At 33.8% G+C, this 69,280-nt stretch overlaps 4 protein-coding genes across 7 annotated transcripts; 2 read left to right on the top strand and 2 right to left on the bottom strand.

The window, feature by feature from the left end:
- Positions 1–15,050: 15,050 nt before the first annotated feature.
- Positions 15,051–20,870, bottom strand: LOC113772945 (serine carboxypeptidase-like 2). The gene is made up of 14 exons (XM_027317445.1): positions 20,748–20,870; positions 20,506–20,651; positions 19,189–19,265; positions 18,804–18,869; positions 17,629–17,792; positions 17,173–17,245; positions 16,950–17,051; positions 16,742–16,828; positions 16,146–16,295; positions 15,816–15,887; positions 15,616–15,734; positions 15,426–15,530; positions 15,267–15,312; positions 15,051–15,145 (listed from the first exon to the last, which is right to left on the bottom strand). Exons 1-14 carry the CDS (start codon positions 20,813–20,815, stop codon positions 15,062–15,064), a joined length of 1,359 nt encoding a protein of 452 aa, XP_027173246.1. The 5' UTR covers positions 20,816–20,870; the 3' UTR covers positions 15,051–15,061.
- A 16,576-nt stretch (positions 20,871–37,446) lies between these two features.
- LOC113759361 (serine carboxypeptidase-like 5) lies at positions 37,447–42,825 on the bottom strand. Of its 4 annotated transcripts, none has more exons than XM_027301933.1 (14): positions 42,596–42,825; positions 42,367–42,512; positions 41,775–41,851; positions 41,381–41,503; positions 40,243–40,345; positions 39,730–39,776; positions 39,506–39,607; positions 39,298–39,384; positions 38,660–38,821; positions 38,486–38,557; positions 38,286–38,404; positions 38,087–38,200; positions 37,863–37,974; positions 37,447–37,750 (listed from the first exon to the last, which is right to left on the bottom strand). In XM_027301933.1, exons 1-14 carry the CDS (start codon positions 42,751–42,753, stop codon positions 37,739–37,741), a joined length of 1,434 nt encoding a protein of 477 aa, XP_027157734.1. In that variant the 5' UTR covers positions 42,754–42,825; the 3' UTR covers positions 37,447–37,738. The 4 variants fall into 4 exon arrangements, with proteins under 4 accessions (XP_027157734.1, XP_027157730.1, XP_027157740.1 ...); XM_027301929.1 differs by having other exon boundaries at positions 37,447–37,794; positions 37,929–37,974; XM_027301939.1 differs by having other exon boundaries at positions 37,447–37,794; positions 37,929–37,974; positions 39,730–39,767.
- Positions 42,826–58,832: 16,007 nt separating this feature from the next.
- Positions 58,833–59,971, top strand: LOC113759458. Its single transcript, XM_027302039.1, has 2 exons — positions 58,833–59,353; positions 59,772–59,971. The coding sequence occupies exons 1-2, from the start codon at positions 58,897–58,899 to the stop codon at positions 59,897–59,899; spliced, it is 585 nt and encodes a 194-aa protein (XP_027157840.1). The 5' UTR covers positions 58,833–58,896; the 3' UTR covers positions 59,900–59,971.
- Positions 59,972–60,881: 910 nt separating this feature from the next.
- On the top strand, positions 60,882–65,150 carry LOC113772934. Its single transcript, XM_027317435.1, has 3 exons — positions 60,882–60,887; positions 63,268–63,386; positions 64,200–65,150. The coding sequence occupies exons 1-3, from the start codon at positions 60,882–60,884 to the stop codon at positions 64,609–64,611; spliced, it is 537 nt and encodes a 178-aa protein (XP_027173236.1). The 3' UTR covers positions 64,612–65,150.
- The last annotated feature ends 4,130 nt before the right edge of the window (positions 65,151–69,280 follow it).

Below are 69,280 nucleotides of genomic sequence, written 5' to 3'. Positions count from 1 at the left end.
TCTTAGTTTGTTAACTTACTCATTTTTTTTAGCATTCCCAATTTATGACAAGTTTTAGCCTTTTTTTCTACTTTTTCAAAATGAAATTTTAAATTTACACAAAAAAATTCAAAATTAGGAATTCAAAATTTTTGAATCAAGTTTTTATGTTAACTTTTATAGTACTTATGTCAAATTTTTATATTCTTATTGTTCAATTATTAAATAGTATATAATTTTGCGACATAGAGTACGGATGAAAAAAAAAATTGGTAACTAGGTTTATTGAATATTATAAATAAATATTTAAAACTAATGATGGGTGCAAATGGTGGTACAAATTGATAGCATAGTTTACAAAAATGAATTTAAATGAGTTTATGAAAAGTTAAAATAAATGGGTCATAAATGGATAATTGAGTTACCCAATTCATTTTTTGACTTACCCATTTATACCCATCTAATTAAATGAGTATAAATGAGTTGACTCACTTATACCCATTACCCATTTTAACCAACCCATACCCGCTTAAGTCTTCCATTTTCACACCTCTAGTTATAAGAAATTAGGAAAGATTGTTGCTTGGAAGTATTTTGATCAGTTGTATTTTTTCCCCCTTCTAGTTAACTGTCTAATGTTCCTTTGCTTTATTTACTTCAAATAATGCTAATCGATACATTGTCAATTGGGGAAGGGATGTTTTCCTTTAATTATTCATTGCATTTTCTCTTTCAGAAAAGGAAAGTGAGAGTTGAATATGAGGTGGAAATACAGTGGAGATTAAACTTGTATTTTCTCCTGGGGAAAAGGAAAGCTTTTAGGGGCTGTTGGAAATTGAGAAGGACGAGTTAAATATGATGTGAATAGTCACTTAATTTTTGATCATTTTAGAGGTTTCTGCAATTTCTTTGTGCAAGATTGTAGCATGCTATATAAACAAGACGCTGGACAATAAACCCAGCCAACTGATACAAGTTAGATAGTACTAGCTGAAATGCCTAGGCTCAACTTCCTGTTGTTGAAACAGAGAGAGAAGAAAATAGTCATTGTGGTAATTCTGAACTGATGCTTGAAGTGTGTTTTGTGCATGCTTCTCATGGTAGATGTTGGATAGTGTAGGATTATTACTCGATGCAGCTGAAATTCATTTGAGATACTATACAGCATAGCTCTTACAGGCTCAAACATGTATCATATACAAACAAAGGAATGCTATTATTTAGTCTTTCTTGCACCTCGTATTGTCTACAGTTTTGGCGTATTGTTTAGTAGTTATCTGCTTAAATTCACCCTTTTGATGATTTAAATGCTTGTCACTCTTCTCATGACTACGATGTTATCCAGTGTGGCACCAAATGATGATTTACCATGTGTTCCTTGTCCTTAGACTTGTACCATGCTTGATTGATGTATAGGAACCTTTGAATTTAGATCCATCTTTTCAAAGATTTATTTTCTGATTTTAGGGATGTTGCTGTGGTATGTTTATTGGTCAAAAAAGAGGTGTGGGAAGGTAAGGGAAAAGTCGGGACAAGCGATTGTGACCACAAATGATAGGAAATGTGTCTTGGATGGGCACGTGTAAAGGCATTTTATAACCTGGAACTTGAACAGCTGTTGGGTGTTGAAGTTGAGTGGAAGGGCCATATGAAAAGTTGGGGGATTTGAAAGCATAAATAGAAAAGGTGGAGTGCCTAAAATAATCAACTGCCAAAGGCAAAGGGTCGCGAGCGAAACTAAGGGCATTGAAAAAGGTGCCAAACTTGACGAAGAAGCTAAACACTGTACGCATATAAAATGAACAGGAATTACCGCGAAAAGCATATTCGTTATGGAGTTGGCGGCTGAAATAAATGTTTCAAAAATATATATTTGTATATATCCTAGCATGTATGTCTATATATATATTTTTGTGAATGGGATAACTTTGTACAAGCTCGGATGAGTGATATTTTCGAAATATCATTGGACTCCACTGAGTATAATTTCGTTTCTCGTGACAGTAGTTTAATATGCCAATAACAATGGTGAAAAATTATCTAATAATACTCTCATATTTAAATTTTAAATTTTTTTCATTTACATATAAATTTTCTACTTTTAGAACGTGTATACATACATACATTTTAAAAATATACATTTATACATATATATAGATATATGGATATGTATGTCTTTATATAAATATATTGTGAATGGGATAACTTTGTAGAGCCTCGGATGACGTTATCTGAAATATCATTGGACTCCCCTGAGTATAATTTTATTTTTCGTGATAGTAGTTTAATATGTCAATATCAAAAGTGAAGAATTCTCAAATATTACCCTCATATTTAAATTTTAAATCTTTCTTTCATTCTCTAAATTTCTTACTTTTTTTTACAATGTGTATACATACATACATACATTTTCAAAATATATAATTATATATATACATATGTATGTCTATATATATATATATGGTAAATTCATATATACAATTAGACTTGCAAATGTCAATGCAAACTGCTGTGCACTTGAACCTGGAATAATGGATAACTATGCAATAATGTATTTCTAAATTATAATAAATAGAATTTTGTTTTTCTTGTAGTTTTTGTGATTGTGATCAAATGAGGTATGACCATGCAAGTGTATTTGTTTTCAAATATCATTTTTACTTTTCAAATTTATAGTTTTATCCGTGATTGTGTAGCATTATGATGTAGTAGTAATACAAAAGAAATACCATGTAAATAATGATAGTTTTTTTTAAAATAAACAAAGTGGTTTATGAATATTCCTATCTAGCGAGCAAAAGGGTAGTTAGGATATTTAAAAATCTTGCTATACAAACAACAAAAGTAAGGTAGGTTAGTGATATTTTTAGAACTTTAGGGGTGTCAGGCGAAATGAAGAGAAACCTCAGGGGAGGTTTACAATATTGACTTACTGAATACACTTACTTATGCCAATTATACTCTTCATACTAATTATATTTTTAAACTAAATTACTATTTACGCATATTTTAAAAGTTCAAATTTAATTGCTATTAGCGAAATTATATTGATTTTTTTTATACAAGTAGTATTTTTTATCTTGGATACTATTTTAATTAGAATTTAGTTTAAAGACATTCACTGGAGTTTGGACGCATTCAGAGAGCACCGATCGATGTATCTTCATACGTAAATTGGAATAAATATGCAACTTAATTTTTTAAAAATAAATTACTACTCTATATCCGAAATTTACTTTTTGGAGAGTAGGCTTAGTTCATAGTATTTAAAAATATATAAGTACAAAAAAATTTTAAATTAGACCTATAATCATGTATTATACGAGTATATTATGAGTACTTACTAACTAAGGTACTAAGCTTTAATCATTGATAAAACATCTTATCGTTATTTCAAATAAACTTCCTAATACTAGTTTGAGATAAGTTTTAAAGTAAATAGTACATGTGTCCCATAAATCAGTAAATCTTGATTATTAATCAAATTTGCCATGTTATCAGTAATAAACTTACTATTACTTGAATTAAACTTGCAATTACTTGAAGTAAAATAGTACATGCATTTGCTTGCCTTTTGCTTTGGTTAATTATAAAATTAGACATAATTGTAGAAACCTCCTATAGGTTTTTGACATATTCACACGGCCTTCCCTAACATTTGCAAAACTATACAAAACTTCAAAGACTCTAAGGTTTATATTACAAATTTAATTCGAACGAAGTTTACTAACATTAAAAAAACTACTTTACATAGGGGAGTGAAGTGAAAAAATGGGAGTATAATAATATCCCTTAATTGTTTATTCCATAAATATCCGTTATACATGTATGTGAGTTGAATTTGTTTAATAATAGAAATAATTTTTGGTGTAATGGGCCATTTTTTTGTGCAGTTGGAGCATATTTTGCCTGAATAAAACTATTTCTAAGATTTTGCCCGAATACCTAAATTATATGTGCAGTTGGCAGATTTACCTTTAATATAAATTACTATTATTATTTGCTAGCAAAGCACAACATTATTTCCCTTCCCTTATAATTTTCTGTTCATGCAGCACTTCCCCTCGACATTTCTCTACTTTTCATTGCTCTCTTATTCACCATGTTAATCCAAATGGATATGTGATTTTATTAGTTTCAAATGGATCGTTGAATAAAACCAATTAATTAGTGGCTATTAAATGGACAGATTTTGACTACCTATTTATAATTAATTCTATTAGACGTAAATTCAAATTCATTAGTAAGCAAATGAATTTAAATTCGTATACACAATAATTATATCAAAGATTTTGCAAAGCCATATCTATCCAGTGTTTCCTATTCTTTAATTTTCATTTATTAAAAGTTTTGGAAACAAAATTGGTTACAGTAAAACAAACTGCCAACTATTTATTAAGCACTAATGTGAAAGTATTTTCAAGTACCTTTGTCTGCTTGACATTTAAACTAATTTTTTATCATAATTTATTATTATTACCACACCCATTCGGTGTGTCATAACCAGTGCTCATAATAATTGAAGTTTTTGCACCAAATACACTATGTCTAACGTTAATTGTTGGGGTTAAATGCAATAAAATCATGACTAATTATATACTTAATTGCAGTTTACCCCTTAAACTATAGTAATACACTTTTTCCTCCCTTGAATTATTGGCAAAAAAATTTTGGAGTTGCAGAAAGGCATCCTCAATGTTCCGTAATTTTGGCCAATTAGGGACAATTGACGGGAAATGAAGAATTGATCGTTAAAACCAACGGTTTTACCTAACAAAAAATGGGTAAAATCGAATAGAGCCATTTTTAACGGAACAATTGCAACAGATGAAAAGATCCATTCTTCTCCTTCTTCCCTCTGCCTTTCTGCAACCCCAAAAATTTTTTGCCAATCTCTAGAGTTTTAACGACCGTTATACAACTTTCAAAACAAACAAATTTATTCTAAAATTTTATTTGGGATAATTTCATAAACCAAATCGCGGCCACTTTCTATAAAGTATCATTTTTTCATAAAAGACCAACTCTTTAAGGCTTTTCTCTATTATAAGAACAGAGTACTCATTTTTCCATAAATAAATTTATTTATCGAATAAAATAAAAATAAATCTATTTTTTAATAAAAGACCAACTCTTTATGGCTTTCTTCCATTATAAGAACAGAGTACTCATTTTTCCATAAATAAATTTATTTATCGAATAAAATAAAAATAAATCTATTTTTCAATAAAAGACCAGCTCGTTATGGTTTTCCTCCATTATGAGAACAGATTACCCATTTTTTTTACCCATTTTTTCATAAATAAATTTATTTATCGGATAAAATAAAAATATACCCGTTTTCCAATAAAGCACCAGTTCTTTATGACTTTTCTCCATTATAAGAACAGAGTACCCATTTTTTCATAAATAAATTTATTTATCGGATAAAATAAAAATAAATACATTTTTCAATAAAAGACCAACTCTTTATGGCTTTCCTCCATAATAAGAACAGACTGCCCATTTTTCCATAAACAAATTTATTTATCGGATAAAATAAAAATAAACCTGTTTTTCAACAAAACTTCAAATCTTTGACTTTCCTCCATTATAAGAACAGAGTACCCATTTTTCCATAAACAAATTTATTTATCGGATAAAATAAAAATAAATCCGTTCTCCAATAAAACACCAGTTCTTTATGACTTTCCTCCATTATAAGAACAGAGTACCATTTATGGGTAAAATCGTTGGTTCTAACGATCAATTCTTCATTTCCCGTCAATTGTTCTTAATTTGCCAAAATTACAGAACTTTAAGGATGCAATGTGTTTGGGGTGAAAGTTTGAGGATGAAATTGGCCAACCACCCAAATTTTGAGGATGAAAAGTGTATTTTTCCTATAAGATATTTAATCAAATGTTATTTCTTATCTTAATTTTAGTTATGACTATACTACATATTTATTAAATAGACATATCTTTATAATTAAAGTTAATATTTGATATTTTAGGATGCCATATATTTAAATAGATGAAAATTGTTTTGAACATAACATATTAAAATAATTTTGTTTGTCAATCATTTTGGCCTCCCCCCCAAGGAAAAAATCTTGGCTTCGTTACTACTTAGGAGGAAATTAGGGCCTATTGCTAGCAAAAGATTATGAAAATTTACCTTTATACCCTAATTATTTGAAAAAATCTAATGAATAAATTTTGCAAAAGGAACCTTGTTTCTTGCCAACAAATTAAGTAACTAATAAAATCACATGTAATGTTACTTTAACATATTTAATTTATGTTAAATACAAATTCTACCAGTATCCCTTTCGTAAAAATATAAGTGTAACACTTTTTCAATTTTTGTTACATAAATACATAAATGTAATGATTCAGAGTAAAATGTCCATAAATAGCTAGTATTTTGTTGATATAATGCAAAAAATTCATAAAGAGCTGGTATATTATAGGCGCAATCTTTTTTACTTTCATATATTTAAAATTTGTTAAATACAAAATCTACCAGTTTCCCTTTCGTAAAAATATAAGTATAACACTTTTTCAATTTTAGTTACAAACATTTATGTATTTTACATAAATATAATGATTCAGAGTAAAATGTCCATAAATAGCTAGTATTTTGTTGATGTAATGCAAAAAACTCATAAAGAGTTGGTATGTTATGGGCAAAAATATTTTTACTTTCACATATTTAAAATTTGTTAAATACAAAATTTACTAGTTTCCTTTTCGTAAAAATATTAGTGTAACACTTTTTCAATTTTAGTTATAAACATTTATGTATTTTACATAAATGTAATGATTCAGAGTAAAATGTCCATAAATAGCTAGTATTTTATTGATATAATGCAAAAAAATCATAAAGAGCAAGTATGTTATGGGCAATATATTTTTTACTTTCACAAAAATCAGTTTATATTAAATACAGGACAATCAGTTTACCTTTCATAAAAATATTAGTGTAACAGTTTTTCAATTTTAATTACAAACATTTATGTATTTTACATAAATGTAATGATTCAGAGTAAAATACCCATAAATAGATAGTATATTGTTGATGTAATGCCCATAATCGGGAGAATCAATTGAAATCCACTGTTCCTCAGTCTTGGACGCTTTATGTAAAGTAGAGATATTTGTATTCAATTAAATGTGAAACAGGGAACAATCTGTCTTCTCATGAACCCAGTTTCCGCAAATGTTAATATTTTACTATAATAACAATTAAAATCAATTTCAATAATTGAAATTTAGTAGGTTAGATAAAAGTTGTAAGAAAAGTGAGAAACCAAAAGAAAAATAACTCAAATTTATTAAAAGTCCAAAAAGGATTCAGTACTACAGCTCTAGAAGTCCTCCAAATGACTATATATTAGAACAGCTATAATCAAAATAGATTACATAATTAAAAAACTTAATATTTCAAACATTTATTTTCTTAAGTTTCACTTTTTAAAGGCTCTCAACTCGTTATTCAATAATGACCATATGTTGCTTCAAAGCCAAGTGTGACAGCCCCACCTCACCCTAAGGCGAACCAAAGGGTTCGGCGAACCGTCTGCCCAGCTCTCGCCAGGACTACGGAGTCGATTCACACAAACCCAATATAGTACGCGCGATAGGACCCGAAGAAAACAAACAAATCAGAAACTACTAAGATGAGAACATGCTTACCAAACCATAAAATCATAGTCTCAACGGAATACATTTAATAAACAAGGTTAAACACTTATACATATATTTACATTGGAGTCTTAACATACAGTGCAATCCAAGGTATTCATACTACACAAAATACAATTAGGGTTTCGTTTTCAAAAGAGTTTAACAACATGACATATATACTAGCTTGACCCTTTTCTTCCAAAATCGTGATTTTCAAGTTTGTCCCCTGTAAGGAAAACAAAGGTAACAGAAAGGGATGAACTTACGCTCAATGAGGTACCAAACATATAGGGGTAAAATCATGGTCTTTCACGTTTAACCAATCAGATACATATACCAAATATAAAGGAAAGCAGTTAGACATAGTGATTCAAAGGGAAATGATACAAGTGGCTCTCAGGAGCCAGATTTTCATTTGCAGTACTTGATCCGAACCCGTTGACTCTCCGTCAACGTAAATAGAACCAACATATCTGTAGACCCCACTTTACACCAATTTTCGTCCACCAAATATAGCCCTACTGGGCCCGAACACCTCAACAAAAACAGAAGTGGTAATACTCGAGTATACTGGAATCAAGAGTCTCAATACCCAAAGATTCCCAAAACAGATTACCGTGGTTCGTTATCTAATCGACCAGGCCTCTGCTGGCCCGACTCGAGTAACTAGCCACAGGTGTTGAGCTCAGAGGTCACAGAAAGGTCGTTGGATACTAGCCTCCAAATGACGTCTGAACGGACTCAGATACAGATAACAGATTATACACAATAAATAGGCATACAGACAGACAAGAGAACGAGTGTGATAAAGTACACTCTCATTTCAAACAGAATAAACAGATGATACAGTCATTCAAATCATAGATTGCAGGTGCAGAAACCAAATTAAGCAACAAATGAGGGGAGTGGTACACTCACCAGTTCCAGTACAGATATTTCAAAAGTTTTTTACCCAAAATGGTTTTAATCGCCAAGAAATCCTAAAATAATCAAAATAAAACAATTATAGTTCGCACATCCATAAACCCAGTAAATGGAATGCATAAATGAGGCTCGACTATATGTCGTACGCCTTTCCAGGTTAAGTACTAGTACAGAAGAATAAAAATATGACTTTTGAGTAAAAAGATAACAGTTGGTCCTAGGGTTACAAACAACGCTCAAAACCCTTCATTTTTATTAAGATCAACTCAATTTGAAGGAATCGCGTAGCCCTAAAATTTGGGGCAGCATGCCCTCTGTATTTGCCATATTCCAGCCATTTATGGCTTCATTGCTTTTCCTCAAGTCAGTCCAATTCAACACATAAGAAATCTCAATACAATAGCCCTTCAACTAGGCTCAAGTTAATCCAAATACAAAGCAAGTCTAGGAATGCAACTAGAAATCAAGTTTTAAGAACAAAAGCTAAATAGCAGGTTTGACGTCTCTTAGTGGAACAGACACAACCGAAGCTACGCTTATCGGGTTGGGGTACAATTTATACCGTTTCGAAGCTAAGATAAAGGCCTACAACTTTGATGAAAACCACTTAGTCCAATTCGTAGTGTATCTAGGTCAAAATTTCAAATTATAGAACCAACATCTCACAATCAGACTAGTTCACCGCACTATGATTAAACGACAATAACTCAGGTTACCGAAGTCCGATTGAGGTGTATCTTATGGCGTTTCGAAGCCAAGACATATACTTACATTTATTATGAAGACCTCCAAAGCTAAATCATGCATTTTCAGAGTCAAAAATTGAAATCCCCACGAAGACAGAAACCTGTCCAGGAAAATAGGGTTTATGGGCAGTAAAGGGTATTTCGGTCATTTCACATGCTACGGTGCTCCGATCAAGCTGAAATTTCACAGACAGTTATAAAATATCATTTCCTACAACTTTCATGTTTTTTATTAAGTCTAATTCGGCCTCTAACATGATCAAACAGAACCGGACAGAACAGGGCAAATTGGAACCCTAAAACTGGAATTTCCGCACAAAACCGAAATTTTTCCGCAAACAATCGCAATTAGCACACAAGGGATCCATTTAACACAATTTAGATCCATCAATTCAAGGCTAACCATAACCATCATATGAAAACAGAAAAATTCTCAAAAAAATCAGAAATTTAGCTAACTCCACTTTAATCCATGAAATCTTCCATAAAATCAACTAGTTAGCTACCATAAGTCACCAATTGACCATTATTAGAAACAAAAAGTGAGTTCCAAGCAAAATACCTTAACTTCTCAAGAAATGTAGTAGTTTAGGGGTTTCTTCTCCAAATCAACTCCACCAAATCCTTCAAACTCCCTTAGCAAGTCGATTTTGTGGACTAATTCAAGAGTTAATCGGTTGGATTTCAAGATTTGTGCAAGAAATAGAAGATATAGTTGAAGCTTTCTTTTCTTTTCTCTCAAGGTGGAGTTCGGCCAAGGGGTTGATGAAATGAAGATGATTGGGATCAAAATTGGAGTTTTAGTAAAGTTAAAGAAAAGTTAGGCAAGTCAACTTTGACTAGGTTGAACACTTGGCACTTTGTTGTTGCTTGAAGTTATTTTCTTGTCTCCCTATGGTTAATCCATCTAGGTAACCTCTAATTATCTTTTGACACCTAGTAAATTAATCTCGGTATACAAAACGTAATCTAATTGGTCGAATTTATCTCACTTAATGCCACTAGCGGGTCCCACGTCCAATATACACTCTTTATTTCTCATGAACTAACTTATACTAGAAAAATGATTTAAAAACTATATTTACTTATAAAAATTTTGGAAAAAATAATATAATAGGGTTTCATGAAGAAAATGCATGCAAGAAAAGAAAATAACATATTATGAGATAAGGAAAATTTACGGATCCTCACACCAAGCATGGCTGTGTTTAGTACTGCTTACGCTTCCTCTTCGGTGTTTTATTTCTAGGCCCATTATATTTATGTTAATTCCGTGACACCCCAATACATTTCCAGCTTCTGCAGTACGCAACATTTCCAAACCGCCCGCGCCTGTTATAGGTCACCACTTGCTTTTGTAGAAATATTCCCTTCATCGTCCGTACATGTTAGCTTGCAATATGCCGGCTTCTTTGCCATATTCTTTACCTTTTCACACCTGTCTTGGATTAGCTGAAAACACTACAGAATTTACCCTGATTTTAGTTAGCTATTTGACTAATTGAACATTCATGAACACTTAAAGACCAAGTCAAACTGTTGATTACTAAAGAACATGCAGTGAATCAGCTCAATTAGATTGAACTCTAATTTTCTATGGTTGCTTCTTAGTAAGAATTGTTCAGATAAGTTTTTTATTAGATCATGCAAAACAGGATTAAGATTTTTATGTGTGATGCTATAGCTGAAATGCTTATGATGTCATGCTAATTATTATTTTCAAAATCTGCCATCGAAGTTTCTATTGAGTAATCATAGGTACTTACCGGATTAAAGTAAGCTTTGAAAATTGTGTCTAGAACTGTATTTGGTACCCTATTCGAGTGGGGTTGGTAAGTATCATAATTGAGTGAGCATTTGAAATTAAACCTGCGTGTTATTTGGCTCGTGTTCTGCAAATTGTGTCTTTTATAGTCAACTAGTGAGACGCCCAGCGTGTTGCGCAGGAGTACTAATATTTTCCGTGTTAAGTTGCTTAATTTTTAGCCATTATATATTTCTTATAATGTAGAGAGTTATATAATTGTTATAAGTCTGGCTTGAATTATAAAATAATAGTGTGATAAATTGGTTGGGTGAATATAGTGTTAATAGTTTGTGAAGTATGGAGGATATTTTGTAATATAATGGTTAATAAAGTACTATAATTGAGACAATGCAGTGTCGACATTTTCTGTCGTATGATTTGTATAAATTATGTGGTCTGAATGAGATAATTATAAAGATACCCGTCTATATTTATGTATATCTATATTACTCACTAAGTTCCATAAATATGGGCCTATTTCCTTTTTTTTCCACAAATTAAAACATTTAATCAATATAATGACAACAATTATTTTTCTTTCATATTTTTGTAAAATGCCGTTCACTAATATTAGATCATTAATCCACATTAAGAGCCATGTATTATTACATTGTTTTTGAAATTTACAGTACTTTAATTTTTTTAATGTAAGAAACAATCTAATTAATGTTGCATGTTTGACTAAAAGAATAATAAAAAAATAGCATACAACATTGCTTTTCAATTTAAAGTAATTTAGAGCCATTAGGAAAAATTTTATAATAATTATATATATACATTAAATATGGATATCTATCTAACAATATAAAAGTGAGAGTTGCCCCATGAACAGTGTTTTTTGGTCAAGCGGTTATCCTGTAATTGTTATTGGATACTCGGACTATTAGTAAATAACATGCTAATTATTCTTTTTTATAGAACGAAAAATAAGAATAAAAACAAGGACATTAAAAATTTATAATAATTATATAGACTAATATATCTTATAATTGTATGTTTTAAAAAGTAGTAGGATTAGAAACCATTTTTAGTCCATGACGCCTTAACCGATTTTGGTTAATTGTAATAACAATGTTGGACTTCTTGAAGGTTAATGATTAATATGATATAAATTTGTGCTAATGATTAATATTATATATATGTATAACATTAACAAAATGCACAAATAGCATGCAAAGTAGCACCTTCTTGAAGATTTTGATGAACTTCTAAAACAGAAGCAGTGGCATCCAAAATAAATGCGTTCAATTGCACTATGGATTGAGTAATAATCGTATTCAATTCCATGTGCTCAATGCAATTCGAGGATGACGATAAAATACTTAATTTAGATTTAATGCAATTCGATTGAGGATGTCCTCAATGCAATTCGATTGCTGTTTTTTAGCCACAAATTCAGCCCTTTTTGCGTTAGGCAAGGCTGCGTATACTTCTCTAGCACGACGATTTTTCTCTAATTGGCTATCCTCATCAGAGAATAATTTTTTTTTTCTGATCCATGATCACTAAAAAGATTGAAAAAAAAAGCAAAGTATGTAGACCAATACATCTATATAAATGTAAAGAATGAAGGCAGCAAAGAATATAAAAGGCATCCGATATTTAGTAAAATAAAAGAATATCAATAAGCATGAATAAAAGTAAAAATGGGAAAAATTTAACAAGCATCATGATTAAGAGGAAGGGAAATGTGGGAATTTTGATCTCTGTAATAGGTTTACAAATGACATAAACAAATCAAAAGTACAAAACAGTAGATTATCCAAACAAACTCATATTATTTCATTTGTTTGAAAGGACAATTAGCATTTAATGCTAGAGGAAAAGCAACAGTACTACTGGGAAGCAAAGAAGAAAATAATTGTTGTCTTTTTCCAGCCAAAGAGAATCAATGAAATAGCATCGGCAATTCTGACGCTTAACCGAATCTTCCTAAAGCCAGAGCAAGGCACATGTCAAAAGACCAAAATGCCGCTTGACAATTGCCCTCAAAGTTGCCCCAAATTACGTGATAACCGCTCGACCAAAATTTCACTGTTCATTCTCCAACTCCCGCTTTTATATAGTTAGATATTCTTCTCTGCTTCTAGAAATGGATGCTTCTAGTCTTTTACTTTCCTGCTTTATGTAATGATAGATATGTCTGCTTTACCTTCGTCGTGGTCTTCATGGATGTCTAACTGAAATTCATAAATATTGCATTACAGAAGCGTTACGAAGATATTCCAGTTTTGGGTCAGAGGCAGAGTGAATGAATCAGCTTTTGTACTTGATAGTTTTGGTCGTCCATCATCATTTCAGGTCAAAATCAGACTTCTTGCAATGATCCATTAATAATTAGTTCCTTAATTGGACTATGCAGATTGGTGACTTGAGATTTCTTTGAACTGTTAGAGTACCTTTTATCTGTAAAGATATATTCTACGCTTGTGTGGAAGTTCATCTGATAACCCGATGTGCTTTTGAACATTGATTTTCACGAGAAATAGAAGTTTATTTGATTAGGTGTTACTGAAGCTACCCTTTGGAGGCTAAGTCAATGGTAAAACTAATATGGTTCTTACAAAGATGATGTTGTGGAATATTGCGCTTGTGTTCAGTCCACTGAACAGAATTCTACAGAGAATTGACGAATTTCACAAACTGTAATGCATGTAAAGTTCACTTACATAACTGTTTTTGTATTTTTTTTTCCTTTTTGTTGTAAATGTTTTCCTTCAAATAACGAAAAAAGAAAAGAAAAGAAAAGAAAATGACTTGTTTAAAACATTGAAGGGTTATTTGCACTACCTCCTTTGAAGTTTGATCAAAGTACAGATCAAGAGTTGAGGACCTTGAGGTCTAACCATGTTACGGTTGCCATCCGTTCTGTGTTTTCCTGCATCATACCTTGCCTTCTTTCTTTCATACGCTGAAAGAGTGCACCCAATACTTGATGAGAATGGTCAAACTCTATTCTCTGTTTTTCTCCGTCACGCTTCACCTTCTATCTCTCCTCGAGGTTTTGTTGATTGGGCACGTCTCATCTTCCCATATTGATTGAGCCTTGCATTCCTCCTTCCCATATGAGTAGGCAAAAACTTGAGCCCATGCACCCATATGTGCCCCAATCCCAGTTAGCACCAGCAGGATTTGAACGATGTTGCCGGGCTCATCATAAATAGAGAGATCTTGATACCCTTAACACGTTCAGCCAAAACTTTGAAGATGCGGTTTTCAAAAATTCAATAGTCCATATTAAGTCACATTGCTTGGTGAGATGGATAGCACAATTTGACCTATTAAATTTCTAAAGTTCGACTCTACTCAAGTGTGAGCCTTCGATGACCAGATCATCCATAATCACAAACACGTAATTTAGGACTATTTTTAAAAAAAAAGGCTTTTAAGATACTTTTGAGTCACAATTTTGCTTAAAAAGTGATTAGATGAGTCCTAGACACGAGGGATTTCTTCTTTTGATATTCTTTAGGTTTTAAAAGTGTTCTCAAGAAAATTGCTTTTCAATTATGAATAAGAAATTCCTTTTCCTACTCCTCTTCACCTTTTAAATGCTTTGGTAGATTCCCCCCATTCATGTTTAATGGAGTAACAATTTTTTTTTTAAAATATTTGAATTCCTTGCCAAACCTGTACTTTCCTGTGAATTCAAAATTTTATTTATTGCAAAATTGAGGAAATTTAATTCAATGACACATTTTCAAAGTAAAAGCTTCAACAGTCATATAGAAAGGTTTGGAGGCGTAACGTGATTCCCATTTTAACTACTACATTTTATTCACTTTTCTGCTAATCATATCTCCATAAGAAGGCAATCCATTGGAGACTCGGAGTAGAAGCGTCTCATGACCCAAAGTTACAATAATTTATATTTCAGAGTGGAACATTTGATGCTCAGAAGTGATCAAAGGTGTTCATATCCATATGCCAACTGATTAGAGAGGCTGATACGATATCCATCTCTCAAGCATAGTTCTGCATTCGGCAGGCTTGAACTCATAAGCAACATGGCCTCCTCCCTTCACCCAAAAAAAGAAAAAGAAAAAGGGGTGCTAGTCCCAAGAATGTTCTAACCATATTGTTAGTCGTTACCATGTGAACAACTCTTGCACTGAAGCAATAGAAAGAGGAATTTCTTGCCTTCACTGTTGCAAATGTCATCTTATTTGCGTAGGTCCTTGTGTAACTGGAAGCAGGAAAACAGAACAAATTTAGATGAGATGGGTAAAGTCATCTTTTTATCTCGTGCTAATGGTGGTGTAATCAAGAAAAGAAACATTGTTCAATTTTGAACCAAACCCGGCAACTTGGCCTTCATGAATCCACTGTCTCCAATCGTCAATAATTGGGTAATGTAGAGATCTTATCCACGCTTGAGATTCAAAGTACTCCACTGAATCACCACTGAATCACAAAGTACTCCACTTTCAGTACTTAAAATCACTGCTGTTAACCTACATGCATCAAGATTCAAAGTTAGGTACCAAACCTGTATATAAGGGATCTATAACCTGTAGTGCTAAGGTTTGCATGATATGGTACAACACTCCCTGCATTTTTTGTGTATGGCAAGGTATCGCTGCAGCTTACCCACTGTCCGATAGTTTCCTGCAATGTGATTACAGAAATCAGTTCAGGCTTGCTTCGGCATTCAAATGCTACATACCATAGTGCTCGATTTAGACATACCCTTCGCACATGGAGGGCCTCTTGGACGCTCTTGTTGTTAGCCCAGTGCTCAACGAGCGCAATCCATTCCATCTACGATTGCCAGTGAACAGAAGAAACGGGGCGATCAGTTGTGCCACCAAGAATTGATGCTCTTATCCACGAGTTTACATAGAACTTTACTAGTAGTATCTTACTCGACATTTGACTGGAGTAGATCCCCGAACGTCTAGCTCTTCAAACTTCTTATACAACATTTGTATAATGGATCTCCCACCAGTAAATAATTTATTTGGCTCTCGTGAAAGGGGAGGACATACGGGAATCAAGGTATCTTACTCAACATTTGACTGGAGTAGATCCCCGAACGTCTAGCTCTTCAAACTTCTTATACAACATTTGTATAATGGATCTCCCACCAGTAAATAATTTATTTGGCTCTCGTGAAAGGAGAGGACATACGGGAATCAAGATCTGTTGATCGTCAATATTACGAACCAACTGCAGAAGCAAACTATTAACACCACCACTCTGGTTGCCCGTTCCTTTATTCTGATTCTTCCCACCTTTTGTAGCCCGCAAATTAAAGGGAAGGGGTAGGAACCAATTGTCAGTACAACCGTTTCTGGAAAGTGTGTTATTGTTTGAATAAATTAGAGTAATTCATTGTTAACTTCTACAATTTCGCAACAGAAGTATGATGTTCGATCAGTGCTCATGTAAGCCCCTAACATTAACTGCAACTCTGTTACGAAATTGTACGAGTAAGTTACAATGAATTATTGCTTGTTCAAATGATATTACACTATTCAGAAATGGTTACACTGACAATCCTTAACTCTGTCCCTCTTTCTTGAGTTTAGGGGGCACTTTAAGTAAATCCATTAGGCCTTGCCTAACTTTTGAAAATAGAGTCACATAAAAATTGCATAGATATGGTTGCTTGCCTCATTGTATGCCTGCATATTTTTCGAACACACTAGATTACTGGAATCTGTGATTTCATATTCCCCTTTACAGCTAACCTTCAAGGACTGCATTGTAAATATACAGGTCAATTAGCAAATCACGGGTAATTTTACATTGTAAGAATGCATGTGACAAATGACAGTGTTCTGAGATATCAATAGGTAACAAACAAAAGAAATAAGTTACCTCATAGAGTTCATCAGAAATCAGCCCCATCGCATAAGCAAACGGAACCCTATAGTTCAGAATTCCTGAAACCTTCGTTATTGGATTTCCGAGTATGTATCCCTGAAGCCATAAATGGAAACGTCTCAGTTTTAAACTCAGGATGGTAAATTTTTCTCCAAATAGTATGTAATCAATCAAGATTAGGTAGACTAGAAAAGAGAAGATCATCAAAGGTATAGATCTTAAGATCAATACGTGGTTCAATGCCGTCCTCGATTCCTGGAATAACACCAAAATACATGTAAGTTTTAGGGCTTAATAGTCATAGAGCAACAAAGCATTGATCCTATACTCTCTGTATTTAGCAAACTTCAACTGATCATCTTGTGGCAGGAGATAATGTAGAACTCTGAACTGGTCAAAGAAACGTTTTCTTGCTTTGTTCTGGAGTGTCTTATAACTTAACATATGGACAAAAAAGAATAAAAAGCCAGCAAATTTCTGAGGGAACTTTTAACCTTTTTTCCCCTCTTAAAGCTCTGCATTATGTTAATAAAACACATTTAGCTTAAGGTGGCAACTATATACCTACCTAAAGAGTCTTTGCATATACTACAAGCTTACAGAAAGCATTTATATATAGTATATTCAGATCTCTTACAATGCCTATGTATCTCTGCATAAAAATTTCAATAATCAGATTGTAACACAACCAAAAAACTTCCCCAGGGTAAAGAGCCACATTGAAAAAATCTTACCATTTGATATAAGTTGAGTTAATATTGGAACAGGAATGCCCCCATACGAGATTCCACTAACATAGAATGGATTCGACTTGTACTCTGGGTGATCATGTAGCCACTGCAGTATAATCAACTATCAAAAGCAATCTTGTAAGAGGTAAACATCTTTTTAACTATAATTTCTTTCCCATTTCAAAGGAAATTAAGCTTTTAACTCGAGGTTCAAATGGGTAAAAACGCAACAAATATCGCGCACCCGAGCGTCTATAATTGGCAGTTGCAATTGCACTGTGTACTATAGGCACTCGCAAACCAATTGTAGACATTAAAATACAACAACATGCAAAAAAACAATAAATTGCCGCTTATTGAAATTTGTACCCAAAATTGAATTGTAAGCATCAAATTCAAAATTAGTCATCTTCCACTATTTTTTCAAGGTAAAACTGAAAGTTCATTGATATGGGACAAGTTTGTACAAGAGATGGAATATCTCAATATACATGTTAAACTAATTATCATAGGAGCCCGTATCAGAACATTTCACTAACTAAACACTGTGAGTGGGATATTCCATTCTAGAGATTGCCACCTTTCATGAGACTTTGGGATCTTTCCCCATGGAAGAGCCACATGCCTGACCTCCTCCTCTAATATAGCTCCCATGACGCTAATTGCCGAAACTACTATTAGGTTCATGAGTAAAAGATTACGTCCTATATTGATCCGAGAGATGGAGAAAGAGCGATTAATATGTAAGTAAAGGCCAGAGATCTAATGGTTTAAACTTTTGAGTCAGAGTTAGGTTTCACCCTAATGGGAGTCTCTCGCGGTGTTTCACCCTATCAACTACCATAGCCAATTATTATTGATGTCACTTTTATTCATCTTCCACTGTCAACTGTTCTATACAATCAAAACTGTGTTCATAGAGAACTTGAATCCAATGGAGGCAATTTTGGGCAGAGCCATGCAGGATTCCACTATTCAGAAGGAAAATAATTAAAGACACTGGTCTTTTTGCATAATAAAGGGTCTAGAGACAAATATGGCATTTTCTTGATTAGTAATTGTCCAACGTTCCATGAAGCCTCACAAGTCATTATTTAGCTGAGTGATGGGCGTGTACCTTCCTGATAAATTCATAAGCTTGATCAGAGGCTTGTAAATCTGAAGATTGAGAAGCTTGTGCGGTCTTAGCAGAAGAAAAACCAGTTCCTACTGGCGAAGATGATGCTTACAACCTAACAAGCAACAAGAAGTGATTCTCAATCTTGCAGTCAACTCGAATTCTTAATCTTGAAAATTAGGTTTGTTTGGATAATGATTATTTGAACATTATTTCAAAAAAAAAAGAAAAAAGAAAAATTTTGGAACCTCATTTATATATGTATCTCAATAACCTTTTCATGTAACACTTCTATGAGTCTAAGATATACTCATAAACTTAAATCTCTTTTTCTCTCTCAAAAAAATAAAAGAAAAGAAAAGAGAAACTCAATTCTTGAGTTTACCTTGGTCCAAGTAGAAGGATTTAATACCAACTTGGGCAGAGCGCCGTCGAACGACAATGGCTCCAAAACTACTGGTCCTGCAACAGAAATCACGGGCCAGTGACTTGATCAAATGGTGGCACTCCAGTTTATCAGTCATCATCACTTGAACATTAAAGACAAATAAAGATTACGGCTCTATTTGATTTAGCTGTTTTTAGGAACGTTTTTCAAAAGCTTTATTGTAGCAATGCATATGAAAAAATATTTAGGTGCGTGTTTTTGGAGCTTAGTTTATATTTTGGGCTTTTTAATTTGATGTGAATGTGTAGTTAGTTATTGTACAGATGTTTGTAGCAGTTGCTACTGGCGTCAAATGGATGCTATTCAATAAAATTAATACTTTTACCCAGAAAAAACAAAACAAAACAAAAGACCTTACATAAAGCTTCGTCAACCAGACAGGGGCGGATTTAAGGTGGGGGCACTGGGGCCTTAAATTTCTATAATACTTCTACAATTTTAATATAATTTTAAGTGTGCCTCCAGAGTTTTTTTAAAATGGATGTGAAAGAATTACGTGATTTTTTAAATTAGTTCATAAACTAAAATTCTAAAAAGATACATGGGGCACATAGTCCATTTGAAATAAGTTTAAAAAAAAAACCTTTTCATTTCAACTAGCAAGTACCAATCATATCATTCACTTTTTTTGTGCTTCACATCCCAATTTTCCTTCCCTCCTCTGGGCCCCATTTTCCCCCCACAATCGAGAGCCACTACCTTCCACAACCAAGCAGCTAGCTACTCTTTCTTTTAATCAATTCATCCAATCATATCATTCATTTCCTTCGTCCCCACTTCCTAATTTCCCTTCCCTCCACTGATCCCCCAATTTTCCTCCACAACCGAGAGTCATTCTTACTTCCACAACCAAATTAGTTATCAAAATATAAAAACTTGCAGTGAGCAATTGTAAATAATTTAGTTTATTTTTGAAATAAAATTATTATTACATTAATAATTTTGAATTTGTCTTTTTATATTTTTCATGGAATATATGCATCATTTGTACTTGTTGGTAAATTTTTTTTTTTGCTTAAAAAACTAGAAAAAGAGTAGGTAAAAATTTTAGTATTGCTTTTGCCCCACTAAGAATTTTTTCTAGCTCCGCCCTGCAATCAGACAACGTCTTTTGCCTTTTTTGCAGAGTTTCAACCAGAAAGGCTGTTTGCAGAGTTTCAAGATTATACAAAATCAAGATCAAAATAGTGCCGCAATTGTTCTTTTTTTTTTTTTTGTGACACCTACTGCAAAGTGTAAGGCATTAGAATTCACCTATCCCAAAGAAAAGTGGAATAAATGAACTGCAGCCAGGGCCTCCATCTAACCAAATGATAAGAGGATCCGATTGAGGATTTGACTCTGACTTGATAAAAGCGTAGAAGAGCTGCACATCCTCTGATTCACCAGCTCCAATATACCTGATAATATCAAAAAATGGATCAACTATTTCTTCTAAGTTTTGATCAATGTTAATTTCTAGTGTTATTATATATATGTTATGCTTAGTGGCTCACCCGGTTTCGAGTTCAAAGGGGAGGGGTCCTTCAAATCCTGGAAGAAACTTAACTATGGAACCAGCCATAGCAAGGTTTGAACATGCTTGAACATAAACTAGCAGCAAGAACAGGCCGCAGAAGATAGGATGCCTTAGGAGCACCTGCAACTTCTCCATAGAGCTTGGCCTATCCTCATTTAGGGCACTAGGCAGAGCAACTTTAGACTCCAGACACTTGGATAGAGTTCTTCGAACTTTACAACTCTAACCCAAAAGCTGCTATGTCTACAGAGAATCGCCTTATCGGAGCCACAAATTTAACTGACCCTAGCAACACAAATGTCTTGTTTGCCAACTCATGCATTGCCGGATCGAACTATCATTGGAAATGATAGCTTTACTGTAAAGGGGCATGGAAAAGACTTAGAACCGGTTTTCAAAGATGGTTCAAATTACGTTACATTACTTGGTCAAATGGTGTGTAATACAATTTCAACTAATTTTTTAAAACTAAAGTTTACCTAAATTTTAACCGTATATAAATAACTATCCAAATGTTTGCGAAAAGATGATAGGATAAAATCTGCCAAGTGCCAATAAATGATCGATCAAAACAAAGCAACTCATCAGAATAATTTATCAAAAAAAAAGGTCTCACTATCCTTTGAGCTCTCTCATTTTAACTGCTTAAAATATGTTTCAGGCAAATTATAAATCATACAATGCTAAAATCTCTACACAAGATAACTTTGTTATGGGTATCTTAGTTGGTGGACGCTTGGCGTGTGTTAAAAAATTAATATACGAGTTTGGTTTATTGAAGAATTTTTTAAGTTGCCACCCAACTTTCAAGTTACGTGCACTTTTCTTTACCAAGTGTCATACTTAAACTTTTCTTCTTAAAAAGGTGGCGTAAGGACGAAATAAAATTTACCTTGTTATAAAAATTGCTTTATTTTTGTTTTAAGTAGTAACATGTAATGAGAGTGAGGGAAGGGCTTCTTGCTACGTGAGAAATGTCATAATACGGTTGCGTCGGAATTTAAATTAGATTTTTCTATTTTTCTCACATATCGAGTTTTGTCTTTATAGATATAGATTTAATAATTGAATCAAACCACATTAATCTTGTATCTACTTGAAGTTTCAAGTTTTTTATTTGTTTCCTTTAAATTGTCATGCACTTAATTTTTCAATGATTCTTCGTTTGCTCTTGGATCTAAGCATCTGGTATAATATCATAGCTAGGTTTTGGTCAATTATTGATATTAAGTGAGTTGCGGTAATTTTCAATTCAATAATTTAATAGAAAAAGAATATTTATGTCAAAAAGTCTTGGCATTGAAGGGAAAGGATCGAAAGACAACAAACATAGAGGATATTTGACAGTAAATTTGGGCAAGTGATTCAGAGGACATGGAAAAATATAGAGTCCAGTATTAAATTAGGATGTAACTTAGTGGAAATGTTCTTAACAATTTCGAATGGTATGTACTTGATGTTGGATGTGTTTCAGCTTTGTTGTTTGAGCGGTATGACACATGTATCAAAAAAATCAAAAAAAAAAAATCTAACTCTCATGCATCCCGAGACTCTCAAAGTTACGAGGTTTTCATTAATGGTGGAATTTTAAAAAGCACACACGGGCTAGACAATATTGTGAAGGTGAGAAATATGGTGATTTTAAAAAAAAAATTGTTACTTGATTACCTCAACAGTTGGGAGCAGAATTAAAAAAGGGATCCAAGATAACTTCCAGGTTGTAAGTACTGGTGAAAAGGAAAATCCTGCAAACTTAAGTCAGCTAAAGGTTGGACTCGGATTAGCTATGTATGGACGTTACAGCAACGTAATAATTCGGTATGTATAACTACATATCAAGCTTTTTGGTGGAGATTATTAGGAAATTACTTATATTGTTTAGGCAATTTTTATTTTGTGTGACAAGTAAATAGTTTCTAGTAATTTTTACGTATTTGGAGTAGTTGCCAAGAAATTTTGTATTTATATACGTTTGGAAATCAGGTAAGTTATTTTTTTATTATTATTGAAGAATTTGTCAAGTAATATATCCTATAAATTGAAGGGGACTGTCATATCATAAATTAAAGTACACAAAAAGGAGTCATGTGTTATAGATAAGAGTGAGAAAAAGGACTTTGGTATATGAGAAATATTACACAAGGTTTGGGTTCAGAATTCAGATTGTATTTTTATATGAACTTTTTTCATAATAAAGAATGGGTTATTAATATGAACATGTTAAATCTTTCCTGTCAATTGTATTTTCTTGTTTTTGACTCATTTTCCTTGAATTGTTATTAACTTGATGTTTTATTAGTTGCTTATTTCGTGCTTGAATCCCAATAATAGGTTAGTCAATTTCAATTTTCTTTTTTGGTAAGATAAAAGTTTAATCATTGCTCATTGCAGATTTAGGGACCAACAATGAAGACTTTCCTAGTTTTTGTCAAAATATTTCTTTGACGTTAATTGGCAAAACCGGTTTTAATTTTTTGTTCTTTGTTTTCGTTTTCCTTCAAATTATCGTGGGCCAATTGCTGTTCATGTACGAGGAACGCAAAAACTCCGTGCAATTATAGTACAGTTCTATGTGAGGTCCAAATCCAATACCATAATTGTGGCCTTACAACTGTAGTACAATTCTCGGTCAGTTCCAGAACTTGTCTCGCATGCAAGTTTTTAGTCTAATTTTTAATAGACAAGTCTTTTAACTATTTTGTTTACGGTAATCCTCTATAAACATCTCAAAATTTTTAATGTACACGTCCCGTAATATCTAAGAACATGCAAATTTTTCACTTTTTCCATCATTTTCTTCCTTCTCCCCCACCTTAACCCGCCACTGTCGGCCAGCCGATGCCAACGTCACCAACTTGCAACCTCCTCTTCCACCCCTCTTCCCTATTCTCTCCTTCCCCCCACGTCCCTCCCATAATTCATCAGAATTCCTCATAGAGTTCATCAGAAATCAGGCCCATACTATAAGTAAACGGGACTACATAGTAAAGAATTCCATGAACTTTAGTCGCTTGGTGTCCAAGTATGTATCCCTGAAGACATAAATGGAAATGTCTCAGTTTTAACCTCAGGATGGTAAATTTTTCTCCAAATAGTATGTAATCAATCTAGTTTATGTAGACTAGAAAAGAGAAGATCATCAAACGTAAGTTTTAGGGCCTTCATAATTAATCTTATAGTCATAGAGCGACAAATTGTTGATCCTATACTCTTTGTATTTAGCAAACTTCAACTGATCATCTCGTGGCAGGAGATAACATAGAACTCTAAACTATTGAGGTCCAACACGAAAGAATACTAACGCAATGAAGGTATAAAGGATCCCATAAACTCGCATCCTAAGTATCTCTTAAATGAAAGTTTTCAAAGAAATGTTTTCCTTTTTTATCCCAGAGCGTCTTATAACTTAACATATTGACAAAAAAGAGTAAAAAGCGGGAAAATGACAGTTTTCATCCCTAAAATTGATGTCATAGATATATTTCGTTCTCAAACTTTTTAACATAACACATTAGTATTTAAACTATCAATTATTGACCAATTTCATCTTCAAATGAAAAATTAATCAATTTAAACTTGAATGAAATGTTGCTTGTCGGATGAAAGGTTGAAGTTATTCCAACCTTGGCCCGATGTGAATGGTAAATTTTGAGTTTATTTTGTATCGATTGTGGAAGCGACAGTATATTTGATTATAAGTGTGAGGGAAACCTTAACTTTTGGGATAACTTTTGTGCTGAGAAGGCCCAATAACACCCAACACTCGGGAAGGCAACGAGGGATACCCGCCCCCCATGGATTGATGTGTTGAATTTTTGTTAATTATTGTGGAAGCAAATAGCGACAAGATCAATTTTTTATCATTCTCCAACAAACATCCCGGGAGGAGCTAGCAGAAGTAGGAGCAAGGGAGAGAGGAGCACGGGCAAAAGATGGGGTGGGTGTAGGGGAAGATGTTTGGCAACAGGGCAGGAGACGGGAGAGGGATCCCCCAGTCCCATTGCCATCCCTATCCAACATTGTTATCGGAGCGTAGTAATGGCAACTCCTCTTACTAGACAATTAAATGCAATGTTGTCCATCAAATAAAAGGTTGATATTGTTCCAACTTAAGACCCAATGTGTGAGGGGGAGATAGTTGTGAAAGATGCAGGATGCCTGGTTAATGTGTGAGGGGAAACAGCACCTAACAGATTTTAACTATATCTATGATTGAACTAGCATGTATTGAGATTTAAGAGTACAATTCCTTCTGCCCCATTGGTACCTGGACCCACAAATTTTAAGTTTCTTGTGTAATTGTTCAATCATATCTCAGCCAAACTCATTTTTTGGACAAATTGGACCACACAGGTCAGTTCAACCGATTGAAACAGAAGCAAATATGGGACCAATCTAGTTCAAAGGATATAAAATAGGTTAAAATCAGATCAATCCCATGGTGGAACTTAAGCTTGTTGGAGATTGAAATATAAATTAAACTAACGTACATAATCTTCTTTATCTTGCTGAAAAGTTGTCCACAGTTTCATTGTATGGTTGACTCCTAGTTACAATTCGTCCACGTTTTCACTATAAGATTGGCTCTCTATTATACTTCATCAACGACTTCATTGCATGGTTAATATCATATTTTTCGTCAATCACTGCCTGCCAACTTTCCATGTCTTCTGTGTTGGACTCAGATCTTGTAGTATTTGTGACTGATCCCGTGTCTCACTCGATTAGATCAAATAACTTTGATTCCACAATAGTCTGAATTTTGTTTGAACTATGTATGTGCTTATTTATTACCAACACTCACTTTAACTCTCAAAATTCTCAAAAGCATATGGTTTCAGATCTTGATGTTGATAGTTTAGAACTACATCAATATTTGTTAGACCATAGTGAAATTTATTAAAAGGATATTGGAAAAGTAAAAATTAGATACTCCGAAGATTTTCCAAAAGTTATGAATCAACTTATAAGTACTCAATAAACCCTAATAAAGAATACGACATATGAAACAATACTACATAAAAGCATGAAAAGTTTAATTAACTAAGATTAAGATTCTAAGAATTGGATGACTTGGATTTAAATCCTTCTTTCCCCTTCTACCTCCGTACTGAAAAGGGCAATGCACTTTTATAACTTACTTTGTCATGATACTGCTCCTCCTGCAAAAATCATCAAGTATCCAGATGTGAACTTTCTATTGTCAAGATCACCTGCTATATTTTCATTGGTATACCCATCTAGTATAGTTTTACCATTGCCGAAACACAAACACAATTTGAAAATTCTCTTAAGATACCTGAGAATCCATTTGATAGCATTCTGATGCTCCTTATCAGGATTAAAAAGATACCGACTGACTATTCTAATTGCATGAGTAATATCTGACCTGGTGCAAATCATAGCATACATCAAACTACCAACAGTTGAGGCATAAGGAATTTTCTTCATGTCTTCCTTATCTTTCTTACTTGTAGGATACTGCTTGATGCTCAATCTAAAGTGACCCGCAAGTGGAGTAGAGAATTACTTAACTTTATTCATGTTAAACCTGTCAAGCACCTTCTCAATGTACCTTTCTTGATACAACCAAAGCTTCCCAATTTTGCCTGTTTTGTGATATTTTCATCCCCAGTATCTTTCTAGGCCCTAAATCCTTCATTGCAAAGGATTTACTTAGTTTCTTTTTCAACCCATCAATTTTTATAGTATCATGGTTAATAATCAACATGTCATCAACGTATAGCAAGAGAATAATAAAATTACCATCTAAAAAATTTTTCACATAAATACAGTGATCAGATGTAGTCCTATAGTACTCATGGTCTATCAGCAAGGAGTCAAATTTCATGTATCACTGCCTCGGTGCCTGTTTCAACTCATACAATCTCTTCTTGAGACAGCATATAAGATTTTTCTTGCCACTTTTTTTGAACATTTCTGATTGCTTCATGTAAATCTTCTCTTCCAATTCACCATGCAAAAAGGTTGTCTTCACATCAATTTACTCAATCTCTAAATTTAATCTGGCTGCAATACCCTATAGACACCAAATTTTTATCAATTTTTAATATTTTCTTGAATTTTTTCTATTTAATGAGTTATTTATTTTCTTATATTTTAATGTGTATTTTTCTTATTTTTGCAGGTTTATTTTAGGAAAAAGAAAAACAAACACACACACAAACAAAAAGAAGAAGAAGAAGAGAATCAAGAAATCAAAAATCATCCTAATTATTTTTGTTTAACCAAAACCACTATTGACCCATTTTTGCACTCCATCCTTATTGACCTTTCTTCTCATTTTGGTAAAAAATCCATCATGTTATCTCATAGATCCTTCTTGTCATTTGGTGAAGATAATCATTTTTTGGCAACCAAATTCCATTGACTTTTTGACATCCCTCTCGGCTCTCTCTTGGCTTTGGACAAGAAGCACACTATCCACAACAAAAACTTGGACTCTCGGCCTTTTCTTTTGCTCCCAACAGACAAGACACCATCAGACACAAGAAGGGAAGAAAAAAGAGAACAAGAAGACACTCCCTCGATCTCTCTATCCCTACGGCTCTCTCTCAACTTTTTGACCCCTAAAAAAAAGACAAAAACTCAACCAATAGAAAGAATTTTTCCCTCAACCTCTCGGCTCTATCCCTCCATTTTCTCAATTCACACAACATATCCTCCTACAAAATTAAACACAAGAGAAGGCAAGCAATTAGGGTGCGAGGTGCTGGAATTCCTTTAAAATTTGATCGAAGAAGCTCTTGCTTGAGTTGAGGTATTTTTCCAGTTTTATTAACCATGTCAAACCCATATTATATCGTTTAATTTTCTGGCTTTTGCTGTCTTTTATTATTGTTGTTGTGTTGTTCAAAATTTGGGAAATGACTTGAGCTAGTGTCGCGCCCCATTTTTTCAAAAAATAAAATTACAATTACGGGTTTATAAAAATGGAATTTTTGATTGATTTTGAGTAAAAATGAGTTTTTGATTTTTAGAAAATAAATAAAGAAAATGGGCCTAAATGGGACTTAAAAAATGCGACGATTTTGACCCAAAATAATAATTAAAAAAGGTTTTTAACAAAAATAGGAGTCGCCACTTGGTATTGAGTTAAGGTGTATCAAGTCAACTAAAATGAATTTAAATAAATAAAAAGTAAAGAAAACCCTTTTTAAACAACTCCAAGTTTTCGAAAATCAAGAGAAATGGGTGCAGGAGTCACGGTTGAAGAAAGTGAAGACAAGGATGAAATTCAAGACACCCTTTCAACCTAACTAAGATTAGTTGCGTGATTTAATCAAAAAACTTTTCTTAATTTAACCTAAAAACTTATCACATTTGGATGTTACTATATGCATGCAAACCTAGATCTAATGGTTATCGGGAGGGTCAATATCCCTCTTCGAATTTTAGTTGATGCAAATCGCATTAATTGCGATGCCCAAGAGTGACTCTTTGAAGAGGTCACGAATATGCAAAATATGAGACTCGAAGAAAAGAAGAGAAAAGAAAATAATAATATACAAATATACATGACTTAAAGGAATGCATCATAACGGGTGCGGGAAACTTAAGATTTGTGACTAGATTTTCCTTTTTATAGAAGGAATACGAGCGTACTAAGGTTAAAAAGTCATACTCGTCCATATCCCATATTTAAAGAGTGATTTTCCTAATTTAATTAAGCAAATGCATTTACCTACTTCTAATTTTTCCTAAATGGGATACAAGTCTAAATGTCATGTTTCGTACATAAGGGTAAAGGATATACATATAGAGGAAATAACATGCAAAATGGTAAAGATCCTAAAAAGTAGAAAATATGCATGAAATGTAGTGATTGTCACGCAAGCATATGATCTAACGCATGAACGGTCCCTAAGAGTTTAGCGTTGGACTAGCCCATGTGATACGAACTCGACCCAACAAAAACCTGTCTTGAAGAACCAAGTCAATTAGGCAGCGGAAGGATCTATCTTGATCAGGCTATGGAACAATAACTACTTTGCTAGACCTAAAGAGAACCCGTCTCTCAAAACCTAGTGGATTGGTTATTGGTTTGAAAGAACAAGATGATGTGATCATCTTGCCTTGAACACCACAAGTATCCAAGCTAAATACTTGATACTGTTCAAGGAGAAACGCAAGTTCCATCAAGGAACTCCATAAAAGGAGACAACTCTCTTTTTATTAATTCATCTTCCATCTCCCTCAATAGTTAAATAAAGTTGGCTATTTATAGCCTTACAAGACTCAAAACCCTAATCTAAATTGGAAACAATACAAGTTTCCTTATTTGACTTGACACAACTTCCTAAATAAATTTGAAAGTAATTAACTACTTTTCTAAAACTCTAATTCAATTAGAATAGGAAACTAACTGACTCAATTGGCGTAACTATGGTCAACATGACCTTAGCTTTTATTTCCCTTAATAACTCACTACTAACTAACAAGTATTGCTGAAAACTTACTTAAATAAATAACAAGAAATAAATCATATAAACATAATAAAAACAAGTAAACACATAAATCACATAGAGCACATAGCACGTAAACATGGTATCTAGATGTAAAGACCCTAAGAAAGCGAGTAAACACATAAACACACAAGCATGCAAGCACACAAAATAAATAAGAGCAAATAGAGACCTATCTATTACATTTGAGGGGTCTAACTACAATCTAAGGGGGAAAGAATAAAAGAATAAAATAACTATCTAACTATTACACATTCTATCTAAATACATGATTTGAATCCCCTAACTATTACAATTTGGCATTTAGATGCCTCTCAAATAATCAAAAATTAAATTAAAATAAATATGCAAAATTAAAAACAAATAAAAGTGAATAAATAAATAAAATTTAAAAAAATCATGCAATTACACACATAAACTCACATAGGAAGATTTAAAATAATACAAGAAGATACCTCCCTTGACGTAATAGCTAATTGGGGTGTGGATTTATCCTATTTAACTCCAAAATTAACAAAAATCATTAAGGCACCAATTTAAAAAAAAATAACATGTAAAGAAATGAAAATAATCATGAATTTTATCAATTAGAGTATTTAAATGAAGCATAATTACTAATTAAGGAAGATAATCAACATATATTTAAGAAATTAAAACAAGTAAGGACCTAATTGCAAAAATTAATAAAATGTTGAGGGTCAAATTATCATTATTACAAAATTTAAGGTTCAAAATGAAAGCAAAATAAAGTTTAAAGACTTATTTGGAATTAAATTAGGGACCTATTTGAAAGAAATTAAAAGTTATTAGGGCCATAATGAAAATACTCAAAAGTATAGGGACCTATTTGCAAATTTATTTTCTGATTTCTTAAGAACATCGGGTCATTGGGCCATTTTTCTTTATTTGGGCCGAAGGCTCCCTAAGCCCGATCAAAACCCAAGAAAATGGGCGGGCTAGCCTTCATTTTTCAACAAAACAAGCCCAACCCAATAAAGGGGCTTTAATCTGCCAAGCCGATGCTCAAACCCATAAAAATAAGCCGAAGTCCACTTCTAAAACCTAAGCAAAATAGACCAGATTTTTATACCAATCCAACCAAACAAACCTCAATCCAACCCTCCAACTATTTTTACTAAAGTCAACTAGATAAAAATCTACTAAAATTTATTAAAGACTGATTATACTCTAAATCCCAGAAATAATTTACTTAAAAACGCATTTAAACATGGAAAATAATATCAGAACTCAATAGGGGCATAAATGGTTCGATTTCAAAAGGTTTTGGGCCATAGCGCTAAAGTGAAATGTTTTGAAAATGCTCATGCAAAGCCAGTCCAAGAAAGATTTCTTCCTCACAACTCTATTATTCTTACTTCCGCAACTTTGCTGGGTTTCCATACAGCAATTTCGCATGGCCAAGAACTAGAGATTCGGACTCAAAAACATGAACCCAAGCGACCCAAGATTTACCAAACAAGGTCTAATACAGCATTTCACCAAGAAATCCGATATAATAATCCACAAAATGAGCAGGAAAATTGCTGAAAAATTAGAAAAAGAAGAAAGAACAGAAGAAACATGTTCTGCAAAAACATCTTGGCAACTTTGATGCGAATACAAGTTTAAATGAAGCAAGAGACGTTGAAATACTTCACATTTAACAACTTAGAGGGTCAAAATCGCGTGTCAAACTTCGAGGAAGGAAACTCCAAGATCTGTCGCAAGAGGCGCAAGAATTCTGAACCCAGCAACTTCAAGCCCCGATTCAAGGTAGCAAAGGTGTTCGTTTCAGGAAATTTTCTAAATAAAAGTTCTTATACTAAGATCATAGATGATGGAACAAGAAACATCTCCTCAAAAGGAGTTGTAACTAAGGAGAAAACTAAGCTTCAAGGTTGCTAGTCGACCAACCTGGTCAAGCGAAAATTTACCAGAAATTTTGATCTTTTTCCCTCTTTTTGCTCTCTGTTTTTTCTTTTTTCTTTGCTGTTTTTTGCTCCCCCGACGCTCTCTCACTTCTCCTTTCCTTGGCCGCCTTTTCAAGCCATTCTCTTGCTTTTATATGGAGCCAAATGGATCAAAACCCTTAGAACAAAGGCTGAGATTAAGTTGGGTTTTTTTGGGGTTCATTTTTGGAGCCGTTTGATCTATTTCTCTAGATGCTTCCTGATGATTCCCCTTGAGGTGAGCTGTCATTGTACTGGAAATGCTTGGGGCAGAATGGATGAAAAGGCAAATTGTACCAAGCTCCAGCTCTGTGTCCTCGTTTCTGGTTTTTTTGGCCACAAACATGAAGATGGGCAGCGCGCGTGCAGATTCAATCATTTTTTTTTTGTGCGAAAAACCGATTTTGATTTTTGTTTTCTTTCCTGTTCTGCTTTTCTTTTCTTTCCAATGAATTAATTAATTAATTAAAAAATGATTTTCTTAACATAATGGAAATAAAACAAAATCAACTAAAATGAAATAAAAATGCTAAAATTTTGGCGTCTACAGCTAGATTAAGGAAAAGGAAATAATTTTTGTATATGCATGCTAGGTGTTCGAAAAAATGCCTAAATCAAAAACCAAATTAAAGTACCTATTATTGTGCATATTTTTTGTTAAAATAAATGGTTACAGCTAGTACAAAGCCTGCAAATGCTTGGTTATCCAAAATTTTGGAGTTTTTGAGCCTTAAAAGCATTAGAATAATTTTCTTCATATTTGGGGCTGTTTTGACTTAATGCATCATTTTGTTGTTGTTTACTTGTCTTATAGTTATATTATAGAAGTTACAAGGAGTGTTGTAGTATAAATTTTATGATTTTTTGTGAAGGTTTGAAAGTTTTTAAAAAAAATAAAAATTAGACTAACTTTTGCTATTTTCGCCACTTTCTGTTCATTTTTTGTAAAAATTAACTTCAAAAACGGATTTCACACGAAAAAATCGAGTGAGAGGGTGTATTTTGCAGGCGGCCGGCGTCCGGCGGCGGTCCAGCGGTGGCGGTTATAGCCGCCAGCAGGAAGGAGCTTCAGCTTCTCGGGTGGAAGAAGAAGAAAAAGAAGAAGAAGAGGAGAAGGAAAAAGAAAGAAAAAGAAAAGGAAAGAAAAAAAAAAAAAAGAAGAAAAATGGATTGGGCTAATGTTGTTTTTTTCTGGTGGGCTGGTATTTATTTTTGGTTGGGTTTTGGGAATGGGTTTTGGTTATTTCTTTTGGGTTTCAATTTAAGTTAGGAGGTCAGAGTCCATGCATTTTTTGGTCGGGCTTGAGTGATAAAAGGATGGGCTGAACCGTTTATTTCCTTTGGGTTCCGACTGGGCCCGATGGCCTTTTTCTTGCCCCAATCAGAAACCAAAATTTTCACTTTAGCTCCTGATCTTTGGAGTAATTTTAATGTAACCCAAAAGATTTTAAATCTCTTTCACTTAGGCCCTTAAAATAATTGTACTTTGGTCCCTAATTTTATCATTTATTTAATTGTGACCCCTACACTTTGGAAAGATTATATTTTTGACCTTAAAAGTTTTTAATTTTTCAATTTAGTCTCTAGTGAATTTTGACTCTCTTTATTATGATTGTTTCTTTTCTTTAATAGCTAATTATGTTACTTTTGAATATATTTAACTTGTAATTTTTAGATGTTCTTAAATTTCTTTATGTTTGACATATTAAGATGAATTTAGTATTTTTATCATTATTATTATTTTTCAATTAAATTGGTGTCATGATTCTTTTGTTCATTTTGAGTATAAATAGGGCAATTTAACTCCATTTAGTCATCACTTCAAAAGGGAAGTATCCCTATTATTATTATTTCAATGTCAATTACGTGCTCTTATGTGCTCTTACGTGTTCCTATGTGTTTATATATTTTTATATACTTTATTTATTTGATTTAAATGTTCATTCAAATTTTTTTATATTTTTTAGTTAATTTTTTATAATTATTTGAGAAGCATTTAAATATATCAAAAATGTAATATATAGGATAACTAAATTTGTTTTATTATATTTCCCCATTTTAGATTGTAATGAGGTCCCTTATTGTAATAGATAGAATAGATAGGTTTTATTTATTTATTTTTTATATTTTTTTATTTTAGATTGTAGTTAGATTCCCCATTATAATAGATAAGTTTTGTGTGTTTATGGAGATTATATGTAATATGTTTTACCCGCTTTTCTTAGGATTTTTGCATCTAGATATTATGCTTACGTGTTATATGCTACGTGCTCTTATGTGTTTATTTGTTTTAATTTATGCATTATTTGTTTTACTATGTATAATTAATACATGACGTCACCACACTAATCCAACGCTAGTTGTGGCTTTTCCTTCCACTTACTTGCTAGTCCAATGCTAATAAGGAATTTTAGAAATGGCTAGTCCAACGCTAGACTCTTAGATCGTTCGTGCGTTAGATTTATCTTTGAGTGACATTAATTACATTTTTCATACACATTTTTAGGTTTTTTTCTCATTTGTATGATATTTCCTATTATATTATCCTCTACCCCCTACCCTGTATATGTGTTAATCATATCATTTAGAATTGCATGTCATTTAAAATTTGTAAAATAAGTTAGTTCATTTGCTTGTTCATATTAGGAGAATTATTCTTTGAACATGGATATGAGTGATTATAGCTCTTTAGTTAAAATACCCTATCAATCCCTGTATAAGAAAATTACGTCACGAGTTTTTGTCTCCTGCATCCATTATGCTGCATTTCTTTTCCTTTGATCACTTATACCTATGTATATAATTTAATTTTCTTTTCTTTTCTTTTAATTTCATCATTCGCATACTCGTGACCCTTTCAAGAGATTATTTTGGATTTCGCAATTAATACGATTGATATCAATTAAACCCTTGAATGGATATTTTGATCCTCTCGACATTTTTATAAATTTAGATTTGCATCCATGTAGGAAACATCCAAGTGTGATAAATTTAAGAGTTAGATTAAGAAAATTTTTGACTAAATCTTACAACTAACTTAGACTAGGTTGAAAGGCTGCCTTAAATTTGAATTAATCAAACCTTTGCCTTCCCTTTCTTCAACCATGAGTTCCAAACTCATTTTCTTTTATTTTTTAAAAACCTGGAGTTGTCGAAAAGCATTTTATTTTATTTTATTTTATTTTTAAAAAAAATTTTGGTGACTTGGTACACCAAAATTCAATACCAAGTGGCGACTCCTATTTTTTCTTAAAAATCCTTTTAAACTAAATTTTGGACCCAAACTGTCGCATTATTTAAAGTCTCATTCTAGATATTTTTTCACTTATTTTTAAGTAAAATCACATTTTTTGTAAATACCTATTTTCATCGCGACATACTCAGAACAACTCAAATTGACAACATCTTTATCACAGGAGAGAAATTTTATTCAAAATCTACACCCTTTTTCTGACTAAATCCATTCACAATCAATCTTGTTTTGTACTTTGATTATGAGTTATGTTCCTAAGTTTTCAACCTGTAGACCCATTTGTTCTTCAGATCTCTCTTTCCCTTCGACAGTTTCATTAAGTTATAAGTGTGATTCTCATATAGGAATACCATCTCCTCTTACATGACTCGCAACCAATCTTCTTTGTCCTCATACTCTAGAGCCTTACAGTATGACTCTGGCTTTTCTTCATTTGTCAACAACACATATTCATGGGGATTATATCTGCTAGAAGGTCTCCTTTCTCTGTTAGATCTCGTAAACTCATCTTGTAGTGGCAGTGGTGAAGTAGGTGGCGCCTCATGTTCAGGTGCATCAGCAAGAGGATCATCACCATCATCTTCTTTCTGCTCTGTCTCAATTCCCCATTGATTAAAATCAACAGATACTAGAGTTGGATCTGGATCTGGATTTGAACTAGTAGAAATGCCATCTAAGGGTTTTTTGTTGTCACCTTTATCAATATTTTCAATGATTTGATATTCAAAGAAGATAACATCTCTACTCCTGATCACGTTCTTTTCAACTGGATCATACAACTTACAATCAAAATTTTCATGTTCATAACTCAAGAAAATAAACTGTTTTGATTTTACAACAAGTTTTAACCTCTCATCTTTGAAAATATGAACAAATGCTCAATAACAAAAAATTCTCAAGTGTTTAAAAGACATATCTATTTTCATCCATACTCTTTCTGAGATATTACCATCTAGAGGAATTGATGGAGAAAGATTAATCAAATCAATGGTAGTCCTCATTACCTCACTCCAAAAGGATTTTGACATCTTAGCATTGGAGAGCATACATCTAACTCGCTCAGTGATGGATCTATTTATCCTTTCTACTACTCCATTCTCTTGAGGAGTTTTTGGTACTGTTTTTTCTAGTTCGATCCCATGGGACTTGCAGTAACTTTCAAACGGTCTCCTGTACTCACCACCATTATCAGCACGAATACACTTTAACTATTTGTCAATTTCTCTTTCAACTTTGCTATAAAAATTTTTAAACACATTCAAAATTTGATCTTTGGATTTCAAAGCAAAACACCAAACTTTTCTAGCAAAATCATCAATAAAAGTTACAAAACAAACATCACCACCAAGAGACCTATATTTCATATAGCAAATATCAATGTGCACCAACTCTAACGGATTTAATTTTCTAGATGGAGAAAAATTCTAAAATGCGACTCTATGTTGTTTTCCATAAATGCAGCCAACATAAGGTTTAAGTACATGATCTCTAACTCAAGGTAAGAGTTGCTTGCGAACAAGTGTCTGAATCCTCTTTTCGCCCATGTATCCAAGTCACCTATGCCAAAGGTCAATTGAGAAATCACGAACTGCATTTACTTCTCCCTTCCCCAACTTGACTTGTATCAAGTAGAGGGTACTCTACTTCTTTCCTCTGGCAACAACGAAATTTCCTTTGCTGAGTTTTCATTTGCCTCCATCTTGCGAGTTATGGTAACCCTCATCATCAAGTTTTCCTGTAGAAATAAGATTAAGGCGAATATCAAGAACATATCAAGCATTTCTCAAGATCAGCTGGCACCCGGTATCTGTGCATCCATGGCATTTTAATTTTTATCTTCAGCTCAGTTAGGCCATAATTAATTATGTATCAGTAATCTAGCACGTTTCTTCTGTAGTTTAATGCTTTTGTTGAAGTGTGATGTAAGGTTATTCCACATTTTCTCTAGTAGTATCTTCTTGAGGAATTTATCTATCTTTGCTATAGCTATTTCTGCTTCAAAGTTAGTTTTAGTTGCTTTCAATTACTTTGTGAAAGTACATCAGAAGCCACAGGTGATGAATCCAAAAAGATATAGCATCAGGTTACAAAGCTTCAACCTGCAAGTCATTAGATTTTCTGAAAATGTAGAGAATACCTCGCTTTACAGTTTGTGATTTTACTATCTAGTGCAACAGCCAGGTACATCATCATCATCATCGTTGCCAAATTCATGTAATGCAATGGAATTAAAGTCTTTGCATTGCCTTGAAGTTTGACGCACTTTGGATTATCAACCTTATTCCACATAGCTCAGTGATTTTTTTCCCCTTGTCAACTGCCATGCATATTCATACTCATATACAAAAAAAAAAAAAAAAAAAATTTGCATGCCATGCTGAATAAAAGAAGAATACACCAAAATTCAATCACTCCCTTAATCCACATATTTGCTTGGGCATATTGTCTTTAGTTCCCTACGCCCATTAGGCGATTTATGCCTCCTAGTACCATTAATACGTTCAACCAAAACTTGGAAGATCCGATTATCAAAAATTCAGTAGTCCAGATTAAGCCACACCACTTGGTGAGATGGGTAACATAATTTGACCGATTGAATTTCTAAAGATCTAATCTACTCAAGCGTGAGGCAAGTGTAAACTTTCGATGACTAGATCATCAATAGCCACAAACACATAATTTAGGACTACCCAAAACAAAAAGACTTTTAAGCTATTTTTGAGTCACAGTTTTGCTTAAAAAGTGATTAGATCAGTTCTAGACATGAGGGATTTCTTCTTTTGATCTTCTTTTGGTTTTAAAAGTGTTCTCAAGAAAATCACTTTTCAATTATGAATAAGAAATTCCTTTTCCTAATCCACTTCATCTTTTAAAAGCTTTGGTAGATTCCCTCCATTCATGTTCAATGGAGTAACAATTTTTTTTAATAATTGAATTCCTTGGCAAACGGTACTTTCCTGTGAATTCAAAATTTTATTTATTGCAAAATAGAGGAAATTTATTTCAATGACATATCTTCAAAGCAAAAGCTTCAACAGTCATATAGAAAGGTTTGGAGGCGTAACGTGATTCCCATTTTAACTACTACATTTTATTCACTTCTCCACTAATCATATCTCCATAAGAAGGCAATCCATTGGAGACATGGAGTAGAAGCGTCTCATGACCCAAAGTTACAAGTAATATATATTTAAGAGTGGCACATTTGATGCGCAGAAGTGATCAAATGTTCATAATCCATATGCCAACTGATTAGAGAGGCTGATGCGATATCCATCTCTCAAGCATAGTTCTGCATTCGGCAGGCTTCAACTCATAAGCAACATGGCCTCCTCCCTTGACCCAAAAAAAAAGAAAAAGAAAAAGAAAAAAGGGGTGTTAGTTAGTCCCAAGAATTTTCTAACCTTGTTGTTAGTCGTTACCATGTGAACAAATGTTGCACTGAAGCAATAGAAACAGGAATTTCTTGCCTTCACTGTTGCAAATGTCATCTTATTTGCGCAAGTCCTTGTGTAACTGGAGGCAGGAAAACAGAACAAATTTAGATGAGTCGGGTAAAGTTATCTTTTTATCTCGTGCTAATGGAGGTGTAATCAAGAAAAGAAACATTGTTCAATTTTGAACCAACCCTGCAACTTGGCCTTCATGAATCCACTGTCTCCAATCGTCAATAATTGGGTAATGTAGAGATCTTATCCACGCTTGAGTTTCAATGTGCGGTACCATCAGATCATGGTCACCACTGAATCACAAAGTACTCCACTTTCAGTACTTAAAATCACTGCTGTTAACCTACACGCATCAAGATTCAGAGTTAGGTACCAAACCTGTATATAAGGGATCTATAACCTTTAGTGCTAAGGTTTGCATGATATGGTACAACACTCTCTGCATTTTTTGTGTATGGCAAGGTAAAGTTGCATCTTAACCACTGTCCATAAGTTTCCTGCAATGTGATTACAGAAATCAGTTCAGGCTTGCTTCGGCATTCAAATGCTACATACCATAGTGCTCGATTTAGACATACCCTTCGCACATGGAGGGCCTCTTGGACACTCTTGTTGTTAGCCCAGTGCTCAACGAGCTTAACCCATTCCATCTACGATTGCCAGTGAACAGAAGAAACGGCGATCAGTTGTGCTACCAAGAACTGATGCTCTTATCCACGAGTTTACATAGAACGATACTAGTAGTATCTTACTCGACATTTGACTCGAGTAGATTCCCGAACGTCTAGCTCTTCAAACTTCTTATACAACATTTGTATAATGGATCTCCCACCAGTAAATAATTTATTTGGCTCTCGTGAAAGAGGAGGACATACGGGAAGCAAGATCTGTTCATCGTCAATATTACGAACCAACTGCAGAAGAAAATTATTAACACCATCATTCTGGTTGCCCGTTCCTTTATTCTAATTCTTCCCACCTTTTGTAGCCCGCAAATTAAAGGGAAGGGGTAGGAACCAATTGTCAGTACAACCGTTTCTGGAAAGTGTGTTATTGTTTGAATAAATTAGAGTAATTCATTGTTAACTTCTACAATTTCGCAACAGAAATATGATGTTCGATCAGTGCTCGTGTAAGCCCCTAACATTAACTGCAACTCTGTGTAAGCCCCTAACATTAACTGCAACTCTGTTACGAAATTGTACGAGTAAGTTACAACGAATTACTGCTTCTTCAAATGATATTACACTATTCAGAAACGGTTATACTGACAATCCTTAACTCTATCCCTCTTTCTTGAGTTTAGGAGGCGCTTTAAGTAAATCCTTTAGGCCTTGCCTAATTTTTGAAAATATAGTCACATAAAAATTGCATAGATATGGTTGCTTGCCTCATTGTATGCCTGCATATTTTTCGAACACACTGGATTACTGGGATCTGTGATTTCATATTCCCCTTTACAGCTAACCTTCAAGGACTGCATTGTAAATATACAGGTCAATTAGAAAATCACGGGTAATTTTACATTGTAAGAATGCATGTGACAAATGACAGTGTTCTGAGATATCAATAGGTAACAAACAAAGGAAATAAGTTACCTCATAGAGTTCATCAGAAATCAGCCCCATCCCATGAGCAAACGGAACCCTATAGTTCAGAATTTCTGAAACCTTCGTTATTGGATTTCCGAGTATGTATCCCTGAAGCCATAAATGGAAACGTCTCAGTTTTAAACTTCAGGATGGTAAATTTTTCTCCAAATAGTATGTAATCAATCAAGATTAGGTAGACTAGAAAAGAGAAGATCATCAAAGGTATAGACCTTAAGATCAATACGTGGTTCAATGCCGTCCTCATTTCCTGGAATAACTTCAAAATACATGTCAGTTTTAGGGCTTAATAGTCATAGAGCAACAAAGCATTGATCCTATACTCTCTGTATTTAGCAAACTTCAACTGATCATCTTGTGACAGGAGATACTGTAGAACTCTGAACTGGTCAAAGAAACGTTTTCTTGCTTTGTTCTGGAGCATTTTATAACTTAACATAAGGACAGAAAAGAATAAAAAGCCTGCAAATTTCTGAGGGAACTTTTAACCTTTTTTTCCCCCTCATAAAGCTCTGCATTATGTTAATAAAACCCATTTAGCTTAAGGTGGCAACTATATTCCTACCTAAAGAGACTTTGCATATTCTACAAGCTTACACAGAGCATTTATAGTATATTCAGATCTCTTACAATGCCTATGTAGATGCATAACAATTTCAATAATCAGATTGTAACACAACCAAAAAACTTCCCCAGGGTAAAGAGCCACATTGAAAAAATCTTACCATTTGATATAAGTTGAGTTAATATTGGAACAGGAATGCCCCCATACGAGATTCCACTAACATAGAATGGATTCGACTTGTACTCTGGGTGATCATGTAGCCACTGCAGTATAATCAACTATCAAAAGCAATCTTGTAAAAGGTAAACATCTTTTTAACTATAATTTCTTTCCCATTTCAAAGGAAATTAAGCTTTTAACTCGAGGTTCAAATGGATAAAAACGTAACAAATATCGCCCACCCGAACCTCTATAAATGGCAGTTGTAATTGCACTGTGTACCATAGGCACTAGCAAACCAATTGTAGACATTAAGACACAACAACATGCAAAAAGACAACAAATTGCCTCGCTTATTGAAATTTGTACCCAAAATTGAATTGTAAGCCTCAAATTCAAAATTAGTCATCTTCCACTATCTTTTCAAGGTAAAATTGTAAGTTTACCGATATGGGACAAGTTTGTACAAGAGATAGCATATCTCATTATACATGTTAAGCTAATTATCATAGGAGCCTGTATCAGAACATTTCACTAACTAAACACTGTGAATGGGATATTCCATTCTAGAGATTGCCGCCTTTCACGAGACTTTGGGATCTTTCCCCATGCAAGAGCCACATGCCTGACCTCCTCCTCTACTATAGCTCCCATGATGCTAACTGCCGAAGCTACTGTTAGATTCATGAGTAAAAAATTACGTCCCACAATGATCCAAGAGATGAAGAAAGAGCGGTTAATATATAAGTAAGGGTCCGACATCCAATGACTTAAACTTTTGGATCAGAGTTGGATTTCTAATTTATATATTGGGCTCTTTGATGGGTTCTCTCGAGATGTTTCACCCTATCAACTACCATAGCCAATTATTATTGATGTCACTTTTATTCATCTTCCACTGTCAACTGTTCTATACAATCAAAACCGTGTTCATCGAGAACTTGAATCCAATGGAGGCAATTTTGGGCAGAGCCATGCAGGATTCCACTATTCAGAAGGAAAATAATTAAATGATAGTACACTGGTCTTTTTGCATAATAAAGGGTCTAGAGACAAATATGGCATTTTCCTGATTAGTAATTGTCCAACGTTCCGTGAAGCCTTACGATTCATTAATTAGCTGAGTGATGGGCGTGTACCTTCCTGATAAATTCATAAGCTTGATCAGAGGCTAGAAAATCTGAAGATTGAGAAGCTTGTGCAGTCTTAGCATAAGAAAAACCAGTTCCTACTGGCGAATCCAGAAAGATGATGCTTACAACCTAACAAGTAACAAGAAATGATTCTCAATCTTGCAGTCTACTCGAATTCTTAATCTTGAAAATTAGGTTTGTTTGGATAAAGATTATTTGAACATTATTTCAAAAAAAAAAAGAAAAAAGAAAAAATTTGGAACCTTATTTATATATGTATCTCAATAACCTTTTCATGTAACACTTCTATGAGTCTAAGATATACTCATCAACTTAAATCTCTTTTTCTCTCGCAAGCAAATAAAAGAAAAGAAAAGAGAAACTCAATTCTTGAGTTTACCTTGGTCCAAGTAGAGGGATTTAATACCAATTTGGGCAGAGTGCCGTCGAACGACAATGGCTCCAAAATTACTGGTCCTGCAACAGAAAATCACGGGCCAGTGACTTGATCAAATGCTGGCACTCCAGTTTATCAGTCATCATCACTTGAACATTAAAGACAAATAAAGATTATGGCTCCATTTGAATTAGCTGTTTTTAGGAATGTTTTTCAAAAGCTTTATTGCAGCAATGCATATGAAAAAATATTTAGGTGCGTGTTTTTGGAGCTTAATTTATATTTTGGGCTTTTTAATTTGATGTGAATGTGTAGTTAGTTATTGTACAGATGTTTGTAGCAGTTGCTACTGGCGACAAATGGATGCTATTCAATAAAGTTAATACTTTTACCCACAAAAACAAAACAAAACAAAAGACCTTACATAAAGCTTCGTCAACCAGACAACGTCTTTTGTCTTTTTTGCAGAGTTTCAACCAGAAAAGCAGTTTGCAGAGTTTCAAGATTATACAAAATCAAGATCAAAATAGTGGCGCAATTGTTCTTTTTTTTTTTTGGTGACACCTAATGCAAAGTGTAAGGCATTAGAATTGACCTGTCCCAAAGAAAAGTGAACTAAATGAACTGCAGCCAGGGCCTCCATCTAACCAAAGGATAAGAGGATCCGATTGAGGATTTGACTCTGACTTGATAAAGGCGTAGAAGAGCTGCCCATCCTCTGATTCACCAACTCCAATATACCTGATAATATCAGAAAATGGATCAACTATTTCTTCTAAGTTTTGATTAATGTTAATTTCTAGGGTTTATGCTTAGTGGCTCACCCGGTTTCGAGTTCAAAGGGGAGGGGTCCTTCAAATCCTGGAAGAAACTTAACTATGGAACCAGCCATAGCAAGGTTTGAACATGCTTGAACATAAACTAGAAGCAAGAACAGGCCGCAGAAGATAGGATGCCTTAGGAGCACTTGCAACTTCTCCATTGAGCTTGGCCTATCTCTCGTTCAGGGCACTGAGCAGAGCAACTTTAGACTGGCGAACTCTGTATAAGTCCCACAAGCTGCTATGTCTACTGAGAATCGCCTTATCGTAGCCACAAATTTAACTTACCGTACCGACACACAAATGTCATTATTGTCTGCCAACAGGAAAAATGCACTTTTCATCCTAATGTCTAAGGTGTTAACCAATTTCATCCCTAAAGTTTCATGCAAAACACATTTTATCCTTGTAATTTTATAATTTTGATTAATTTCATCCTTCAAGTTTTACGCAAACACATTTCATCCTCATAATTTTCTAAATTTGGCTAATTGAGGACAATTGGTAGATTGTCAAGCAATTTGAATGGGATAGCGTCACTTGATCACGGCATGTCTATTAGGTAAAAAAAAAAAAATTGGATCAACAAAAAGCTCAAAAATCTTTTCTTAATTCACTTTCTCATTTTAATACAAAAAAGACTAAGAAATTTTTAGCCACGATTACTTTCTTCTTAATCACAATCGAACAAGAAGATCCAAAGAAAATGAAGTCAGTGGGAAAGAAACAATCCCACTATAGCCAATTGAAGAAAAATGTCAAACAGACCCAATACAACTAATTGGAGAAAAATATTAATGCAAAAGAATGAATGGTTTGGATTGTCATTTATTTGAAAAATTTTGTTTTGTTGCATCATATACATGTTTTTCAATCATCTATTTATCTTTCAATCTATATTTAGTTTCAAATATATCATATCACAATTTAAAGGGAAAAAAAAGATATAGTCTCCTATCCAAAACACTTGTTATTATTTCTATAATTTAATCAATAATTGATTAAGTATTAATAATACAATTATTAATGGGACATGTGATGATATTATGCCTAAATTTGTTAACAATCCTTTAATTGTCCTTAATTGGTAGGAATTATAAAACTATGCGGATGAAATGTGTTCTACATAAACTTTAGGGACAAAATTGGTCAAAATCACAAAATTATGAGGATGAAATGTGTTTTCTGTGAAACTTTAAGGACGAAATTAGTGAACACCTTAAATATTGGGGATGAAAAGTGCATTTTCCCGTTTGCCAACTCATACAATGCACCTCTGTAAAGCGGCATGTAAAAGACTTAGCTCCGGGTTTCAAAGATGGTCCAAATTATGTTACATTACTTGCTAAAATGGTGCGTAACGTAATCTGAACTATTGAATTTTGAAAAGAGAAAATTTCAGAAATCTCACCTGAGATTACTGATAATTGCAAAGAGCTCTTCTCAAATTTATTAAATTACACCTACCTCTCTTGCTTTTACTGTTCATATGACAATATAAGTCCAAAAGGCTATATATTTTCTCAAAAGTCCTAAACTACCCTTTTTGTACAAAAATTATTTAACCAATTGCTTTCTTCCATATTTCAGCATAACCTACTATACTAACAAATTAGCTTAACAAACAATATAATTCCAAATTCTAAATTCAGGCAATTCTATCATCGCAGTCATAAAATTGGTTCTCCCAAATCATGCATTCAATTCTGAAGATTTGTTCCATCCTTCAGAAATATTCTTACCATATGATTCCATGGAATGGTTAAACTTATAATCAACTACCCTTATATTTGCTTAATTTTCAACATAGGAAGACATGGTTTGGTTCCATATAAGTGGCTTAACTCCTAGTACATGAGCCAAATTATGGTTTTGAAGAAAATTCTTAGGAGAGATTTAGGCATGAATGGGATTAATCAAGTTTAAGGGAAGGAAATGGCATCATTATGATCATAGAGATTTTCAAAAAATTTATTTTGTCAAAAATCAAAATTCTATTTACAACTAATCACACTCCAAACTTCAAATCCAATATCCACACCTTCTCAAAACAAAATAAGCTGACCTACCATCAAATCTCCAAACATGTTAATATCTTAAATACAGAGAAGAAACTCTTTTTCCATAGCGAAATCATAACCGATAATTGTGAAGCATAAAAAGAAATATAAATGTACTTATTAACATCTTAAAAGTTTTTCGAATGGATAATAGACAAATTAGCAAATTTACCAATTTCAGTCCCTCTTCCTGTTTTGGCCAATTATTGCATTATTTATTCCATTATTATTGTGTGCCTCTTTATGTCCTTTTAGTTTGACCATAAAATTGAATTTTACTTCAACCATCAAATCTAATCTCTCAACTAAACTTGTGATTTGACAATTTTAGAATGGAATATATAGTAGAGTTTGAGAGATCACTTGTGATGTAATTGGCTGTAATTATAAGCAATAATTGGTGGTAATTTGAAAACAAGTTATAGAAGGAAAGGGTTGATGGATGAGAACGGAGTGACAATAAGTGAAAGAGAATCATCATTGGCTGTGTAACTTGTTCCGAAGAGGTCAATTTTCTTTTCTTTTTAATCTCATTTCATTATACTATGCATTATTTATTAAGTGAAGGTCATTATAGTTATTTTATTGTGACAAGGGAGATTAGTGTAATTTGTAAAACTTGAGGGGAGTCGAGTGAAATTGTCATAAACCTCAGGGGAGGTTTGTGAAATTATCCCTTTTGAAAATTAAGTCTGCCCAAATTTTGATTGTATATAAATAACTATCAAAATGTTTGAGAAAAGATGATAGGATAAAATCTGCCAAGTACCAATGAATAATCGATCAAACAAAGCAACTCATCAGAAGAATTTATCAAAAAATTAAAAAGAAAAAGATCTCACTATCCTTTTAGCTCTCTCATTTTAATGGCTTAAAATATGTTTCAAGCAAATTATAAATCATGCAATGCTAAAATCCCCACACAAGATAGCTTCGTTATGGGTATCTTAGTTGGTGGACGCTTGGCATGTGTTAAAAAATTAATATACGAGTTTGGTTTATTGAAGAATTTTTTAAGTTGCCACCCAACTTTCAAGTTACGTATACTTTTCTTTACCAATTGTCATACGTATACTTTTCTTCTTAAAAAGGTTGGCGTACGGACGAAATAAAATTTACCTTGTTATGAAAATTGCCTTATTTTTGTTTTAAGTAGTAACATGTAATGAGAGTAAGGGAAGGGCTTCCTGCTACGTGAGAAATGTCATCATACGATTGCGTCAGATTCAAATTAGATTTTTCTATTTTTCTCACATATAGAGTTTTGTCTCTATAGATATAGATTTAATAATTGAATCGAACCACATTAATCTTGTATCTACTCAACGTTTCATGTTTTTTTATTTGTTTGATTAAATTGTCATGTACTTAATTTTTCAATGATTCTTCGTTTGCACTTGGATCCCAGCATCTGATATAATATCATAGCTAGGTTTTGGTTAATTGTTGAAATTAAGTGATTTGTGGTAATTTTCAATTCAATAATTTAATAGGAAAAGAATATACATGTCAAAAAGGCTTGGCATTGAAAGGAAAGGTTCAAAAGCCAACAAACATAGAGGATATTTGATAGTAAATTTGGACAAGTGATTCAGAGGGCATGGAAAAACATAGAGTCTAGTGTTAAATTATGATATAATTTAGTGGAAATGTTCTTGACAATTTCCAATGGTATGTACTTGATGTTGGATGTATTTCAGTTTTGTTCTTTGAGCGGTATGACACGTGAATCAAAAAATTCAAAAAAAAATATAATTTTCATGCATCCTGAGACTCTCAAAGTTACGAGGTTTTCATTAATGATGGAATTTTGAAAAGCACACACATGCGAGACAATATTGTGAAGGAGAGAAGTATGGTGATTTTTTTTTTCAAAAAAAATTTTGTTACTTGATTACCTCAATAGTTGGGAGCAGAATTAAGAAAGGAATCCAAGATTGCTTTCAAGTTGTAAGTAGTGAAGAAGAGGAAAATCCTACAAACTTAAGTCAACTAAAGGTTGGATTCGGATTAGCTATATATGTACATTACAGCAACGTAATAATTCGGTATGTATAACTACACATGAAGCTTTTTGGTGGAGATTATTAGGATATTACTTATTTTGTTTAGGCAATTTTTATTTTGTGTGACAAGTAAATAGTTTCTAGTAATTTATACGTATTTAGAGTAGTTGCCAAGAAATTTTGTATTTATATACGTTTGGAAATCAGGTAAGTTATTCTTTTATTATTATTGAAGTACTAGGAGGGAAATGCTGGTGCCTGTGGTTAAAGAAGATTTTACGGTAGTTCAAACGAATATCAAAAAACTCACGCACATTAAATAACAATATGAAGTAACAAAATATCTAATGTATACTGGAAGATGGAGATGAAAATTATGCATGCTATCTTGCTCAGTTCATATATTTTGAAACAAACACTTGTATATGAGCTTTTCATTAACAAGACTAAATGAACTTTAAACAGATATCCAAATGATTAATGGCAATAAACAAAGTGATTATCCACTTAAAAATGCATTTACACAACATTCTTGTTAATGAAAGTAGCCAACTTTTTTAGCAACGACAAAGCCTAGCCTCAAAAGGTTTGGTTCCATCCGAGAATTCAGCAATGGATCATCAACCCCCGTAGATTTTGGGTGAACATAATGCCAAATGCCCTTAACATAGGCCTTTACCTGTAATTTCATTAACTCAATACTAATTAGATCTTTCCCCCAAAAATAAGGACAATTGAGAAAAATCACATCAAGATCGAAACCGTCTAGTATCTCCAGCCAAACCCTTGATGCCATGTTATGTGCTAAATTGCCACCAGCACTATCCCCACCAAAAAACACCCTATCAAAGCTAGCATAATCCTTAAGCCATACCTCAGGACCCTCGCCATTTGAACGAGGGGCAACCCATTTGACTGCAATCTAAGAATCTTCATAAGCAATAGGCAAAGGATGCTCAGGGGCGAGCCGGTAGTTAATTGAAACTGCTACAACACCAGCTTCTACAACTACTACATTAAGGTGTGTGTGATATGTAAAAGAAGGCAAATTTGATCAAAAAGGCTCCACCATGTAAGTAGACCAAAAGAGGAAGTTTTGTATCTCCAAACCTATTCCAACAAAACCACATTATTTAAATTGTATAGAACAACCAACTTTGTGGGGAAACAATAATATCAACATTAAATTGCGCTAACAGAGTATCCAATTTTGGAATGAAAGCATTTAGCTAACAATAGAAATTACGATTTTACAAAGTAAATCATACCATTAAAAAAAAGAATGAAACCTCACCTCAAGTTGAACCACCAAAAATAACTTCACCAGAGAACCATATTGAAATCCAGAGTACAATGGCAATACAAATAAGTATTTATCAGAAGACGAAAGGAACATAACGGAAGAATGTGAAGGGGCAGACATTTGAAGAATTGAAGTTGAAACTAATGCTCAATCATAAATTCCTTAATAAACCACCTTGTCCTTGCTTTAATTGAGATGAAAATGACGTTTGAAGTTCTTCAAGTTATAATAGCAAAGTAACAGTAATAGTTGATACAAACCAAAATGAATGTCTCTGCAAGGACATTTAAGTAATTACACCAATAAAGAAGCTATTATGGGTTGTACCCATTGTAGAAAAGATGATCAAATAATCTCACATTCCCAAACTACCCAAACCTTTGAACAAATCATTACTGCATCCTTTAGAATACAAGGACATTTCAGTAAACACAATAATACACATGCTATCTAAAGTAGTACCTAATACTATAACTACACTCAAAACAATCTCACAATCCCAAAATACTCCTACTCTTGCGGTTGAAATTCAAAGTCATTCTTTAACCCAAATTCATTCTTATATAGTATAAGGATTTGTCAAGTAATATATCCTATAAATTGAAGGGGACTGTTATATCATAAATTAAAGTACACAAAAGGAGTCATGATTATAGATGTGAGTGAGAAAAAGGACTTTGGTGTATGAGAAATATTACACAAGGATTGGGTTTAGAATTCAAATTGTGTTTTTATATGAACCTTTTTCATAATAAAGAATGGGTTAATGATATGAACATGTTAAATCTTTCCTGTCAATTGTATTTTCATGTTTTTGACTATTTTCCTTAAATTGTTATTAACTTGATGTCTTATTAGTTGCTTATTTCGTGCTTGGATCACAATAATAGGTTAGTCAATTTCAATTTTCTTTTTTGGTATGATAATAGTGTAATCATTACTCATTGCAAATTTGGGGACCAACAATGAAGACTTTCCTAGTTTTTGTCAAAATATTTCTTTGACGTTAATTGGCAAAACCGGTTTTAATTTTTTGTCCTTTGTTTTCATTTTCCTTCAAATTATCGTGGGCCAATTGCTGTTTATGTACGAGGAACGTGAAAACTCCGTGCACTTATAGTAGAGTTCTGTGTGAGGTCTAAATCCAATACCATAATTGTGGCCTTACAACTGTAATACAATTCACGGTCAGTTCTAGCACCTGTTTCCCATGCAAGTTTTTAGTCTAATTTTTAATAGACAAGTTTTTTAACTATTTTGTTTACAGTAATCCTCTACAAACATCTCAAAATTTTTAATGTACACGTCGCTTAATATCTAAGAACACACAAACTTTTCACTTTTTTCATCATTTTCTTCCTTCTTCCCCACCTCAACCGGCTACCTTCGGCCGGACGATGCCGATGTCACCAGCTTGCAACCTCCTCCCTATCCTCTCCCTCCTCCCACGTCCCTCCCATAGTTCATCAGAATTCCTCATAGAGTTCATCAGAAATCAGGCCCATCCTCTAAGCAAACGGGACTGCATGGTAAAGAATTCCTTGAAATTTAGTTGCTGGATGTCCAAGTATGTATCCCTGAAGCCATAAATGGAAATGTCTCAGTTTTAACCTTAGGATGGTAATTTTTTCTCCAAATAGTATGTAATCAATCTAACTTATGTAGACTAGAAAAGATAAGATCATCAAAGATATAGACCTTAATGATCAATACGTGGTTCTATGCTGACCTCGTTTACTGGAATAACACCAAAATACAAGTAAGTTTTAGGCCTTATATATAATTAATCTTATGGTCAGAGAGCAACAAATTGTTGATCCTATACTCTTTGTATTTAGCAAACTTCAATTGATCATCTTGTGGTAGGAGATAGTATAGAATTTTGAACTATTGAGGTCCAACACGAAAGAGTACTTATGCAATGAAGGCATAAAGGATCCCATAAACTCGCATCCTAAGTATCTCCTAAATGGAAATTTTCAAAGAAAAGTTTTCTTTCTTTATCCCAAAGCGTCCAAGGAAGTATCCCTAAAGCAATCAATTTAACAACGCCGCGACATGTTAGCAAGAAGTATAATTAAGTAAAATCTAGATGGTGATTTTTGGAGCTAGAATAGAAGATGTAACTTTGTGCCTAAGTGTTTTTATCTTGCTACATAGGTTAAGGAGAAAGAAGGTTATGAAATATATAGAAGTTAAATCAATATGTGGCTCAATCCTAGCATCGTTACCTGCAATGACACCAAAATAAATCAAGTCCTATGAGATAATGTTTCATGTACGTATTCATGAAGCAATAATTTGTTGCTTCTATTTTTGTTTTCAGCAACTTAAATGGATCATCTTGTGGCAGGAGATCAAATTATCTGAATTATGCGATCCAACTTGAAGGAGTAATGCCATCAAGATATTAAAAAAAAATCACAGAAAATTGCATCCCTAAGTATCACCTAATTAGATGAAAGTTTTCTTATTTACACTTCATGACTACTTCTTCATCAAAGGTGAGGATGAGAAAGAAAAGGGAAAGATACAATGCCATCAAGATATTAAAAAATCCCAGAAAATTGCATCCCTAAGTATCACCTAATTAGATGAAGGTTTTCTTATTTACACTTCATGAGTACTTCTTCATCAAAGGTGAGGAGGAGAAGGAAAAGGGAAAGATACTAAGAGAAAAGAATAAAAAGCTTAAAAGCTCCTTAATTAGTAAAGTTTTTAATTCTTTTTCCCCGTAAAACTCCATCTATCAGGTGCAAGCATGAAATATCCCTATAACTAAAGAGTCTTTTCGGATTCACAAGTTTATAAAATAGCATTAACAGTGTATTTGGATCTCTTTAGAAGGCTATATATTTGCATAATTGCTACTCTCAGTTTATAACTTAACTGTGAAACTTGCCAAAATCGAGAACCACATCTTAAATGGATGGAACTAGTTAGGTTTTTAGGCTATCTGTACAGGTGAGAAGTTCTGATAAAAACGTCACTGATTTTGGATTAGAAACCAATTGGAATGAACTTGTAATCCCAGAAAAGAAGTTGCTGGAGAGGACTGGTTCCGATGGTGAGAAGCTTGAAGAATATCTAGATTTTGATCCAGAAGTTGAGTTTAAGAAGTCTCATTTTAAACTAAAAGTGGGCCAGAAGTTCAAAAATTTCAGATTATTCAGAATGGCTTTGTTGGAATGGAATATAAGAGGGATATGAAACAAAATGGATCAGAAATGGTTCCTACAGAATTACAGCTGAGTGTGAGAGGGGTTGTTCATGGAGGAACCATGCATCAAAAGTTCAAGGGTGAGCATTTTTGTGGTAGAGAGTATAACAACGAGCATGTTACATCAAGATACCTTAGCCAAAGATATCAATTTAAGATTAGGAATGATCCTAAGCGTAACTTAATTGGTTTTCAAAATGAGGTTAAAAAGGATTTGATGGTCAATGTCACTTCATCTAAGTTGTATAGAGCGAAGAGAAAGGCAAAAGAAGATATACAGGGATTAGACATGGAGCAATATCATAATCTGTGGCATTATGCAGTGCAGCCACGATCCTGAAGTATAATCCTGGTAGTACAGTAAAGATTCAAGTTGACAAACCTGATACAATATCTAGAGGTACATTTGAAAGAATGTACTTCTGTCCTCATGCTTGCAAGCAGGGATTTCTTGACGGATGTAAACCAATTATTGGTCTAGATGGGTGCATTTTAAAGAGTGCATTTGATGGCCAATTATTATCTGCCTTAGGGAGAGATGGTAATGATAATATGGTTCCAATAGCACTGACTGTTGTTGAAGTTGAAAGGTATTACTTATGGAGGTGGTTCCTACAGCTTTTACTGGATGATTTAGGATTGGGGATGGACAATATACCTTGGACCTTTATTTCAGATCGACAAAAAGGACTTGTTCAAGTTCTTAGAGAGCTTTTTCCTGACTCTGAGCATAGGTTGTGCACAAGACATATGTATCAAAATTTCAGCTAAAAATTCAAAGGAAAAGAGCTGAAGGACTTGTTTTGGGTATGTGCAGGTGCTGGAAATGAGGCAGACTGGCATGTGGCAATGAAAGACATGGAAAAAGTTGACTCACAAGCGTCAGCATGGCTTTCAAAATTTTCACCAACTCTGTGGACCAGATCACACTTCAGTGGAAGAAGTAAGTGTGACATATTGGTTAACAATTTAAATGAGTCATTTAACAATTACATTCTTCCAGCAAGGGAGTTGGTTGTGGTTGGGATGTTTGAATGGATTAGAAGAAGACTAATGCAACGATTCTAAGTAAAAAGGACTAGGATGGAAAAATTTCAAGGTAAAATATGTCCAAACATCCATGACAAGATTGAGAATAATGTAAGGCTGAGTAGGACATGTGTTGCTATATGGGTTGATGGCTGGAAATATGAAGTTGATGCTGGTATTAACAAAACTGTAGTGGTAGACCTACAAGATTGGACCTGTATATGTGAGTTATTTCAATTAGCAGGTTATCCATGTGTCCATGCATGTGCAGCAATACAAGCACGTAAAAAGCCAATAGTTGATTTTGTCCACAAATGCTACAGCAAAAAGACTTATTTGAAGACATATAGGCATGTAATTATCCCTGTACCAAGTGCAAGGTATTAGGTGAAGGCCAATGAAGAGCCAATTAATTCTCCATTGATAAGAAAGATGCCTGGAAGGCCAAAGAAGGTGCGAGGAAGAGCACCTGATGAACCAAAGAAGGGACAAATATTAACCAGAAAAGGACTTACTGGGCATTGTAAAATATGCTTCAAACCTGGACACAATTCAAGAAGTTGCAAGAATACAATCCATCCAAATTTTACAACGTACAATCTTCTTATGCATGGCCTAGGCTCTTCTTTATTACTAACAGTTCATAACTTTTTTGTTTTGATATCATAGGCCAATCAAGAGCCTGCTGGTGAAACTTCAGAGCCACAAGAAGCTAACCACTCTGCTCGTCACACTTCATAACCAACCCCTCAGGGAAAGCCGGCTGATAATCCCAATCTATCTAAATCAAAAGTTTCAAAGAGAAAAGTATATACTCAACCAACAATGTCTAGTGTCAACAGGGTTATCACTAGAAAAATTGCTTCTTCTTAGGTATTATTCATGAATCTTAGTACTTGAAATATATGTCCTGTACTAACATACTTCCATTTAACAGTCTACTGTGACTGGAGGACCTATTAAGAATGTTACTGGTGGAAGAGTTAGACCTCCAACAGTTGTTGATCGATGTGCTGCATAAAATAAGGGCCAAGAGAACAAGAACAAATCCATCTTCCTAAATTGTGTGTGTGTGTAATTCGTAGTTAGGTGATGTGATGTAAACTGGCATTTTTTGGTAACTGGGTTGGACTTAGATGACTGCAAATATGCCCAAACTGTTTTGTTTTTTGTACTGATTTTTGGGCGTTGAGTTTGGTGTAAACAGATAATGATATGTTCTACTTTTATATGGATGATTTGAATGACTATTTTTGTATGAATGGAAAGATGGATAGCATTTTGCGTCCAATTTATTATCATGTCGTTGAATGGTTGATGGATATCATTTTGCAAGCATTTCAATTCCCTTCTTGCTGAATGGTTGTTTTTGTGTGAATGAATAGATGGAATATCAAAGCAAAATGGATCGCATTTTGCATCCAATTTATTATCATGCCGTTGAATGGTTGATAGATATCATTTTGCAGGCATTTCAATTCCCTTCTTGTTGGATGGTTGTATGGTTGTTTTTGTGTGAATGAATAGATGGAATATCAAAGCAACTATTTCATTTCTCTTTTGCAGGTTTTAGTTTCATTTACCGTAAGTTGCATGACAAAAAAGGGACATACCCCATCTCAATCACAGTATGACTTTTACATTTAACAATAACTATCCAAAAGACAATGCTAGCAATTTTTCTTTTTCATTTCTACAAAGCAAAACACGGAAACGTCATTGTACATATGGATTTTCACTACACTTTTCCTTCCCCATTCAACGTCACTACTAGAACTAAACAAAAGATTAACAAATCAATTTCACATCTTGGACATCAAAACTAAGAGTGAAAACACAAACACCATTAGACAATAACAAACAAGCAACTTCAAGCTCTTCAGTTCCTCATCCACTTTCTGCCATCTTGACATCATGCTAGCTTCCATACTTGGTCCCTTTTCCTCTGCTAGTTTTCCAATACCAACTTCCCACCTTGGCTGCTGTCGGCTAGTCGGATTACACCAACACCAAAAGCCACATTCATCTCTTTCACAAATGAAATACAATATGCCTTTGGTTGGTTTTTCTGATTCAACAATTTTTATCTTAGACTTTCTTTCACAATCACATAGCCTGTATTGATATCTTAAATCCCTACTTCCATTCCCACTTCTATAACTTGAGGAAGACATTCCTGAAGACATCTCAAAATTAACAAGTTTAAGACTCTTACCTCTCATCCCAAATCGATTACATGCTATGAGCAGACCCAAACTCACAAATTTTTCTTTGTATGGCTGTGGTTTTAGCTTGAAGATGAGCGGACCTAAAATCACCAATTTTGCTTCAAATGAATGCGGTTTTGGCTCAAAGCCAATTTAGGGTTTGGAGAAGAAGAGATTTGGTAGGGAGAATGCTTTTGATAAACACATGGGGGTATCTTTGGCAAGTGAAAATATTATTTTCTCTAAAATATTATTTATCGCAACCACAGCTCTCAGCAGAAGTGCGTGGCACTCAAATATGATTGACCTTGATTGGAGAAACGTTTCTGTGTCTCTTGATAAAGTTTTAGACATTGGAGAGGAACTCGCATATTGGATTTTGCCCTTATGCATGGCCTTTTGTTGTTTGTTCATTAACACAGTACTAGCATTCATTGTCCAGTTTTAGTACTAAACAAACTGGCCGAAGTTAATATGTGAAAAACTTTATTCTAAAAACAAAGTTTTCCACCATACTTTTGGGGTCTGCATTATCTGCATTGGAAGACTGCCTGCTCACATTCATATTTTTTGTTCGCATGAACCTTTACTCCCAGGCATAGGCAAGAATGTTTAGATGTTTATGTTCCTTCTGCACTGTGTAGAAACTGAGTGAATAAGGCCATCATTCTAACTATAATTTGTTGTTCTAATTGAGCTTCAGCAATTACATTTATTATTGTCATACTCAAGCTGTTAGAGCTTAAATTTCATTTTGATCTCTCTGGCATGATTTCTTTTGCTTTGACATTTTTCCCCTTCTCATTTTCAGCATCTCTGCTTGTAGCCATACATGTGACCTTTCATCTTCTTAGGGTAAAGCTGTCCTTGTTTGGTTCAGGTCTTTCTTACGTGGGGGCAGCGTGGGGATATTCATGTTTCTGTACAGTTTCTACTTTTATTCCAAATCAAGTATGAGTGGTTTCATGCAAACAGTGTTCTATTTTGGCTATAGTGCTTTAATGTGCTATGCATTTTTCCTCATGCTCGGCACAGTCAGCTTTTATACTTCCTTGACGTTTGTCTGCCGCATCTACCATGCTGTCAAGAATGAATGAGCTTGCTGTTATGTCTGGCCTTCGGCTACCTATTTTGCCATCTTCCTCCTTCAAAAGCATACACAGCACAAAGGCAATCATTGTTACACCAGTGGTAGTCTCCTCCGATGAGGGGTTGCTCAGCAGGAGGAAAATTGCTCTGTTTTTAAACTCGGACCGGACCGACATGTCAAACCGGGAACCGGCCAGTTGTCCGATTCGAGTTGACTTAAAAACCTAAAATTTTAAAACTCGGTCAAACCAGGTCAAAACCTGTGGTTGACCGGATTTGACCCGGTTTGACCGGAAAAATAAGAATTGGGCAAGTCAGTTGTAAGCCCCTCCGCTTGGTTTGGTTGGGGAGTTTCGGGCCAGGTACAGAGCTGAGACTGAAAGTGGAAGTCCAAAAAGGACAAACTTGCAGAATCATCTTATCAGAAGCCATAGACTATTAGGACACTCCTTTCTCATCTTCTACCAAAATGGGCCCCAAGGTCGGTGATCTGTCGTCCATAATCTCTTCACATACTATATCAATCTCGACTTCTCCATATAACTTACAGACTTTCTTTTTATCCGCCGAGGTTGGCATCAATTTCAGGCTTTGGAACCAATTCACTCTCTTTTTTTTTTTACTATTTTTTGAAAGGTCAAAATATTTTTAATATTATGTTTTGACCTCTAGGTTGTTAAAAATTATTAATATAACTCAAATATTTCATACTTTATAAATATTTTCTTAAAGTTTGGTATTATTTTTCAATTAAGTCCATAATTTTAATTCTAAACTTGTTAATGCTCATTAAATAATATAAATTGCTACTTGATTGTTCTAATTTCATTGTATTTTCTTATCAAATATATTTAGAACATCAAATATATATATGAATATACCTTTATTAATACTAACATGTAATTAGGTATTTTACATATCATATTTTAATTTTTATTTATGACGTCATCCGGTTCAACTCCGATCGAACACGATTGAACCCATTGACCCCTGACCCCTAAGCTCGACCGAGTCAATACCCGGTCTGGTTCTGAAAACATAGGAAAATTGGTTGGAACCTGAAATCAAGTTGGAAAGACTAATTTCAATTTAAACTGTCTTTTTAGTGTAGTAGGATCCGCTAGAAATGATGTTAAACTTGATTCCGCTGCTTGCTTTTGTTCTTTACCCCAGGAAAAGGAAGGGGAAATACAGAGCAAAGAGCCTATGCTTGTAGCTTACAAATGTTGTTGGTTAAACTTATTGATACCCAGGAGCAGAGGCCACTGCCAATCATTGTCCTGTTATTCTGATTTAATACCATAACTTCAGGTACCTGTGAAGCATCGATTGGGCATTGCTTTCCCACGTTGTAAGATTTCTTGGCAGCGCCCATAATAACCACTATATCATGAAAATCTTAGAAATGAAATTTTAAGGTTCAAGAAGAGATATTTCGGGAGTCTCAGGGAACAGCATTCAGACTGATTCGGAAGCTGATGCGAGGACACATAATACTAAATGGACTTAAATGTAACTTTATTCTTTGCCAACAAAGAAAATAGAAGAATACAATAATTGTTACATCATATGAGATCGATGTGGCAAGTGAACCATGAGCAAGGGGCAAGAATGCTTGTCATAACAAGCGCTCCTAAACAGTGTAAGGCCATTTCAACAAATTGTAAGATGTGCTCATTTACTCGTTGAACTTTTTAACAACGGTGTAATATTTTGTTATTGTTCATATGGATGTCATTTCTACAAATTGTAAGATATGCTTAGTTACTTATACAACTTTACAATACTAGTATAATATTCTATCACTGTTCATGTGGATCCCATATATAATAATTACGTTCCTACTACTAATTCTTACAAATAGTTTTGCATATCTTATAATCTGTTAATAAGCTGTTATACATCTTTATCCATTGAACAACTTCAATTGTAATATGGTGAGGAAGACGAAGAAATGAAAATTATTATTGTTTTTTTAAAGTAATATCGTGATATTATTTACTTAAATTTGTATAAAAGAAAGCTAGTGCAAAGCCCTCTATTCTATAGCTTATAATTTAGTTCAAGGTGGTCCATACAAGGGTGGCAACACTTGAATTTGGTCTGCAGGAGATGGACCGACGATGCTTTAGGAATTTAAGGACAAGATTTGGTGATCCCATCACCCTGAAACAAATATCTCTCATTCTTTTTCTTGCATAAATGTACGTCCACATCTTTGCCTCTTCAAGGTTAACTCTTCCCGTTCACTTTCTATTTCAGTACTATAGATTTTTATTTTTTTTTCTTGTTACAACAGTGCTGATCGAATTGTGTCATGATGTTTCAGTATTCATGTCAATTTGCACTGGTTTTCAAGTCTAACAAAATTGGAAACAAGTGTATTGTTAAGCAGCAATACCCAAGGACATATAAGATTCAATGCATTATAATCAACATAGAACCAAAATACATAAATATTAGGACATCATTTGTTTATTTAAAATCCAACAAAAATAAAATACATAATCAATTTGAATGCCAACTACTGTTTTTTTTTTTTTATCCATTCACAGTTCATATTTCATCATCTTAAGGAGCTCTACATTATGCTATATATATGAAGTTAGAAAAACTAGTTTTGGTTACTGATTCTGAAACTCCACGTGAAGAACTTCCGAATGTGTTTTAAGTAACTGCTTTTAAATGTTAGACATTAAAAGGATTTCGGTAGTAGTACAGGGGTTAAAAGCTAACGGATATTATATACATATAAAGCTCCTTCAATCATTGATCTTACTTGTATCAATTAATAATTTAAATATATGTGAAAGTGTTGTTTAAAAATTAAAGATGCAAATAACTAAATATAAGGATTACGATAGATTTGAAAAAAAAAATTGATACAAGTGGTTTGTATCAAAATCAGTCTCTATAACTGCTATATTTTATACCCAAAACAAAAATAAAAAAGAAAGAAAGAAAGAAAGGATATGCCAATATCTAAAATTATGTTACGAGTGCGTTTCGATAAGAGATTATTTGAAATATCTTTTTTAAAAAATATTATAACACTTTTTATGAGATAAAAAAGTGATTGAAAAATATGTTGTTACCGTTCAAAATTAGGATAAAGTCCAACCCCCGTTGCGTTTTACGCTAGATGTAGTACTTTGCCTAACATGGGTCGATTCCACCACACATTTCAACCAACAAAAAACTAGGAAAGACACGTTCTGACTTCAAAAGCCGTAAAAGCAAACCCTACCTACGTGTAATGCAAATTCCCCACGCATTCCTTTATACTCTCTTTGTATAAATCCTTGACTACAGACCTTCTAGCATGCAATGCAAACATTGATCCAGATACTATCATTGAGACCATCAGTTGTATCTTAGTAACCAATATCTATGGCCAACTGTTCTTCATCTATTGCTGCAGATACTAAAACAACCAATATGGCCGCTGATCATCTCTCTAAAACAAGCAAAACAAGTAAAGCCCATGAGGGTTCTTTAGATTTCAACAACTATCAACCAGTGATAGCGTCGCCTAGAGTCAGATGTCAAGATGTAAAGCCGAATGGCACATCATCATCATCAGTGCAGCAGGATGCTTTGCAACCGATGCCAAAGAGTGCAATTCAGCAAGAGGAATCTGGCCGAGAAAAACTGTTTCGGCATTGGAATGAAGTGGCTGGAAGAGTTTGCATACCCGAAATCTGGGGTCAGGAGGCTTTTCTGAATGATTGGATGGATTGTTCTTTGTTTGATTCGTTGCTTGCTCCCAAAGGAGCTGTTTCAGCTCGTGAAGCACTGATTGCTGAGAGAAAACGAGACAGCACGAGACACTTGATGAAAATGGAAAGTATGTACTGATCATTCCTACCTATTCATGACTAAGCTCTAATGGCGGTAGTAGTTTGTAGATCTCACGGGAGATGGCAAATTCTCCATGTTTTCTAGTGATACTCGATGCTAGCTTATTATATATAGGTTCCTTATCAATGTTAAATCTATCTGTACAAATTCAAGATGTCGGTGTTAATTAATCTTGCTGATGGTACCTTTTGATTAATTACGATGAATTAGGATGTATTAGTTGCATATCACATGTATTATTACCTATCTCTTGGAGCAATATGACCGAATCTAGAGATGATCGTCTGCTTATGTTGAGGAGAGCTTTCTTTCTTCTTCTCAAACAATTATATGTGCATCTCCATCTAACTCAGTTTAAAGATATAGTAGCTAGGCTTTATTTTCTTTTCTTGGTTTGCTTGTAGCCAGGGGGAACAATTCATCTGTAAGGCAGGGAAGTGGTCGATCTGGTGTTCCTAAACCATCTAGCATATACAAAATACTGAAGTATTTCTTTTCTTTTCTTTTGCCCTTTTCTTTGTTCTCAATTTGAAAGATGGTGTATCTAATTCGACTTCCAAGGGACTGATGCAGGAATGGTATTTATCTTGAAAATTATCAAATATTTAGCACAAATTTAAAGAGAGAGAGAGAGAGAGAGAGAGAGAGAGAGAGAGAGAGAAATAACTGATTCTTCACTCTATTGGAAGAAAATCCAAAAAGTGCAGTGTCCCTTGTTTTTTTTTCTTTGAACAAAAAGGCAATCACTTTAATTTCTTTATATAACTTTAGATTGGTCTCCCTTAATCTTAATTAGGAAGTCGAAGTGGAGATCTTTAGATTTCAGAATGGAGTTTCATCCATTTTGTTGATCAATCTTCTACGTTCTAAGATCACACTTATGTTGGCATCCTTTCTTGGTGATTCTGAATTCATAGCTTCTCAAAGAAATCCGTTCATAGTCCAAGTTTCAAAATTTTTTTGTTACACAGTTTCACTTGTTGCTTTGAATTATTTGTTAACCGTTTGCTTTAGCTTTTCCTACTTGAAAAAGCTAAAAAGAAATCACTCGGCAGGCAATATTTTGGCAATATCAAGTAGCATGAGAAATTTTGTGAAGTTACAGACGTATACAAAACTCACTTAATTGTTATTTGTATCGTTCGATATTTGTAAAAGTGTCTAAAAGTCAGGAATGAAAATACTTGTAAAATCAAATCTAGCCTTTTGCTTTCTGATATTTTGCATACATTAAACGTATAATTTACGTATTTCTTATATTTATAAGATTCTCTTATGTTCATTACAAATTTTTCTTTTACAATTTTATCCAGATGAATCAATCAAATCCAGTCTTTTTTGGTATTTTGGATGAATTTAATTATTCCGTATTTGCTTCCGAATTTGCACGAGGGAGAGAAGAAACAAATAATTTTAGGACTCCTTAAATTTGTCAAACAAAGAGTGTTATGCGCCGAAAAAAAATGTTTGAGTATGGTAAAGTTACAAGATTCATTAAATTTGGACCAAAAGCTATGGAGGTTCGATGTTGATCAAGCATGCCATAGCTAATTATCAAGCACAACAAGTTCGTTGTTCATTTTTTGAAGCGACATAAACGAAAGAAAAAAAAATGCTGCATACCGAAATTCAGTACTTTTGCTAGAAAAATTTACTGTAAAGTTGAATGAATTCCCTTTGTTTCTGAATTTATAGGACAAAAAATATATGTTTGGCTTTCCTTTAATCTACTTAAAAATATGTCATCTTAAATCTTAATCTACCTAAATATTGTTTACGTATAATTGTTGGTATTGTTTAACAAACAAAATTAAATTTTGGGTTGGACGGAGGCTCGAGGCCCAAACCAATGTGTTTTTACGCTGCTCTTCTATGATGGGCTGTGTGCAAAAGTGCTTCTGCAAACTACAAGGGCTAACTTCCTTCGATGAGACCAGCAAAACATAGGCCTAGTTTGGGAGTTTTGCAGAGAATTATAGAGGAGAAAGTTTAAATTACCAGAGAAAAGAAAAGAAGGGAAAGGAAGAGAATAGATTTTCAAGTTGTTTGGGAATTTAGGAAAGAAATGGAATAATTTTTGAATATGTTGGATATTAATAATTTTTTAATGGCATTTCAAATAAGTTTGGAAGCATTGCGTCCACTTTCCTTCAATTTCTGTTTATTGAGAAAGTTGTTTTAATTATTCACCCTCTATTTTCCTCTCTTTCTTCTCTTTTCCTTAAAGGTGTAAATGAGTCTAATTAAATCGAACACTCTAGTGTTCAAATTTATTTAATTATTTTAATGAGTTTTAAATTTTGTTCAAGTTTGGTTTGTTTAGTTGCTAAATTGAATTTGAACGAGTTTTTTTTTATTGAATTTGAGAGTTATCAAACACAAAAAATTGTTCGAGTTTGGTTTGACTAGTTAGTGAATCAAGCGACCTCTTACAAAACCGAGCTCGATTTAAGTATTGAATAATGTGATTCATCTTTCAACTTTACATTCCTACCACTCAAAAACTTTGAAACAAAAGGAAGATGAGGTCATTCCTTCCTTTCTCTTCTCTTCTTTTCAAATCCCTCCATCCAAACTAGGCCTCACACTCCTCCTTGCAGACTTTGTGAAATGCCAAGAAGCCAAGCTGAAATTCCAAATTAAGATGCTATTATGTTCAAAGCTTTTGGATTTTAAAGTTCCAACATCTATGGATCTACTATTACATTTCTGAAAACCAGCAAGTTCCAGATTGAACTAGCTAGTTTGGTTGGGCCTATAGAATTTAAAATGACCTCATGTTTACACCCATGAGTCCATGTTTTGTCCTTTGCCTTCTTAAGCCTCTATATAACATTAATCATCTCTCGTCTTCTTTTCTTTGTGTTTACGTGTCATTCTATGATATCAAACTTTGCAATACCAAAAATTAATCAACATTCACCATCTGAATAATTCACCATCAAAAAATAATGAGTGTGTTTGAATATAGGTATCATTTGAAATATTATTTGAAATAATTACTATTACATTTTTTGTTATGTGATATATATGAAATAAAAAAATTAAAAATATAAAAAAAATGAGTTGTAAAATGTATTTATAATACAAGTGAAATATTATTTGGAATAACTTAATTATCCCTCTGCCCAACTCTCCCTTGTACTAATAAATCCACTATTTGGCGGTCCAATTCGAGTTGCCTTTCGAACCGGAGTGAAATAGCTCCAGCCGGTTCAGCTACCCATCTAACCCGCTCCGTTGGAAAAATTCCCAAAACCAATAAAATCTCAACTCCCCAGCATTTGTTTTTCTTTATTGACGCCGGCTGCTGAGAATCCGAGAAAGGAAAAGCTAAACCCATCAGAATTGCGATGTTTTTCCAACACTTCAGACACCATAAAGTTAATGAACACAAGAACAAAAATAGAAAAGAAAATCAAGGTGCAAAGATTGTACATTGGTAGTGTGTGCAAGAGTTAGGTTGGAATTCCACGTATAATGTTTATTTTCTCCTCCTCTTATAAGTTTTGTTTGGTTTTTTGGCAACAGTGGAGATAATTTTCAGACACATACATGCAGAAATTTTCTTTTAAGCATGAGCCATTTCATCATTTAAGTTGTATTTAGGGTCTGTTTGTTTCAAGTGAAAATCTTTTTCAGGAAAACATTTTTCATATTTTCGATTGTTTGGTTGTCAATTAATTTGGGAAAATAATTTCAGACTGAAAATAAGTTACACTCCAGCAAGTATTCATCGAATCGGATGCAATGCCCTATCCTACGAGAAGCCACTTTCAGTTGAAACTTTCCCAAGAAAAGAAAAAAGGGCTTTTGTTCAGCCCAGTCGCTTCCTCAGAATCTAGTGACATCTCCTCAACTCCGGCGAATAAAAGCCTCCAGCTATACCATCGATAAAAGCCTCCGCAGGCGGCATCTCCGGCAAACATCTCCGGCATCGATAAAAGCCTCAACTCCGGCAAACAAATCCCTTCTTCGCAGGCGGCATCTCCAACTCCCGCAAAGACCCACTTTCAGAGGTAACAGATCATCTCCCTCCCTCTCTCTCTCTCTCTCTCGAAGGTATCAGATTTTTCCTCCCTTTTCATTTGAAAAATTGTCTAGAATTACTAGTGTAGATTCTTGAAGTTGGATTTGAATGAATTTTTGTGGGTTGCTTTTGTTTTAGTTTGTTCTTACCTGATTAGGGCTAAATCTGATTTGATTGATGCTAATGAATTAATTTGATTGAGTTTTGAATGATCCACATGAGCTGGAAATTGGTTGTTTTTGAAAGGATAGTGACAAGTAAGAGAAATGAAAAATGCAATTGGCCTTTGTAGCTTGTGTTCGGACCATAGGAAAAGGCAGTGAAAACTTTTCCAAGTCTATATTCTGAAATGGCAACACTTAGAAGAAGCCTAAGGACGAGGTTGGATTATTCCCTTAATTCCTGCGTCCATACTATTCACAATATGTCTTGTGAACATAAGAAACTGCATCACGCACTCACACTTGTATTTGCCTTTGCTCTGGACTTCTTTAATTGACCGGCACAAGAAAATTACTGAACTTTTTGGAATTAGCTAACCAAATATGAGTGGGGGTGGATGAGAAATGAGGAAAGCAGTAGCAGCAGATTAAAGAAAACTTTGGATCAAAATACACCTAAAAATGATTTGAGATGCGTCCATACAATTCATTCATTTGGAAGCTATTAATAACCTATTACTTGAAAAATTGGCTGACTAGGCATTAAACAAAACGTAGCTTAAAGATAAAAGCAGATTATATACTCACAAGGTCCTTTAGGCATTCCTGGTGTATTAACTCTCTCACTGGCCGATAAGCAGCAGTCGCACAAGTATTGTGTTCTTAGAAACTCCATTTGTTCCTAAGACAAGTGTGGAGACAAGTGTAGAACAAAAGTATGTGACTAGTGCAAGATCCTCAGAAGTGAGAGCAACATCATCGGGAACCAAACAACATCGTAAAAGAAATCGCAGTAATGAAGACATTGAAAAGATGTCTCAACAACTTGGAGAAGTGGCAGCTGCTTTGAACAAAATTAGTGCAAACAAGCTTGATATCAACCAACTACATGAAGAGATTATGAAGATAGAAGGCTATAGCGAAGAATTTCTGGACTTGGTATTCGATCATTTGGTGCAAAATGAGAAGCTAGGAAAAGCATTAATGGCGAAGAGTCAAAGACTTCGTTTGATTTCTCTTGAGAGGTTCAAGAAAGATTGGGGCGTCGAATAAAGTACGTGAACTGAATTATGCAATTGCCTTGATTTCTTCTTCGCTGGAATTGACAAAGTCAGGTTTAGGAAGCCAGTAATTGCAGGAGACACTTTGGTCATGAGAATGACACTCATCAAGCTGCAGAAACGCTTTGGAATAGCAAAGATGGAAGGAAAAGCCTATGTTGGATGTGACTTGGTCTGTGAGGGTGAATTTTTGATGACCACAAGCAGCGAATGACTATCTGTAGCCTGGTTGGTTGCAAACGTTAGGAAACTTGTATTTTCTCCTTGCTTCCTGCTTTCCGCAATTTTATGTTTTCCAAGAGTCTGGTAGGTAGCTGCTTGTTGACAATTACAGCGACTCATTTGTATCGCATTTTAGATGGTATCTGCAGCATCTAGTAGAAGAACTCCGCTAAAATGGGTTGAGTATATTGAAGACAAATCCAACAGTTTTCTACATTAGGTAGATGTAGTTGTGACTGCTTGTATAACATAAGAATTCAAATGTTTTTGAGATTCAAAAAGCAGAGTTGGAATCTTCTTTGTTCGGTAGCTCTCATTTGTATGTTAGCCCAATCTTTAGATATTTACGCCAATGCTAAATATGACTTGGTACGCGGCATATCTTTTACATCTATAGTTGGTTAACTAACACAGGCAATTTTTAACTCTTCTTTCCCAGCCAATTCATTAGTATCATTAATAATTTCATTTAAGAATTCATGGTGTAATATGAATAAATAATATTTTATAGAAATGATAATTTGATTATAATGGATAGAAACCAAAATTAACTTGTAATGAAATTAATGTTTTGAGAGTAAAAAAATATTTGCAACATATCAACAAATATATCAGAAAATATTTTCAGTGACAAACCAAACACCGGAAAATTATGAAAAAAGGAATTTGGAAAATATTTTCACTTAATAACCAAACACTGGAAAATTATGAAAAAAGGAATTTGGAAAATATTTTCACTTAATAACCAAACACTGGAAAATTATGGGAAAGAAAGTGATTTTCCAGGAAAATGATTTCGATGGAAAAGGTTTTCCCAAGGAAAATATTTTCAGTCCAACCAAACGGGCCCTTAAGTCATTACATTTTCATAATACGCTACTTACAGATAGGATACAAGACAGTATAGGTGGCAAACCAACCCACTTAACTAAATTTACGCATATCCGCCCATGAATAGATGGGTATGGGTATCTTAAATTTTTGTATATGGGTATAAATGGGTTACCCAATAATACCCGTTTAAAAAACCCAATAATACCCATTTATTAAACGGGTATTATTGGATAACCCATCAAACCCAATTAATCCATTTATAATTCTCTTCCCCCACCCATTTTTTTTTTCAAAATTTTCATTTTGTCATGATGTTAACTACTTTTGTTTCATTATTATTATTATTATTTGTTGGTTTTATCTTATTATTTTATTTTATCTTAGTTTGTTAACTTACTCATTTTTCAGCATTACCAATTTATGATAAATTTTAGGCTCTTTTCTTATCTTTCTAAAATGAAATTTTAAATTTATATATGAAAATAATGTTAAGGATTCAAAATTTTTGGTTTAAGTTTTATATTAACTTTTATAGTACTTAGTTCAAATTTTTATATTCTTATTATTCAATTATTAAATAATATGTAAATTTGCTTCATAAAGTATAAATGAAAAAAAATCGGTAATTAGGCTTATTGAGCATTATAAGTAAATATTTAAAACTAATAATGGATACAAAGAGCGGTATAAATTGATAACTTAGTTTGCAAAAATAAATTTAAATGAGTTTACAAAAAATTAAAATAAATGGATTATAAATGGGTAATTGGGTTACCCAATTCATTTTTTGACTTACCCATTTATATCCATCTAATTAAATGGGTATAAATGGGTTGACTCACTTATACCCATTATCCATTTTACCCAACCCAAATCCGCTCAAGTCACCCATTTTGACACCTCTCACAAGACCCCTCTAGCCGATTCTAGATCATTGGCCATGTACCGATACCCTAGTTTTGAAAAATTCAAAATCGCCTAGATGCATAGACTGAATATGGCATCTGTACGGTCTGGGCACTGTTGGTAACATTTTCAGACAGAAGAGAGGAGATTTGCGGTAAAGGATTTAGGGAAACCATAAGAATAATCTGAACGGGTAGTTGCTAGATATGCTTTCCTGGCATTTTTTTTTTTTTTAAATCTCCAATGACCTTGAGTGCTTTTTTGTTTCTATTCTTCTATGTTGACTCCTTTATAGCTTGATATCCTTTATAGGGCAATAAAGAATGTATTGTTAGTTATATTTGGTTTCTGAGGGGTCATGAGCTATTGGTAGGAAATGATTTTCTTTAGCATTTTTGTTGTGATGCAGCTATTGGGATGGATCCCTGAATCTTTGGTACATATGATTTTTGGGTTCTTACAGGATGTAGATAGTTCCTTTTTCTGTACTTGTTTTCCAGCTAAATTTAAAGATAGGACTGTTGGTGGTCTTGGTTGCAGAATGGCTTTGATACTAGAGGTCCAAGGTATATAAATAAGGGATGAAGCATGCTGGGAGAGGTATATTTCTTTGGCAGAGATAGACATTAAATGAAGATGTCCTATAGTTAAGTGATGTATGGTACTTAGCCATGTAAGTGGATTTTGATTGTCATAAGGAATTAGGAAAGATTGTTTCTTGGAAGTATTTTGATCAGTTGTATTTTTTTCCCCTTCTAGTTGACTGTCTAATGTTCCTTTGCTTTATTTACTTCAAATAATGCTAATCGATACATTGTCAATGGGGGACTTGTATTTTCCCCTGGGGAAAAGGAAAGCTTTTAGGGGCTGTTGGAAATTGAGAAGGACGAGTTAAATATGATGTGAATAGTCACTTAATTTTTGATCATTTTAGAGGTTTCTGCAATTTCTTTATGCAAGATTGTAGCATCCTATATAAACAAGACGCTGGACAATAAACCCAGCCAACTGATACAAGTTGATAGTACTAGCTGAAATGCCTTGGCTCATCTTCCTGTTGTTTTAGGAAATAGAGAGAGAGAGAGAAGAAAATAGTCATTGTGGTATTTCTGAACTGATGCTTGAAGTGTGTTTTGTGCACGCTTCTCATGATAGATGTTGGATAGTGTAGGATTATAACTCGATGCAGCTGAAATTCATTTGAGATACTGTACAGCATAGCTCTTACAGGCTCAAACAAGTATCATATGCAAACAAAGGAATTCTATTATTTAGTCTTTCTTGCGCCTCGTATTGTCTAAAGTTTTGGCGTATTGTTTAGTAGTTATCTGCTTAAATTCACCCTTTTGATGATTTAAGATGCTTGCCACTGTCTGAGGATTTGTTTTAACTTTGTCTTAGCTCTTTATTTTGATGTTATATCTGACCCACAAAAGGTCTAAATGCTTATGAAATTTCTATTGAGTGAGCATTTGAAATTAAACCTGCGTGTTATTTGGCTCGTGTTCTGCAAATTGTGTCTTTTATAGTCAATATTCTTCTCTGCTTCTAGTCTTTTACTTTCCTGCTTTATATAATAATAGATATGTCTGCTTTACCTTCGTCGTGGTCTTCATGGATGTCTAACTGAAATTCATAAATATTGCATTACAGAAGCGTTACGAAGATATTCCAGTTTTGGGTCAGAGGCAGAGTGAATGAATCAGCTTTTGTACTTGATAGTTTTGGTCGTCCATCATCATTTCAGGTCAAAATCAGACTTCTTGCAATGATCCATTAATAATTAGTTCCTTAATTGGACTATGCATGCAGATTGGAGACTTGAGGTTTCTTTGAACCGTTAGAATACCTTTTATCTGTCAAGATATATTTTCCCTTGTGTTGAAGTTCATCTGATAACCCGATGGATGCTTTTGAACATTGATTTTCACGAGAAGTAGAAGTTTATTTGATTATGTGTTACTGAAGCTACTCTTTGGAAGCTAAGTCAATGGTAAAACGAATATGGTTCTTCCAAAGATGATGTTGTGGAATATTGTGCTTATGTTCAGTCCACTGAACAGAATTCTGCAGAGAATTGACGAATTTCACGAACTGTAATGCATGTAAAGTTCACTTACATAACTGTTTTTTGTTTTTTTTCCGTTCTGTTGTAAATGTTTTCCTTCAAATAACCAAAAAAAAAGAAAATAAAATGACTTGTTTAAAACATTGAAGGGTTATTTGCACTACCTCCTTTGAAGTTTTATCAAAGTACAGATCAAGAGTTGAGGACCTTGAGGTCTAACCATTTTACAGTCGCCATCCGTTCTGTGCTTTTCTGCATCATACCTTGCCTTCTTTCTTTCATACACAGAAAGAGTCCACCCAATACTTGATGAGAGTGTTCAAACTCTATTCTCTGTTTTTCTCCGTCACCTTCTTTCTCTCCTCGAGGTTTTTGTTGATTGGGCGTTTCTCATCTTCCCATATGAGCCTTGCATTCCTCCTTCCCATATGAGTAGGCAAAAACTTGAGCCCATGCACCCATATGTGCCCCATTCCCCTTAGCACCAGCAAGATTTGAACGATGTTGTTGGGCTCATCATAAATAGAGAGATCTTGATACACTTAACACGCTCAGCCAAAACTTGGAAGATCCGGCTATCAAAAATTCAGTAATCCAGATTAAGTCGCATCACTTAGTGAGATGGATAGCA

Source organism: Coffea eugenioides, chromosome 1 (assembly GCF_003713205.1).
Source record: "Coffea eugenioides isolate CCC68of chromosome 1, Ceug_1.0, whole genome shotgun sequence".
NCBI lineage: Eukaryota > Viridiplantae > Streptophyta > Magnoliopsida > Gentianales > Rubiaceae > Coffea > Coffea eugenioides.
The sequence above is the reverse complement of the archived record's forward strand: the minus strand, read 5'-3'. Positions and strand labels throughout refer to the sequence as shown.

Bases quoted from the DNA above. Each gene is read 5' to 3' on its own strand.
- LOC113772945 (XM_027317445.1), bottom strand. From the start codon at position 20,815: ATGGCTGGTTCCATAGTTAAGTTTCTTCCAGGATTTGAAGGACCCCTC. The intron at 19,266-20,505 runs GTGAATTCTAAT...TTTCTGTTGCAG, and splicing joins TCCACTTTTCTTTGGGATAG to GACCAGTAGTTTTGGAGCCA. The intron at 16,829-16,949 runs GTAACTTATTTC...TTTACAATGCAG, and splicing joins TTTCTGATGAACTCTATGAG to TCCTTGAAGGTTAGCTGTAA.
- LOC113759361 (XM_027301929.1), bottom strand. From the start codon at position 42,753: ATGGAGAAGTTGCAAGTGCTCCTAAGGCATCCTATCTTCTGCGGCCTG. The intron at 41,852-42,366 runs GTCAATTCTAAT...TTTCTGTTGCAG, and splicing joins TTCACTTTTCTTTGGGACAG to GACCAGTAATTTTGGAGCCA. The intron at 38,201-38,285 runs GTTTGGTACCTA...TTTGTGATTCAG, and splicing joins TATAGATCCCTTATATACAG to TGGTGACCATGATCTGATGG.
- LOC113772934 (XM_027317435.1), top strand. The intron at 63,387-64,199 runs GTAACAGATCAT...GCCGATAAGCAG, and splicing joins GCAAAGACCCACTTTCAGAG to CAGTCGCACAAGTATTGTGT.
- LOC113759458 (XM_027302039.1), top strand. From the start codon at position 58,897: ATGGCCAACTGTTCTTCATCTATTGCTGCAGATACTAAAACAACCAAT. The intron at 59,354-59,771 runs GTATGTACTGAT...GTTTGCTTGTAG, and splicing joins ACACTTGATGAAAATGGAAA to CCAGGGGGAACAATTCATCT.